This window comes from Oncorhynchus gorbuscha, unplaced genomic scaffold (assembly GCF_021184085.1).
Source record: "Oncorhynchus gorbuscha isolate QuinsamMale2020 ecotype Even-year unplaced genomic scaffold, OgorEven_v1.0 Un_scaffold_1880, whole genome shotgun sequence".
Classification (NCBI taxonomy): domain Eukaryota; kingdom Metazoa; phylum Chordata; class Actinopteri; order Salmoniformes; family Salmonidae; genus Oncorhynchus; species Oncorhynchus gorbuscha.
Window position 1 is genome coordinate 50,988 of NW_025746535.1, and position 54,202 is coordinate 105,189.

Consider the following 54,202-nt stretch of genomic DNA (forward strand, 5'->3'; position numbering starts at 1 on the left):
CCCAATGACAGACACACAGATGAACAGACTGACCACAGACACACTGATCAACAGACCGATAACAGACAGACTGACACTGACCAGGACAGACAGACGGAGGGTCGTAGCTCTCTCTCTCTCCTGCTGGATCATCTCAACCACAAACCCTCCTGTGTCTCTCTGCTCTGCGTCTCCGTGTCCAGCGCTCCCTACATAACAGACATGGTAAGAGTCTATCATAACAGACATGGTAAGAGTCTATCGTAACAGACATGGTAAGAGTCTATCGTAACAGACATGGTAAGAGTCTATCGTAACAGACATGGTAAGAGTCTATCATAACAGACATGGTAAGAGTCTATCATAACAGACATGGTAAGAGTCTATCATAACAGACATGGTAAGAGACTGTCCTTCTCCACTACTCTGTGTGTTTGTCATGGCCCTTAGAGATGGATAGCATATCCCATAGCAGTAGAGGGATTTACTATTGTCACTACTTGAATTTGGGGGCGGCTGGACAAATCTCCCTCTTTTTCATATGGTCCTTCAATCTCTGTCAATTCAATTCAAGGGCTTTATTAGCATGGGAAACATGTGTTAACATTGCCAAAGCAAGTGAGGTAGATAAGATATAAAGTGAATATATAAAGTGAAATAAACAATAAAAATGAACAGTAAACATTAAACATACAGACGTTTCAAAACAATAAAAACATTACAAATGTCATATTATATATATACAGTGTTTTAACAATGTACAAATGGTAAAGAACACAAGATAAAATAAATAAGCATAGATATGGGTTGTATTTACAATGGTGTTTGTTCTTCACTGGTTGCCCTTTTCTCGTGGCAACAGGTCACAAATCTTGCTGCTGTGATGCACACTGTGGTATTTCACCCAGTAGATATGGGAGTTTATCAAAATTTGATTTGTTTTTGAATTCTTTGTGGATCTGTGTAATCCGAGGGAAATATGTCTCTCTAATATGGTCATACATTGGGCAGGAGGTTAGGAAGTGCAGCTCAGTTTCCACCTCATTTTGTGGGCAGTGAGCACATAGCCTGTCTTCTCTTGAGAGCCATGTCTGCCTACGGCGGCCTTTCTCAATAGCAAGGCTATGCTCACTGAGTCTGTACATAGTCAAAGCTTTCCTTAATTTTGGGTCAGTCACAGTGGTCAGGTATTCTGCCGCTGTGTACTCTCTGTGTAGGGCCAAATAGCATTCTAGTTTGCTCTGTTTTTTTGTTAATTCTTTCCAATGTGTCAAATCTGTCTGTCTCTCTCTCGCTCTCTCTCTCTCTCTCTCTCTCTCTCTCTCTCTCTCTCTGTCTCTCGCTCTCTCCCTCTGTCTCTCGCTCTCTCCCTCTGTCTCTCTATTTCTCTCTCTCTCTCTGTCTGTCTCTCTCTCTGTCTCTTGCTCTCTCTCTCTCTGTCTCTCTGTCTGTCTTGCTCTCTCTCTGTCTGTCTCTCTATTTCTCTGTCTCTCTCTCTCTGTCTCTCTCTGTCTGTCTCTCTATTTCTCTGTCTCTCTCTGTCTGTCTCTGTCTGTCTCTCTCTCAGGATTCATCTGCCTCCGTCATCCTTGCTGTGGTGTCACTCCTGAGGATCTGTAACGGCCACTCCCCCTCACCCGAGAGCAAGGCTGCTATTGGCTGTAGCAAAGCATCCACCAACCTGATTGGATGCAGCAAGGTCCAGAGGTGTTGCCTAGACTCCCTGGCTAGCCTTAGCACCTGCCCTGGTGAGAATCTAGACTCTGGGAGCGTGTTCAGGAATACAATCATGTTTAAAAGCGAACCAAATTAATTTTTAAAAAGCGTTGTTATTTTAGGAGCTGTGGAACGGGTGGCGGAGGTGTTCCATGTTCTAGTGCAGAACCTACAGAACCCTGACTCAGACCCCACCGTGAGACACACCTTACAAACACCCAACACGCAACATCTAACTCAGTTTGGTTTCTCTCCTGTCTCTCCTAGTTTCCTAGTGGATTAATGACCAGTGTGTGTGTGTGTGTGTGTGTGTGTTTTTGTGTGTGTGTTTTTGTGTGTGTGTGTGTGTGTGTGTGTGTGTGTGTGTGTGTGTGTGTGTGTGTGTGTGTGTGTGTGTGTGTGTGTGTGTGTGTGTGTGTGTGTGTGTGTGTGTGTGTGTGTGTGTGTGTGTGTGTGTGTTTTTGTGTGTGTGTGTTCCTTCTGTCTCCTGTGTTCAGGTGCTCCAGAAGAACTACCAGGCCATGTTGAGGTGGCTTCGTGTGTCTGCAGAGCCTCACTCACTGGCTGATCTGGTCACTGAAGGTACAGAGAATCAATCAAACATCAATATATCTGGTCACTGGAGGTACATGGAGTCAATATATCTGGTCACTGAAGGTACAGGGAGTCAACATCAATATATCTGGTCACTGAAGGTACAGGGAGTCAACATCAATATATCTGGTCACTGAAGGTACAGGGAGTCAATATATCTGGTCACTGAAGGTACATGGAGTCAATATATCTGGTCACTGAAGGTACAGGGAGTCAACATCAATATATCTGGTCACTGAAGGTACAGGGAGTCAACATCAATATATCACTGGTCACTGGTCACTGAGGTACAGGGAGTCAACATCAATATATCTGGTCACTGAAGGTACAGGGAGTCAGTCACTGGAACATCAATATATCTGGTCACTGAAGGTACAGGGAGTCAACATCAATATATCTGGTCACTGAAGGTACAGGGAGTCAACATCAATATATCTGGTCACTGGAGGTACAGGGAGTCAATATATCTGGTCACTGAAGGTACAGGGAGTCAACATCAATATATCTGGTCACTGAAGGTACAGGGAGTCAATCAAACATCAATATATCTGGTCACTGAAGGTTCAGGGAGTCAATATATCTGGTCACTGAAGGTACAGGGAGTCAATATATCTGGTCACTGAAGGTACAGGGAGTCAATATATCTGGTCACTGAAGGTACAGGGAGTCAATATATCTGGTCACTGAAGGTACAGGGAGTCAATATATCTGGTCACTGAAGGTACAGGGAGTCAATATATCTGGTCACTGAAGGTACAGGGAGTCAATATATCTGGTCACTGAAGGTACAGGGAGTCAATATATCTGGTCACTGAAGGTACAGGGAGTCAATATATCTGGTCACTGAAGGTACAGGGAGTCAACATCAATATATCTGGTCACTGAAGGTACAGGGAGTCAATATATCTGGTCACTGAAGGTACAGGGAGTCAATATATCTGGTCACTGAAGGTACAGGGAGTCAATATATCTGGTCACTGAAGGTACAGGGAGTCAATATATCTGGTCACTGAAGGTACAGGGAGTCAACATCAATATATCTGGTCACTGAAGGTACAGGGAGTCAACATCAATATATCTGGTCACTGAAGGTACAGGGAGTCAACATCAATATATCTGGTCACTGGAGGTACAGGGAGTCAATATATCTGGTCACTGAAGGTACAGGGAGTCAACATCAATATATCTGGTCACTGAAGGTACAGGGAGTCAATATATCTGGTCACTGAAGGTTCAGGGAGTCAATATATCTGGTCACTGAAGGTTCAGGGAGTCAATATATCTGGTCACTGAAGGTACAGGGAGTCAACATCAATATATCTGGTCACTGAAGGTACAGGGAGTCAATATATCTGGTCACTGAAGGTACAGGGAGTCAATATATCTGGTCACTGAAGGTACAGGGAGTCAATATATCTGGTCACTGAAGCTACAGGGAATCAATATATCTGGTCACTGAAGGTACAGGGAGTCAATATATCTGGTCACTGAAGGTACAGGGAGTCAACATCAGTGTGTGTGTGTGTGTGTGTGTGTGTGTGTGTGTGTGTGTGTGTGTGTGTGTGTGTGTGTGTGTGTGTGTGTGTGTGTGTGTGTGTGTGTGTGTGTGTGTGTGTGTGCGCGTCGTAACAGATCTCCTGCCCGTGCTAAAGAAGCGTGTGTGTGTCGTAACAGACCTCCTTCCCGTGCTAAAGAAGCGTGTGTGTGTCGTAACAGACCTCCTTCCCGTGCTAAAGAAGCGTGTGTGTGTGTCGTAACAGACCTCCTTCCCGTGCTAAAGAAGCGTGTGTGTGTGTCGTAACAGATCTCCTGCCCGTGCTAAAGAAGCGTGTGTGTGTGTCGTAACAGACCTCCTTCCCGTGCTAAAGAAGCGTGTGTGTGTGTCGTAACAGACCTCCTTCCCGTGCTAAAGAAGCGTGTGTGTGTGTCGTAACAGATCTCCTGCCCGTGCTAAAGAAGCGTGTGTGTGTGTGTGTCGTAACAGATCTCCTGCCCGTGCTAAAGAAGCGTGTGTGTGTCGTAACAGACCTCCTTCCCGTGCTAAAGAAGCGTGTGTGTGTGTCGTAACAGATCGCCTGCCCGTGCTAAAGAAGCGTGTGTGTGTGTGTCGTAACAGATCTCCTGCCCGTGCTAAAGAAGCGTGTGTGTGACGTGCGTTGGGAGGTTCGAGACTCCACTCTGGAGTTCCTCGGCCATCTATGTGAGGCGTTAAGCTGCACCGTCACTCCTATCCTGCTGGAGGCGCTGTGTGATCAGGAGAGCTATGTGAGGGCTAGTGCCATCTCTGCCCTGGCCAGGACACTACCGCTCAGTGACCAGCAGGGGGAGCCAGAGAACCAGACACAGGTGAGACTCTGACCTACACATTTCATTTACTGTATAACACATGCCCCGCTTCACATTTCTTTCTATATATATATATATATGGTTTTAAAATATTATATACACATGTTTTTTTTAATGAATATTTGTATATATATATTTTTGTTTTGTTTAAAAAACGTTTTTGTTTAAAAAACATTTTTTATGAAGATTTGTTTAATTCATATAACTCTAATATTTTAAAACAATACATTTTGACGAATCAAATGATTCGATTCTTCATTTAAGTAGTTGGAATCCGGTTCAATCGCGGTGAATCGAATCAAAAATAATAATTAGTGAATCGCAAACAGTAAAAGGAAATGAATAGCAGCTGTCGTCTTTGTTACTTATTTTCCACCATAATTTGCAAATAAATTCATTAAAAATCCTACAATGTGATTTTCTGGATTTTTTTTCTCATTTTGTCTGTCATAGTTGTAGTGTACCTATGATGAACATTACAGGCCTCTCTCATCTTTTTGGCTGACTAAATACTTTTTTGCCCCACTGTATACTGTGTACTGAGCCTTCAGTACACAGTTATACAGGTAACTGTTGTTCAGTTAACTGTTGTTACTGTGTGTGTTCTCTCTAGGAGCAGACCCTGGGTCAGTTAACTGTTGTTACTGTGTGTGTTCTCTCTAGGAGCAGATCCTGGGTCAGTTAACTGTTGTTACTGTGTGTGTTCTCTCTAGGAGCAGACCCTGGGTCAGTTAACTGTTGTTACTGTGTGTGTTCTCTCTAGGAGCAGACCCTGGGTCAGTTAACTGTTGTTACTGTGTGTGTTCTCTTCATGTGCAGACCCTGGGTCAGTTAACTGTTGTTACTGTGTGTGTTCTCTTCATGTGCAGACCCTGGGTCAGTTAACTGTTGTTACTGTGTGTGTTCTCTTCATGTGCAGACCCTGGGTCAGTTAACTGGTGTTACTGTGTGTGTGTTCTCTTCATGTGCAGACCCTGGGTCAGTTAACTGGTGTTACTGTGTGTGTGTTCTCTTCAGGAACAGACCCTGGGTCAGTTAACTGTTGTTACTGTTATACAGGTAACTGTTGTTACTGTGTGTGTCCTCTTCAGGAGCAGATCCTGGGTCAGTTACTAGACATCCTGTCTCAGGATTCAGAGGGCTTCCCCAGACGTGCTGTGGTCCAGTTCTTCATCAGCTGGCTAAAGACACACCCATCATCTTCCTCCTCCTCCTCCTCCTCGCTGTGTTCTGTCCTATCGCTGGGCAGCACTGATCTGGACTGGGAGGTCAAAGTTCACACCCTGGAGCTGGTTGAGCTCCTAATGGAGGAAACACTACCAGGTCACCAGGAGTCAGAGCTGGGGTCAACTCCTCCCCCTTACGGTGGCTCTGGAGGGACAAACCTACTAACACACACTGACCTCACACATCCCTACGCTGTGACGCCAAGCCAGCCCTCACCCCTTCTAACACACACCCCAACTGACACACACACGCCCCTCACACACACACACCCAACTACATCTGTAGTGTGTGGTCTGTCTCGGTTGGTGGAGCTCGGTGTTATAACAGCGTTATTCAATGGCCTGTTTGATTGCGACAGACCTGTAGCTTTAAAAGCCTGTAGTCTGTTGCTACGACTACGAGACGCGGTGTGTCCGTCCCGGTCGCTAGGGAAAGGTGCCATGACAACTGACGACACAACAGTTGCCAAGGTGACTTTTGATCTGAGGGGTCAGGTTTGGGAGCGGGAGGTCACGAGGAAGTTACAGGAGAAGAGAGGATCTGATTGGGTTAAAGAGTCCAGGGAAGTAGGTTGTGATAGGCCGAACAAGAACAGAGATTCTGATAGGACAGACGGGGCTGGTTCCGAAGCCTGCGATAGGTCGACGGGGAAGAGTGTGTGTGAGGGTAGCGCGAGGGTGTGTGAGGTGCTGTGGTCGTTGGGTCTAGAGGAGAGGCAGAGTGTGTTATCACAGAGTAGTGACCATGTCCAGAACTCACCCCTCTCTCTACTGGAGGACATTCTGAACGCTACAGACACCTCACACACTGACGAGGTTACAGTAGACTGTTACTGACACCTCACACACTGACGAGGTTACAGTAGACTGTTACTGACACCTCACACACTGACGAGGTTACAGTAGACTGTTACTGACACCTCACACACTGACGAGGTTCTAGTAGACTGTTACTGACACCTCACACACTGACGAGGTTCTAGTAGACTGTTACTGACACCTCACACACTGACGAGGTTACAGTAGACTGTTACTGACACCTCACACACTGACGAGGTTCTAGTAGACTGTTACTGACACCTCACACACTGACGAGGTTCTAGTAGACTGTTACTGACACCTCACACACTGACGAGGTTCTAGTAGACTGTTACTGACACCTCACACACTGACGAGGTTACAGTAGACTGTTACTGACACCTCACACACTGACGAGGTTCTAGTAGACTGTTACTGACGAGGTTACAGTAGACTGTTACTGACACCTCACACACTGACGAGGTTACAGTAGACTGTTACTGACACCTTACACACTGACGAGGTTCTAGTAGACTGTTACTGACACCTCACACACTGACGAGGTTACAGTAGACTGTTACTGACACCTCACACACTGACGAGGTTCTAGTAGACTGTTACTGACACCTCACACACTGACGAGGTTACAGTAGACTGTTACTGACACCTCACACACTGACGAGGTTACAGTAGACTGTTACTGACATCTCACACACTGACGAGGTTACAGTAGACTGTTACTGACACCTCACACACTGACGAGGTTACAGTAGACTGTTACTGACACCTCACACACTGACGAGGTTACAGTAGACTGTTACTGACACCTCACACACTGACGAGGTTACAGTAGACTGTTACTGACACCTCACACACTGACGAGGTTCTAGTAGACTGTTACTGACACCTCACACACTGACGAGGTTCTAGTAGACTGTTACTGACACCTCACACACTGACGAGGTTACAGTAGACTGTTACTGACACCTCACACACTGACGAGGTTCTAGTAGACTGTTACTGACACCTCACACACTGACGAGGTTCTAGTAGACTGTTACTGACACCTCACACACTGACGAGGTTACAGTAGACTGTTACTGACACCTCACACACTGACGAGGTTCTAGTAGACTGTTACTGACACCTCACACACTGACGAGGTTACAGTAGACTGTTACTGACACCTCACACACTGACGAGGTTACAGTAGACTGTTACTGACACCTCACACACTGACGAGGTTACAGTAGACTGTTACTGACACCTCACACACTGACAAGGTTACAGTAGACTGTTACTGACACCTCACACACTGACGAGGTTCTAGTAGACTGTTACTGACACCTCACACACTGACGAGGTTCTAGTAGACTGTTACTGACACCTCACACACTGACGAGGTTCTAGTAGACTGTTACTGACACCTCACACACTGACGAGGTTACAGTAGACTGTTACTGACACCTCACACACTGACGAGGTTCTAGTAGACTGTTACTGACACCTCACACACTGACGAGGTTACAGTAGACTGTTACTGACACCTCACACACTGACGAGGTTCTAGTAGACTGTTACTGACACCTCACACACTGACGAGGTTACAGTAGACTGTTACTGACACCTCACACACTGACGAGGTTCTAGTAGACTGTTACTGACACCTCACACACCGACGAGGTTACAGTAGACTGTTACTGACACCTCACACACTGACGAGGTTACAGTAGACTGTTACTGACACACGTCCTGATGGACTAACACAGTTTAATTTGTGATGATTGTTTCTCCTCTGTACGTTGACGAGTGAATAGTTAGAGTCCCATTGGGACATAACTCTTGATCAGGAAAATAAATAAAATAAATAAAGATACTGTTTTGATATTTCAAACCACGGGTGTCAATGTTTTCCTGACTTGGTATGTTGAGAGTGAGTGAGGAGAGTGAGGGAGGAGGGGAGAGGAGAGTGGGGAGAGAGAATGAGGAGAGAGAATGAGAGAGAGTGGGGAGAGAGAGAATGAGGAGCGAGAGTGAGAGAGAGAGTGAGGAGAGAGAGTGAGAGAGAGAGAGTGAGAGAGAGAGTGAGAGAATGAGAGAGAGAGAGAATGAGGAGAGAGTGGGGAGAGAGAATGAGGAGAGAGTGAGAGAGAGAATGAGGAGAGAGAGAGGGGAGAGAATGAGGAGAGAGTGGGGAGAGAGAATGAGGAGAGAGTGAGAGAGAGAGAGAATGGGGAGAGAGTGGGGAGAGAGAGAATGAGGAGAGAGTGAGAGAGAGAGAATGAGGAGAGAGAATGAGGAGAGAATGAGGAGAGAGAATGGGGAGAGAGAGAATGAGGAGAGAGTGAGAGAGAGAGAATGGGGAGAGAGTGGGGAGAGAGAATGAGGAGAGAGTGGGGAGAGAGAGAATGAGGAGAGAGTGAGAGAGAGAATGGGGAGGGAGTGAGGAGAGAGAGAATGAGGAGAGAGTGAGAGAGAGAGAATGGGAGAGAGAATGGGGAGAGAGAATGAGGAGAGAGTGGGGAGAGAGAGAGAGAGAGAATGAGGAGAGAGTGGGGAGAGAGTGAGAGAGAGAGAATGAGGAGAGAGTGGGAGAATGAGGAGAGAGAATGAGGAGAGAGAGAGAGAGAATGGGAGAGAGTGGGGAGAGAGAATGAGGAGAGAGTGAGAGAGAGAGAATGAGGAGAGAGTGAGAGAGAGAGAATGGGGAGAGAGAGAATGAGGAGAGTGGCTACATTGTGATTCCCTCCCCTTCTCCCGGTTGGACTCCGCCCCCTCAGTGAAAAAAAGAAAAAGATTGACAACAAATCCCTTTTATATCCCTGAAGGGAGCGGTGTCCAACCGGGAGAAGGGAACTCTAACTACAGTATTCACTAGTCAACGTACAGAGGAAGTACTGTCCCATAATGCAGTGCGATTTCCCACTGAAGAACGATAGGGGCGTGTCTCATTGAAAAGACACCTGTATTTGTTTGTGTCTGGTTGACATGTAACAGGTAACGTATGAAATACGTCCCCAAATGAAATGTGTAACTTAATGAGGTTTATTTATTGTTAAAATGACAGGGGGAATTGTCTCATTTAAAATTAAAATGAATTTCATGCTTGTTTTATTATTTAAAAGTGGAGCATGAATTGAGTGTGTTTCCTGAAGCCGATGCGTTTAGTGATTTCCCCTACACCACCCGGCCCTACACCACCCTGCCCTACACCACTCTGCCCTACACCACCCGGCCCTACACCACCCGGCCCTACACCACCCTGCCCTACACCACTCTGCCCTACACCACCCTGCCCTACACCACCCGGCCCTACACCACCCTGCCCTACACCACTCTGCCCTACACCACCCTGCCCTACACCACTCTGCCCTACACCACCCTACTACAGTCCCTGGTTTGAATCCAGGCTGAATCACATCCGTACGGAGGTGTACGGGGTAGGCCGTCATTGTAAATAATAATTTGTTCTGAACTGACTTTTCTAGTTAAATAAAGAATCTAAAGAAAGGTTCAGTACCTCTGGACTGGGGGGGGGCTGTTCACAAGACACACCTGTTACTCCTCCTGCCTCCCTCACTTCTGAAAGCTGGAGGGACCCAGGGGAGAGGGAGGAGAGAGAGGAGGGGATAGTGATAGAGGAGTAGGAGAAGGAGAGGAGAGCGAGGAGTAGGAGAAAGAGAGGTGAGCGAGGAGAAATAGAGGAGAGCGAGGAGTAGGAGAAAGAGAGGAGAGCGAGGAGAAATAGAGGAGAGCGAGGAGTAGGAGAAAGAGAGGGGAGCGAGGGTAGACAGAGGTAGGGAGAGAGCAAGGGCACAGAGAATATATTTTTAACTTGGGAGAAAAGTGAGAGAGGAAGGAGAGAGAGGTAGGGAGGAAGGTGAGAAGTAGGAAGAGAAGAGAGGGAGGAAGGGAGAGAAAAGGAGAGAGGGAGGAAGGGGAGAAGTAGTGTGTGAGGTGTAGGGAGAGAAGAGAGGGAGAGGTAGGGAGAGGGAGGAAGGAGGGAGAGAAAAGGAGAGAGGGAGGAAGGCTGGAGTGAGAGATGTAGTAATGTCTTGCACATGCTGATCAGTCTTAATGGTTCCTGGAGATTAGAGTTCCCTGGAACTTTACACTGATCAATGTTTCTGACCGACCCACCGTGTGGAAACCATACACTCTGACCCCAGGTCAGCTGTCTGTGTCCTTTCTGTTGTGGCAGAAACCATAGGCTCTGACCCCAGGTCAGCTGTCTGTGTCCCTTCTGTTGTGGCAGAAACCATAGGCTCTGACTCCAGGTCAGCTGTCTGTGTCCCTTCTGTAGTGGTAGAAACCATAGGCTCTGACTCCAGGTCAGCTGTCTGTGTCCCTTCTGTAGTGGTAGAAACCATAGGCTCTGACCCCAGGTCAGCTGTCTGTGTTTATTTTACTTTTATTTAACTAGGCACGTCGGTTAAGTAATGTTCAATGCCGGTCTAGGAACAGTGGGTTAACTGCCTTGTTCAGGGGAACGGTGGGTTAACTGCCTTGTTCAGGGGAACGGTGGGTTAACTGCCTTGTTCAGGGGAACGGTGGGTTAACTGCCTTGTTCAGGGGAACGGTGGGTTAACTGCCTTGTTCAGGGGAACAGTGGGTTAACTGCCTTGTTCAGGGGAACAGTGGGTTAACTGCCTTGTTCAGGGGAACAGTGGGTTAACTGCCTTGTTCAGGGGAACAGTGGGTTAACTGCCTTGTTCAGGGGAACAGTGGGTTAACTGCCTTGTTCAGGGGCAGATTTTTACCTTGTCGGCTCGGGGATTCGATCTTGAAACCTTTCGGTTACTAGGTCAACGCTCTAACCACTAGTCCAACGCTTTAACCACTAGGCCAACGCTCTAACCACTAGTCCAACGCTCTAACCACTAGTCCAACGCTCTAACCACTAGTCCAATGCTCTAACCACTAGGCCAACGCTCTAACCACTAGTCCAACGCTCTAACCACTAGGCCAACGCTCTAACCACTAGGCCAACGCTCTAACCACTAGGCCAACGCTCTAACCACTAGTCCAACGCTCTAACCACTAGGCCAACGCTCTAACCACTAGGCCAACGCTCTAACCACTAGTCCAACGCTCTAACCACTAGTCCAACGCTCTAACCACTAGTCCAACGACTAGTCCAACGCTCTAACCACTAGTCCAACGCTCTAACCACTAGTCCAACGCTCTAACCACTAGGCCACTCTAACCACTAGGCCAACTCTCTAACCACTAGTCCAACGCTCTAACCACTAGTCCAACGCTCTAACCACTAGCCAACGCAACCTAGGTCCAACGCTCTAACCACTAGTCCAACGCTCTAACCACTAGTCCAACGCTCTAACCACTAGTCCAACGCTCTAACCACTAGTCCAACGCTCTAACCACTAGTCCAACGCTCTAACCACTAGTCCAACGCTCTAACCACTAGGCCAACGCTCTAACCACTAGTCCAACGCTCTAACCACTAGTCCAACGCTCTAACCACTAGTCCAACGCTCTAACCACTAGTCCAACGCTCTAACCACTAGGCCAACGCTCTAACCACTAGGCCAACGCTCTAACCACTAGTCCAACGCTCTAACCACTAGTCCAACGCTCTAACCACTAGTCCAACGCTCTAACCACTAGTCCAACGCTCTAACCACTAGGCCAACGCTCTAACCACTAGGCCCTTCTGAAGTGAAGAAACTGACATAGAAGTCAGACATAGAATCAACACTGTGTGGGGGGAAAAAACTATTGATCCTGGTGATTTTGGTGTCATGTCAGATAAAACGTTCTGACATAGGAACCAACCCTCCCACTACTAGGGACAATGATGAATACTGGGTGTGTTTGTATGGAAGTTGAATGTGTTATCAGTGTGTGTATAGACTCTACTCCATGCTGGGTAGTTGTGTGTGTGTGTGTGTGTGTGTGTGTGTGTGTGTGTGTGTGTGTGTGTGTGTGTGTGTGTGTGTGTGTGTGTGTGTGTGTGTGTGTGTGTGTGTGTGTGTGTGTGTGTGTGTGTGTGTGTGTGTGTGTGTGTGTGTGTGTGCGTGCGTGCATGCTGGGTAGTAATTTCAGTGTGTGTGCAGTGAGTCGACGTCTTCCTTTGAGTCCAGAGTCAACAGTCCAACAGCCACATCACTAACATCTGAGAGTGTCCAGAGTCTAACAGCCACATCACTAACATCTGAGAGTGTCCAGAGTCTAACAGCCACATCACTAACATCTGAGAGTGTCCACAGTCTAACAGCCACATCACTAACATCTGAGAGTGTCCAGAGTCATCACTAACATCTGAGAGTGTCAACAGTAACAGCCACATCACTAACATCTGAGAGTGTCCAGAGTCTAACAGCCACATCACTAACATCTGAGAGTGTCATCACTAACATCTGAGAGTGTCCAGAGTCAAACAGTCTAACAGCCACATCACTAACATCTGAGAGTGTCAACAGTCTAACAGCCACATCACTAACATCTGAGAGTGTCCAGAGTCTAACAGCCACATCACTAACATCTGAGAGTGTCCAGAACAGCCACATCACTAACATCTGAGTGTCTCTAACAGCCACATCACTAACATCTGAGTGTCACAACATCTGAGTGTCTCTAACAGCCACATCACTAACATCTGAGAGTGTCAACAGTCTAACAGCCACATCACTAACATCTGAGAGTGTCCAGAGTCTAACAGCCACATCACTAACATCTGAGAGTGTCAACAGTCTAACAGCCACATCACTAACATCTGAGAGTGTCCAGAGTCTAACAGCCACATCACTAACATCTGAGAGTGTCCAGAGTCTAACAGCCACATCACTAACATCTGAGAGTGTCAACAGTCTAACAGCCACATCACTAACATCTGAGAGTGTCCAGAGTCTAACAGCCACATCACTAACATCTGAGAGTGTCCAGAGTGCCACATCACAACATCTGAGTGTCAACAGTCTAACAGCCACATCACTAACATCTGAGAGTGTCCAGAGTCTAACAGCCACATCACTAACATCTGAGAGTGTCCAGAGTCTAACAGCCACATCACTAACATCTGAGAGTGTCAAGAGTCTAACAGCCACATCACTAACATCTGAGAGTGTCCAGCCAGTCACTAACATCTGAGAGTGTCCAGAGTCTAACAGCCACATCACTAACATCTGAGAGTGTCCAGAGTCTAACAGCCACATCACTAACATCTGAGAGTGTCCAGAGTCTAACAGCCACATCACTAACATCTGAGAGTGTCCAGAGTCTAACAGCCACATCACTAACATCTGAGAGTGTCCAGAGTCAACAGTCTAACAGCCACATCACTAACATCTGAGAGTGTCAACAGTCTAACAGCCACATCACTAACATCTGAGAGTGTCCAGAGTCTAACAGCCACATCACTAACATCTGAGAGTGTCAACAGTCTAACAGCCACATCACTAACATCTGAGAGTGTCCAGAGTCAACAGTCTAACAGCCACATCACTAACATCTGAGAGTGTCCAGAGTCTAACAGCCACATCACTAACATCTGAGAGTGTCCAGAGTCTAACAGCCACATCACTAACATCTGAGAGTGTCAACAGTCTAACAGCCACATCACTAACATCTGAGAGTGTCCAGAGTCTAACAGCCACATCACTAACATCTGAGAGTGTCCAGAGTCTAACAGCCACATCACTAACATCTGAGAGTGTCCAGAGTCTAACAGCCACATCACTAACATCTGAGAGTGTCCAGAGATCTCCAGCCACATCACTAACATCTGAGAGTGTATTAACAGCCACATCACTAACATCTGAGAGTTCAGCTTTAGAGTCCAATCACTAACATCTGAGAGTGTCCAGAGTCTAACAGCCACATCACTAACATCTGAGAAATATCAGCCACATCACTAACCAAAGTCATGCCACATCACTAACATCTGAGAGTGTCCAGAGTCTAACAGCCACATCACTAACATCTGAAGTGTCACAGTCTAACAGCCACATCACTAACATCTGAGAGTGTCCAGAGTCAACAGCCACATCACTAACATCTGAGAGTGTCACAGTCTAACAGCACATCACTAACATCTGAGAGTGTCCAGAGTCTAACAGCCACATCACTAACATCTGAGAGTGTCCAGAGTCTAACAGCCACATCACTAACATCTGAGAGTGTCACAACACCACATCACTAACATCTGTCCACTAACAGCCACATCACTAACATCTGAGAGTGTCCAGAGTCAACAGCCACACACAACACTACACACACACACACACGCACACAGCCACGTCCACTCTAACAGCCACACACTAGACATCAGCCAGTGTCCAGAGTCTAACAGCCACATCACTAACATCTGAGAGTGTATGACTAACCTTAACATCTGAGGTGTCCACAGTCTAACAGCCACATCACTAACATCTGAGAGTGTCCTTAGTTTAATTCTAACCCACATCAAACATCTGAAGTGTCCAGAGTCTAAAGCCACATAACCCTGATGTCTAACCATAATTCTAACTAACATCTGAGAGTGTCCAGAGTCTAACAGCCTGATTCTAACCATCTGAGAGTGTCCAGAGTCTAACAGCCACATCACTAACATCTGAAGTGTCCAGTCTGATTCTAACCAGCCACATCACTAACATCTGAGAGTGTCCAGATTCTAACAGCCACATGATTCTAACATCTGATGTCAACAGTCTAACAGCCACATTCTAACCTGATGTCCAGAGTCTAACAGCCACATCACTAACATCTGAGAGTGTCCACAGATTCTAACATCTGAGTGTGTCCTCTAACAGCCATCACTAACATCTGAGAGTGTCCAGAGTCTAACAGCCACATCACTAACATCTGAAGTGTCCAGAGTCTAACAGACATCACTAACATCTGAGAGTGTCCACTAACAAAATAACATCTGGCCCATCACTAACATCTGAGAGTGTCCACGTCTTGTTTGTTTAACAGCCATTCTTCTGAGAGTGGGTCACATCTGAGAGTCTGGTCCTCACAAGTATCCAGAGTTAAACCACATCACTAACATCTGAGAGTGTCAGAGATCTCCCTCCTCGTTACGTCCACTCAGTGTCCAGAGTTCACACACACACACACACACACACACACACACACACACACACACACACACACACACACACACACACACACACACACACACACAGCCACACAGCCACACAGCCACACAGCCACACAGCCACACACACACACACACACACACACACACACACACACACACACACACACACACAGCCACACACAGCCACACACAGACACACAGCCACACACAGCCACTGGTTTTGTGTTTGTTGTTCTATTCCTTACTTTAATTCTAACCAAAACTAACCATAAAACTAACCATAATTCTAACCCTGATTCTAACCCTGATTCTAACCCTGAGATTCTAACCATAATTCTAACCCTGATTCTAACCCTGATTCTAACCCTGATTCTAACCCTGATTCTAACCCTAACACTAATTCCATAGCATTTGACCTTGTGGGGACTAAATGGCCCCTAGTTTGTCACGTTTGTTTGTTTGCTCACTTCTGGTCCTCACAAGTATAGAGTTAAACACGTACACATGTATATAATAATATATATACACATTACTAGTATATATACCATGTATATAATAATATATATATACACACACAGCCACACATACCATGTACATAATACATATATATACACAGTACTAGTATATATACCATGTATATAATAATATATATATACAGTACTAGTATATATACCATGTATATAATAACATATATATACAGTACTAGTATATATACCATGTGGTTTAATTTGTTGTTCTGTCCCTCTGGGCAACATCACTAACCTATAATTTTGTTTACTAGTATATATATACCATGTATATAATAATATATATATACAGTACTAGTATATATACCATGTATATAATAATATATATATACAGTACTAGTATATATACCATGTATATAAAATAGATATATAGATATATATACAGTACTAGTATATATACCATGTATATAATAATATATATATATATATACAGTACTAGTATATATACCATGTATATAATAATATATATATATATATACAGTACTAGTATATATACCATGTAATAATAATAATATATACAGTACTAGTATATATACCATGTAAATAATATATATATATATATATATATACAGTACTAGTATATATACAATGTAAATAATAATAATATATATATACAGTACTAGTATATATACCATGTAAATAATATATATATATACAGTACTAGTATATATACCATGTATATAATAATATATAGATATATATATATACAGTACTAGTATATATACCATGTACATAATAATATATATATATATATATACAGTACTAGTATATATACCATGTAAATAATAATAATATATATATACAGTACTAGTATATATACCATGTATATAATAATATATATATACAGTACTAGTATATATACCATGTAAATAATAATAATATATATATATACATTACTAGTATATATACCATGTATATAATATATATATATACAGTACTAGTATATATACCATGTAAATAATAATATATATATACAGTACTAGTATATGTACTATGTATATAATAATATATATATATATATATATAACAATATATATATACAGTACTAGTATATATACCATGTAAATAAAAAATATTTATATACAGTACTAGTATATATACCATGTAAATAATAATATATATATATACAGTACTAGTATATATACCATGTAAATAATAATATATAGATATATATATATATATATACTAGTATATATACCATGTATATACATTATATATATATACAGTACTAGTATATATACCATGTAAATAATAATATATATATATATACAGTACTAGTATATATACCATGTATAATAATAATATATATATATATATACAGTACTAGTATATGTACCATGTATATAATAATATAATATATATATATATATATATATACAGTACTAAATCAAATCAAATCAAATTTTATTTGTCACATACACATGGTTAGCAGATGTTAATGCGAGTGTAGCGAAATGCTTGTGCTTCTAGTTCCGACAATGCAGTGATAACCAACAAGTAATCTAACTAACAATTCCAAAACTACTGTCTTATACACAGTGTAAGGGGATAAGGAATATGTACATAAGGATATATGAATGAGTGATGGTACAGAGCAGCATACAGTAGATGGTATCGAGTACAGTATATACATATGAGATGAGTGTGTAGACAAAGTAAACAAAGTGGCATAGTTAAAGTGGCTAGTGATACATGTATTACATAAGGATGCAGTCGATGATGTAGAGTACAGTATATACATATGCATATGAGATTAATAATGTAGGGTAAGTAACATTATATAAGGTAGCATTGTTTAAAGTGGCTAGTGATATATTTACATCATTTCCCATCAATTCCCATTATTAAAATGGCTGGAGTTGGGTCAGTGTCAATGACAGTGTGGCAGCAGCCACTCAATGTTAGTGGTGGCTGTCAATGTTAGTGATGGCCTTGAGATAGAAGCTGTTTTTCAGTCTCTCGGTCCCAGCTTTGATGCACCTGTACTGACCTCGCCTCTTGGATGATAGCGGGGTGAACAGGCAGTGGCTCGGGTGGTTGATGTCCTTGATGATCTTTATGGCCTTCCTGTAACATCGGGTGGTGTAGGTGTCCTGGAGGGCAGGTAGTTTGCCCCCGGTGATGCGTTGTGCAGTCCTCACTACCCTCTGGAGAGCCTTACGGTTGAGGGTGGAGCAGTTGCCGTACCAGGCGGTGATACAGCCCACCAGGATGCTCTCGATTGTGCATCTGTAGAAGTTTGTGAGTGCTTTTGGTGACAAGCCGAATTTCTTCAGCCTCCTGAGGTTGAATAGGCGCTGCTGCGCCTTCTTCACGACGCTGTCAGTGTGAGTGGACCAATTCAGTTTGTCTGTGAGGAACTTAAAACTAGCTACCCTCTCCACTACTGTTCCATCGATGTGGATAGGGGGGAGTTCCCTCTGCTGTTTCCTGAAGTCCACAATCATCTCCTTAGTTTTGTTGACGTTGAGTGTGAGGTTATTTTCCTGACACCACACTCCGAGGGCCCTCATCTCCTCCCTGTAGGCCGTCTCGTCGTTGTTGGTAATCAAGCCTACCACTGTTGTGTCATCCGCAAACTTGATGATTGAGTTGGAGGCGTGCGTGGCCACGCAGTCGTGGGTGAAAAGGGAGTACAGGAGAGGGCTCAGAACGCACCCTTGTGGGGCCCCCGTGTTGAGGATCAGTGGGGAGGAGATGTTGTTGCCTACCCTCACCACCTGGGGGCGGCCCGTCAGGAAGTCCAGTACCCAGTTGCACAGGGCGGGGTCGAGGCCCAGGGTCTCGAGCTTGATGACGAGCTTGGAGGGTACTATGGTGTTGAATGCCGAGCTGTAGTCGATGAACAGCATTCTCACATAGGTATTCCTTTTGTCCAGGTGGGTTAGGGCAGTGTGCAGTGTGGTTGAAATTGCATCGTCTGTGGACCTATTTGGGCGGTAAGCAAATTGGTGTGGGTCTAGGGTGTCAGGTAGGGTGGAGGTGATATGGTCCTTGACTAGTCTCTCAAAGCACTTCATGATGACGGAAGTGAGTGCTACGGGCGGTAGTCGTTTAGCTCAGTTACCTTAGCTTTCTTGGGAACAGGAACAATGGTAGCCCTCTTGAAGCATGTGGGAACAGCAGACTGGTATAGGGATTGATTGAATATGTCCGTAAACACACCGGCCAGCTGGTCTGCGCATGCTCTGAGGGCGCGGCTGGGGATGCCGTCTGGGCCTGCAGCCTTGCGAGGGTTAACACGTTTAAATGTCTTACTCACCTCGGCTGCAGTGAAGGAGAGACCGCATGTTTTCGTTGCAGGCCGTGTCAGGGGCACTGGATTGTCTTCAAAGCGGGCAAAAAAGATATTTAGTCTGCCTGGGAGCAAGACATCCTGGTCCGTGACTGGGCTGGGTTCCTTCTTGTAGTCCGTGATTGACTGTAGACCCTGCCACATGCCTCTTGTGTCTGAGCCATTGAATTGAGATTCCACTTTGTCTCTGTACTGACGCTTAGCTTGTTTAATAGCCTTGCGGAGGGAATAGCTGCATTGTTTATATTCGGACATGTTACCAGACACCTTGCCCTGATTAAAAGCAGTGGTTCGTGCTTTCAGTTTCATGCGAATGCTGCCATCAATCCACGGTTTCTGGTTTGGGAATGTTTTTATCGTTGCTATGGGAACGACATCTTCGACGCACGTTCTAATGAACTCGCACACCGAATCAGCGTATTCGTCAATATTTCCATCTGACGCAATACGAAACATGTGTCATGTTTTGTCATATATTGTCTTGTCCTTGTGCTTTCCCTTCTGTTTTAATTTCCCCCTGCTGGTCTTAAAATGGTTCGTTCAGCTTTTCTATCCCTCTATGCTCTCTTAGAGTAACAATGTATCGTATGTACCATGTTATAATGCTATCAACCAGCTGTTCCTCATTCTCCTAACTCACTCATTTACTCTTTTCTGACACCTGTCCCCTATTTTGCCCTCTGATTAGAGCAACAGAATTTCTCCCCTTGTTTTCCAACAGAATTCTGTCCTTGGCTGATCCTTGTATGATGTCACTGTTCTGTGTCCTGGTCTCACCCTGTCGTGTTTTGTCTTCTTCAGATGCTGCGTGTGAGCAGGTGTCTTAAAACTGCAACAGAATGTCACCGTGCCTTGGCTGAAATCAACCTGCAGTCTATGGTCGAGTCTCCAGTCAGTCCTCTCTAAAACTGACAAGTGGATTTCAGTTTTTGAAATCAACCTGTTTTGTTTTCTCCTTGTTATATCCAGGATTATTACTTTTGTCATTTACTGGAATAAAGACTCTGTTTTCGTTAAGTCGCTTTTGGGTCCTCATTCACCAGCATAACACATGTCCCAGTCCACGTGATGGAAGCAGTCTTGGAGTGTGGAGTCAGCTTGTTCTGACCAGCGTTGGACAGACCTCAGCGTGGGAGCCTCTTGTTTTAATTTCTGCCTGTAGGCAGGGATCAGCAAAATGGAGTCGTGGTCAGCTTTTCCGAAAGGGGGCGGGGCAGGGCCTTCATATGGCTGATAAACAGGAAACAGTTAGAGTCACAATGTACTAGCTAAATATGAGTGTACCATGTATATAATAATATCAACAACAGAATGTCACCGTGTCATTGGCTGAAATCAACAACAGAATGTCACCGTGTCATTGGCTGAAATCAACAACAGAATGTCACCGTGTCATTGGCTGAAATCAACAACAGAGTGTCACCGTGTCATTGGCTGAAAACAGCAACAGAATGTCACCGTGTCATTGGCTGAAAACAGCAACAGAATGTCACCGTGTCATTGGCTGAAAACAGCAACAGAATGTCACCGTGTCATTGGCTGAAAACAGCAACAGAATGTCACCGTGTCATTGGCTGAAAACAGCAACAGAATGTCACCGTGTCATTGGCTGAAATCAACAACAGAATGTCACCATGTCATTGGCTGAAATCAACAACAGAATGTCACCGTGTCATTGGCTGAAATCAACAACAGAATGTCACCGTGTCATTGGCTGAAATCAACAACAGAGTGTCACCGTGTCATTGGCTGAAAACAGCAACAGAATGTCACCGTGTCATTGGCTGAAAACAACAACAGAATGTCACCGTGTCATTGGCTGAAAACAACAACAGAATGTCACCGTGTCATTGGCTGAAATCAACAACAGAATGTCACCGTGTCATTGGCTGAAAACAGCAACAGAATGTCACCGTGTCGTTGTATTTAGGTTGCCAGTTGGGTGAATAAAAGACTCCCTGACTTCTTCACATCTAATCAGTTTTCCATGTTGATTCAATGTCATCACGGTTTGGGTTGCCCGGGGGGGGTGTGTGTGTGTGTGTGTGTGTGTGTGTGTGTGTGTGTGTGTGTGTGTGTGTGTGTGTCTTCCATCTGTGTGTACTATAAACAAAGAGTTTCTTCCATCTGTACAGGGGTTACATGAGGAGAGGTTTCAGTGCAACTATTGTTTGTACAAACAAAAACACACTCAGTGGTCTGGAAGGACAAGAAGTCCTGTGTTCTCTTCTCCTCTCTACTATAAACAAAGAGACTTCTTTCCATCTGAACTCTCTACTATAAACGAAGAGTTTCCTTCCATCTAAACTCTCTACTATAAACAAAGAGTCTTCTTTCCATCTAAACTCTCTACTATAAACGAAGAGTTTCTTTCATCTGAACTCTCTACTATAAACGAAGAGTTTCTTCCATCTAAACTCTCTACTATAAACGAAGAGTTTCTTTCATCTGAACTCTCTACTATAAACGAAGAGTTTCCTTCCATCTAAACTCTCTACTATAAACGAAGAGTTTCTTCCATCTGAACTCTACTATAAACGAAGAGTTTCTTTCATCTGAACTCTACTATAAACGAAGAGTTTCTTCCATCTAAACTCTCTACTATAAACGAAGAGTTTCTTTCATCTGAACTCTCTACTATAAACGAAGAGTTTCTTTCATCTGAACTCTCTACTATAAACGAAGAGTTTCCTTCCATCTAAACTCTCTACTATAAACGAAGAGTTTCTTCCATCTGAACTCTCTACTATAAACGAAGAGTTTCTTCCATCTGAACTCTCTACTATAAACGAAGAGTTTCTTCCATCTGAACTCTCTACTATAAACAAAGAGTTTCTTCCATCTGAACTCTCTACTATAAACGAAGAGTTTCTTCCATCTGAACTCTCTACTATAAACGAAGAGTTTCTTCCATCTGAACTCTCTACTATAAACAAAGAGTTTCTTCCATCTGAACTCTCTACTATAAACGAAGAGTTTCTTCCATCTAAACTCTCTACTATAAACAAAGAGTTTTTCCATCCTCTCCTATAAACTTTTCTTCTTCTCTCTTTCCTTCTCTCCCTGGCTTTGTAGGGTTTCTTCCACAGGGGATTGGTTTGAGAGGGAGGGTGGTATTCTGTCTAATGTGATGTCTGTCTGTCTGTCTGTCTGTCTGTCTGTCTGTCTGTCTGTCTGTCTGTCTGTCTGTCTGTCTGTCTGTCTGTCTGTCTGTCTGTCTGTCCATCTAATTTTTTAAACAGTTGCTCCATTTGTCTCTGGGCAGGAAGTGTGTGTTACTATGTGAATAGGAAACATGACCCCTTCTCCTATCTCCTTTTCTCTCTAGATCTTTGCTCTCGTTCTCTCTCCTCCCCGTTACTCTCTATCCCTCCCCATTTCCTGTCTCTCTTTCTCTCTCCTCCCCTTTACTCTCTATCCCTTCCCATTTTCTGTCTTTCCTATTCTCTCCTCCTCTCTCTTCTCTTCCCTTTTCACTCTCTAACCCCTCTCCCTACCTCCTTCCCTCCCTCTCCCTCTATCTCTCTCCGTCTCTCCTGCTCCCTCCCTCTCTCTCCGTCTCTCCCTCCCTCTGTCTCTCTCCGTCTCTCCCTCCGTCAGGTCCCAGAGGTGCTGTTTCCACGGACTGACTAAACCAGGCCATTGTCCATGTTTCTTTCTCTCTCTCCCCTCCCCTCTTCCATCTCTGTAGCTGAATGTATCGCTTCCATCTGAACTCTCTACTAAAAATGAACTCAGATAAGCAGGAAAAGACCAGAATGTAGGACATCAGTTAGCTAGACAGGCCTCCACAGACTGATCCAAGGTCAGTTAGCTAGACAGGCCTCCATAGACTGATCCAAGGTCAGTTAGCTAGACAGGCCTCCATAGACTGATCCAAGGTCAGTTAGCTAGACAGGCCTCCATAGACTGATCCAAGGTCAGTTAGCTATACAGGCCTCCATAGACTGATCCAAGGTCAGTTAGCTAGACAGGCCTCCATAGACTGATCCAAGGTCAGTTAGCTAGACAGGCCTCCATAGACTGATCCAAGGTCAGTTAGCTTCCACAGGCCTCCATAGACTGATCCAAGGTCAGTTAGCTAGACAGGCCTCCATAGACTGATCCAAGGTCAGTTTGCTAGACAGGCCTCCATAGACTGATCCAAGGTCAGTTAGCTAGACAGGCCTCCATAGTATGATCCAAGGTCAGTTAGCTAGTGTCTCTGCTAAGGTCGATGCTGGGGTCAGTTAGTTAGGTTTGGACTAAACAGGCCTCCATAGACTGATCCAAGGTCAGTTAGCTAGTGTCTCTGCTAAGGTTGATGCTGGGGTCAGTTAGTTAGGTTTGGACTAGACAGGCCTCCATTTGACTGATCCAAGGTCAGTTAGTTACACGGAACCCAAACCGGCCATGCACCATTTCGTCGCCATCGTGAATACATGTATTTTTTCTGTCCCAAACTATTCTCTCCTCACGACACGCAGGTTAAAATATCAAAACAAACTCTGAACCAATTACATTAATTTGGGGACAGGTCCTGCATTTTGGAAATTTAGCTAGCTAGCTTGCACTTGCTAGCTAATATGTACTATTAAGCTAGCTAGCTGTTGCTAGCTAATTTGTCCTGGGATATAAACATTGAGTTGTTATTTTACCAGAAATGCACAAGGTCCTTTACTCCACCAAATTAATCCACACGTGAAATGGTCAACCAAATCGTTTCTAGTCATCTCTCCTCCTTCCAAGCTGTATATAATAATATATATATATCCATATCATATATATAAATAATATATATATATATGTATGTAATATCCTCCTCCTTCCAAGCTTTTTCTCCTCTGGACTTTAGATTGCAAATGGCAATTTTCATAAATTAGCTCGTGTCTCCGTTGGTCTTTCAGTCACCTCCACGACTGATAACCAATGAGGAGATGGCACCTGCTCCTATAAACCAATGAGGAGATGGCACGGTCAGTACCTGCTTCTATAAACCAATGAGGAGATGGCACCATAGGTACCTGCTTCTATAAACCAATGAGGAGATGGGAGAGGCAGGACTTGCAGCTGATCCAAGGTCAGTTAGCGTCACAAATAGAAGTGACTTCTATTTTAGCCCTTGGAGACAGGCCTCAACGCAGACACTCGTTGGCCAGCAGTCTGGCTGCAATAATTGAATAATATAGATTTCTAAATGTATTTTGCAATGCTCGAGTGTAATCAGCCTGTCAGGTTTGGAATAAACAGACCTCCATAGACTGATCCAAGGTCAGTTAGCTAGACTGGGGTCAGGCCTCCATAGACTGATCCAAGGTCAGTTAGCTAGTGTCTCTGCTAAGGTCGATGCTGGGGTCAGTTAGTTAGGTTTGGAATAAACAGACCTCCATAGACTGATCCAAGGTCAGTTAGTTCCTCCCCAATTTAGTGATATACAACATTAGTTACTGTCTTGTCTGTCTCGGGCAACTCCCATACGGACTCGGGAGAGGTATTTTACGAAGGCCGAGAGCACAAAATACAAACACACTAACCCAGTACAAACACACAATAAGGAGACAGTGAGGCGTGGGGTCAGTGAATTGCAGTGTTGTATTTATCAGAACAGAACCCAGGTCTTTAGGCTAGCCAGTAGAAAAACAAACACAGTGTTGATTTATCAGGACAGAACCAAGGCTAGCCAGTAGAAAAACAAACACAGCTCAGAACAGAACCAAGGCTAGCCAGTTGAAAAACAAACACAGTGTTGTATTTATCACAACAGAACCAAGGCTAGCCTGTCCTAGAAAAACAAACACAGCTCAGAACAGAACCAAGGCTAGCCAGTAGAAAAACAAACACAGTGTTGTATTTATCACAACAGAACCAAGGCTAGCCAGTGGAAAAACAAACACAGCTCAGAACAGAACCAAGGCTAGCCAGTAGAAAAACAAACACAGTGTTGTATTTATCACAACAGAACCAAGGCTAGCCAGTAGAAAAACAAACACAGCTCAGAACAGAACCAAGGCTAGCCAGTAGAAAAACAAACACAGCTCAGAACAGAACCAAGGCTAGCCAGTAGAAAAACAAACACAGCTCAGAACAGAACCAAGGCTAGCCAGTGAAAAAGTGTTGTAAACACAGCTCAGAACAGAACCAAGGCTAGCCAGTAGAAAAACAAACACAGCTCAGAACAGAACCAAGGCTAGCCAGTAGAAAAACAAACACAGCTCAGAACAGAACCAAGGCTAGCCAGTAGAAAAACAAACACAGCTCAGAACAGAACCAAGGCTAGCCAGTAGAAAAACAAACACAGCTCAGAACAGAACCAAGGCTAGCCAGTAGAAAAACAAACACAGCTCAGAACAGAACCAAGGCTAGCCAGTAGAAAAACAAACACAGCTCAGAACAGAACCAAGGCTAGCCAGTAGAAAAACAAACACAGTGTTGTATTTATCACAACAGAACCAAGGCTAGCCTGTAGAATAACAAACACAGTGTTGTATTTATCACAACAGAACCAAGGCTAGCCAGTAGAAAAAACAAACACAGTGTTGTATTTATCACAACAGAACCAAGGCTAGCCAGTAGAAAAAACAAACACAGACCAAACAATAAATGTGCACAACACCTCCTCCTCTCTTCTGTTTTTCCAGAACAATCTGGGTTTTTTTCAATCAATTTCGCTATATGAGATTTCATCCAGTGCAATCAACAACAACAACAACAACAACAGTTAGAGAAGATACAACAATGAAACTGTACCAACGTCAGGGTAACGTTGGGGTTAGTGGTGATAGTAGTAGTGTGTTTTGACACAGTTTTACAGTATACTCACAGAGAACAGATACACACAGTATGCTATAGACACACTCACAGAGAACAGATACACACAGTAGGCTATAGACACACTCACAGAGAACAGATACACACAGTAGGCTATATACACACTCACAGAGAACAGATACACACAGTAGGCTATAGACACACTCACAGAGAACAGATACACACAGTAGGCTATATACACACTCACAGAGAACGGATACACACAGTAGGCTATAGACACACTCACAGAGAACAGATACACACAGTAGGCTATAGACACACTCACAGAGAACAGATACACACAGTAGGCTATAGACACACTCACAGAGAACAGATACACACAGTATGCTATAGACACACTCACAGAGAACAGATACACACAGTATGCTATAGACACACTCACAGAGAACAGATACACACAGTAGGCTATAGACACACTCACAGAGAACAGATACACACAGTAGGCTATAGACAATCACTCCTTTGTGTGGGCGGGGGCGGGGGGGGGGGCAGCGGAGGAAAGGAGAGGAAGAGGGGGCAGTGGTTACAGAGACAGAATAGAGAGAGAGAGAGACAAACTCACATTAAGTTTCTGTCCTGAATATGATGTACTGATATCGTCAACATGTGATAGGAGGAGGGAGAGGGGGAGGGGAGTAGAGAGAGAGACAAACTCACTTTAAGTTCACCAAGAGGAACACTTGTGCAACACGATGATGATCACATAACATATGACTGGACTGATCTCTCTCTCTTTCTCCTCTATTTAGTCTGTCTGTCTGTCTGTCTGTCTGTCTGTCTGTCTGTCTGTCTGTCTGTCTGTCTGTCTGTCTGTCTGTCTGTCTGTCTGTCTGTCTGTCTGTCTTCCTCTGTCTGTCTGTCTGTCTGTCTGTCTGTCTGTCTGTCTGTCTGTCTGTCTGTCTGTCTGTCTGTCTGTCTGTCTGTCTGTCTGTCTCTCTCTCTACCAACTCTTCCTCCTCTATTTAGTCTGTCTGTCTGTCTGTCTGTCTGTCTGTCTGTCTGTCTGTCTGTCTGTCTGTCTGTCTGTCTGTCTGTCTGTCTGTCTGTCTGTCTGTCTGTCTGTCTGTCTGTCTGTCTGTCTGTCTGTCTGTCTCTACCAACTCTTCCTCCTATATTTAGTCTGTCTGGCTGTCTGTCTGTCTGTCTGTCTGTCTGTCTGTCTGTCTGTCTGTCTGTCTGTCTGTCTGTCTGTCTGTCTGTCTGTCTCTCTCTCTACCAACTCTTCCTCCTCTATTTAGTCTGTCTGTCTGTCTGTCTGTCTGTCTGTCTGTCTGTCTGTCTGTCTGTCTGTCTGTCTGTCTGTCTGTCTGTCTCTCTCTCGGTCTGTCTCTCTCTCTATGTCTCTCTCTCTCTCTCTCTCTCCCTCTGTCTCTCTGTCTCTTTCTCTCTCTGTCTCTCTCTCTCTCTCTCTCTCTCTCTCTCTCTCTCTCTCTCTCTCTCTCTCTCTCTCTCTCTCTCTCTCTCTCTCTCTGTCTCTCTCTGTCTCTCTTTCTCTCTCTGTCTCTCTCTCTCTCTCTCTCTGTCTCTCTGACTCTCTCTCTGTCTCTCTTTCTCTCTCTCTCTTTCTCTCTCTGTCTCTCTCTCTCTCTCTCTCTGTCTCTCTGTCTCTACCAACTCTTCCTCCTCTATTTAGTGTATCTGTCTCTGTCTTTCTACCAACTCTTACTCCTCTATTTAGTGTCTCTGTCTCTCTCTGATGTAACAGAATCAGAAGGAAGGGCTGAAGAAGAAGAAGTTGGAGACAAGCAGGATGTGAGTTCTCAGTCCTATGATTGGTCTCCTGCTGTGATAATGTCATCCGCAATGTCATCATATCAGTGATGTCATTAAGAGTCTTCCTCGTCCTGAGACTGCAGTTCCCTAATCCACTACGATCTCCAGGGTCACAGGTCAGGCCTCTTTGACCTTTCACCTCTCAGGGTTCCACAGATAATGACCCTGTATTGACCTATTGACTATTCCACAGGTCAGAGTCCAGAGTTCAGGAGGACTGTCTGTCTGCTTCTCAGTGCAGTGGTTACTCAGGTCATAGAAATATACATTCTAGAACAGATCAATTCTAGAACAGATCAATTCTAGAACAGATATAGTTCTAAAAATCCACACGAACTGTCAAAATGGCGGCACATTTCATCTAGTTGATGTAAAATGGCCGACGTCATGAAACAACTGCAGAACTTCCGGAGCAGGTGACTCTAACATCCATCAAGGGTCCATAGAAGCCCAAAATGGCAGCCGGTCTGGTCCATCCACCATGGACCGCTGTTCAGAAGGGAAACCCTCCCTTCTAGTGGTTCTATAATCTACAATCACACGGGGGGGGGGCTCTATATAATACCTATATAAAGTGTGTATATATAATGTTAGTGTGTGTGTGTGTGTATGTGTATAACGTGTGTGTCTAGAATCTATGTGTGTGTGTGTGTATATAATGTGTGTGTATATAATGTGTGTGTGTGTGTGTATATAATGTGTGTGTGTATGTGTGTGTATATAATGTGTGTCTGTGTGTGTGTATATAATGTGTGTGTGTGTATATATGTGTGTGTCTCCTGTGTGTGTGTGTGTCATGTGTGTGTGTGTGTGTGTGTGTGTGTGTGTGTGTGTGTGTGTGTGTGTGTGTGTGTGTGTGTCCAGTGTGTCTGTGTGTGTGTGTGTGTGTCTGTGTGTGTGTAATGTAAATGTAATGTATAATGTGTGTATCACTGCAGCATGATGTCTTTGAGGTTCTCCTGCAGTATGGTGTCTTTAACAGCGTGGAACACAAAGCGGATGTTCTCTGTGTGTCGCTGTGGTAAAGTGATGAAACAGAGGTTTCCCACGGTTACGCCGCTTACGACTGAACGATTGCACCAGGAACGTCTGCAGAGAGAGAGACAGACAGAGAAGAGGTTTGAGAGTTTGTGTGTACCTGGTCAGGTCTGATTGTGTGTACCTGGTCAGGTGTGATTGTGTATACCTGGTCAGGTGTGTTTGTGTATACCTGGTCAGGTGTGATTGTGTGTACCTGGTCAGGTGTGATTGTGTGTACCTGGTCAGGTGTGATATAATCCTATGTGGTCAGGTGTGTTTGTGTGTACCTGGTCAGGTGTGATTATAATGTTACCTGTCAGGTGTGTTTGTGTGTTTACCTGGTCAGGTGTGTTTGTGTCCTGGTCAGGTGTGTTTGTGTGTTTACCTGGTCAGGTGTGTTTGTGTGTTTACCTGGTCAGGTGTGTTTGTGTGTTTACCTGGTCAGGTGTGTTTGTGTGTGTACCTGGTCAGGTGTGTTTGTGTGTACCTGGTCAGGTGTGTTTGTGTGTACCTGGTCAGGTGTGTTTGTGTGTTTACCTGGTCAGGTGTGATTGTGTGTACCTGGTCAGGTGTGATTGTGTGTACCTGGTCAGGTGTGATTGTGTGTACCTGGTCAGGTGTGATTGTGTGTTTACCTGGTCAGGTGTGTTTGTGTGTTTACCTGGTCAGGTGTGTTTGTGTGTACCTGGTCAGGTGTGTTTGTGTGTTTACCTGGTCAGGTGTGTTTGTGTGTTTACCTGGTCAGGTGTGTTTGTGTGTTTACCTGGTCAGGTGTGTTTGTGTGTGTACCTGGTCAGGTGTGTTTGTGTGTACCTGGTCAGGTGTGTTTGTGTGTACCTGGTCAGGTGTGTTTGTGTGTTTACCTGGTCAGGTGTGATTGTGTGTACCTGGTCAGGTGTGATTGTGTGTACCTGGTCAGGTGTGATTGTGTGTACCTGGTCAGGTGTGATTGTGTGTACCTGGTCAGGTGTGTTTGTGTGTACCTGGTCAGGTGTGTTTGTGTGTACCTGGTCAGGTGTGATTGTGTGTACCTGATCAGGTGTGATTGTGTGTACCTGGTCAGGTGTGTGTACCTGGTCAGGTGTGATTGTGTGTACCTGGTCAGGTGTGTTTGTGTGTACCTGGTCAGGTGTGTTTGTGTGTACCTGGTCAGGTGTGATTGTGTGTACCTGGTCAGGTGTGTTTGTGTGTTTACCTGGTCAGGTGTGATTGTGTGTACCTGGTCAGGTGTGTTTGTGTGTTTACCTGGTCAGGTGTGTGTACCTGGTCAGGTGTGTTGGTCAGGTGTGTGTACCTGGTCAGGTGTGTTGTGTGTACCTGGTCAGGTGTGTTTGTGTGTACCTGGTCAGGTGTGATTGTGTGTACCTGGTCAGGTGTAATTGTGTGTACCTGGTCAGGTGTGTTTGTGTGTTTACCTGGTCAGGTGTGTGTACCTGGTCAGGTGTGATTGTGTGTACCTGGTCAGGTGTGTTTGTGTGTTTACCTGGTCAGGTGTGTTTGTGTGTGTACCTGGTCAGGTGTGATTGTGTGTTTACCTGGTCAGGTGTGTTTGTGTGTTTACCTGGTCAGGTGTGTTTGTGTGTTTACCTGGTCAGGTGTGTGTACCTGGTCAGGTGTAATTGTGTGTACCTGGTCAGGTGTGTTTGTGTGTACCTGGTCAGGTGTGATTGTGTGTACCTGGTCAGGTGTAATTGTGTGTACCTGGTCAGGTGTGTTTGTGTGTTTACCTGGTCAGGTGTGTTTGTGTGTTTACCTGGTCAGGTGTGTTTGTGTACCTGGTCAGGTGTGTTTGTGTGTACCTGGTCAGGTGTGATTTGTGTACCTGGTCAGGTGTGTTTGTGTGTACCTGGTCAGGTGTGTTTGTGTGTTTACCTGGTCAGGTGTGTGTTACCTGTAGGTCCAGTGTGTTAGATTCTACCTGTAGGTCCAGTGTGTTAGATTCTACCTGGGTCCAGTGTGTTAGATTACCTGTAGGTCCAGTGTTTGTTAGATTTACCTGTAGGTCCTTGTGTGTAGATTCTACCTGTAGGTCCTGTGTGTTAGATCCTACCTGTAGGTCCTGTGTGTTAGATTCTACCTGGGTCCTGGTGTTAGATTCTACCTGTAGGTCCTGTTTGTGTGTTTACCTGGTCCTGTGTGTTAGTCCTGGTCAGTGTGATTGTGATTCTACCTGGTCAGGTCCTGTGTGTTAGATTCTACCTGGTCCTGTGTGATTGTTCTACCTGTCAGGTGTGATTAGATTCTACCTGGGTCAGTGTGTTAGATTACCTGGTTCAGGTATGTTAGTTCTACCTATAGGTCCAGTGTGTTAGATTCTACCTGTAGGTCCAGTGTGTTAGATTCTACCTGTAGGTCCTGTGTGTTAGATCCTACCTGTACATCCTCCAGCCTGCGAGGGTCTCCCCTGTATTCTGGGAAGTGTTTAGTGATGTCAGACTGGCCCAGCTTCTCCACCAGGAGGTCAGTCTTGTTGAGGAAGAGGATGATGGACACGTTGAGGAAGAGCTTGTTGTTCACGATCGTCTCAAAGATGTTCATGCTCTCTACCAGCCGATTGGTCCTCCGGTCCTCCATCAGAACCTATGGGAGAGGAGGTGAGAAATGTCTCCCTTCCGCTTGACTCACGTAAAACTGAAGATGTGGTTTCACCCCCAAAACCTCCCAGCTACATCAACACCTCATATACTCAGGTCTGGTGGGTGGGTGTACGTACTCGTCCGTCTGTCTGTCTGTCTGTCTGTCTGTCTGTCTGTCTGTCTGTCTGTCTGTCTGTCTGTCTGTCTGTCTGTCTGTCTGTCTGTCTGTCTGTCTGTCTGTCTGTCTGTCTGTCTGTCTGTCTGTCTGTCTGTCTGTCTGTCTGTCTGTCTGTCTGTCTGTCTGTCTGTCGCCTACCTGGTCGTACTCGGATGATGACACCATGAACAGTATAGATGTGATTCCGTCGAAGCACTGAAACCATTTCTGTCTCTGTGACCTCTGACCCCCCACATCAACCATCTTAAACGGAATCTTCTTTATAATAAAGTCGTGTTCTACGATTCCTTTAGTCGCCTTCCGTGCAAACAGAATGTCCTGCCGACTAGGGATATAGTTCTGGAGAGAGGAGGAGAGAAGAGGAGAGAGAGGAGAGAGAGGAGGAGGAGAGGGGAGGAGAGGGAGGAGAGAGGGATGTAAGGATGGAGGAGAGAGGGGAGGAGTAGAGAGGAGCAGAGAGGAGGAGAGGGAAGGATGGAGGAGGAGGAGTAGAGAGGAGCAGAGAGGAGGAGAGAGGTAGGGAAGGATGGAGGAGAGAGGGGAGGAGTAGAGAGGAGGAGAGAGGAGGAGAGAGGGATGGAAGGATGGAGGAGAGAGGGGAGGAGTAGAGAGGAGCAGGGAGGAAGAGAGGTTGGTAAGGATGGAGGAGAGAGGGGAGGAGTAGAGAGGAGCAGAGAGGAGGAGAGAGGGATGGAAGGATGGAGGAGAGAGGGGGAGGTAGAGAGGAGGAGAGAGGAGGAGGTAGGGAAGGATGGAGGAGGATGGAGGAGGAGAGGAGGAGAGAGGGATGGAAGGATGGAGGAGAGAGGGAGGAGTAGAGAGGGAGGAGTAGAGAGAGGAGAGGAGGAGAGAGGGATGGAAGGATGGAGGAGAGAGGGATGGAAGGATGGAGGAGAGAGGGATGGAAGGATGGAGGAGAGAGGAGAGAGAGGGATGGAAGGATGGAGGAGAGAGAAGGAGAGAGGAGGAGAGAGGGATGGAAGGATGGAGGAGAGAGGGATGGAAGGATGGAGGAGAGAGGAGCAGAGAGGAGGAGAGAGGGATGGAAGGAGGGAGGAGAGAGGAGCAGAGAGGAGGAGAGAGGAGCAGAGAGGAGGAGAGAGGGATGTAAGGATGGAGGAGAGAGGGATGGAAGGATGGAGGAGAGAGGGATGGAAGGATGGAGGAGAGAGGAGCAGAGAGGGATGGAAGGATGGAGGAGAGAGGAGAGAGAGGGATGGAAGGATGGAGTAGAGAGGAGCAGAGAGGAGGAGAGAGGAGCAGAGAGGGATGGAAGGATGGAGGAGAGAGGGATGGAAGGATGGAGGAGAGAGGGATGAAAGGATGGAGGAGAGAGGAGCAGAGAGGGATGGAAGGATGGAGAGAGAGAGGATGGAAGGATGGAGAGAGAGGAGCAGAGAGGAGGAGAGAGGAGCAGAGAGGAGGAGGAGAGGGAGCAGAGAGGGATGGAGGAGAGAGGAGAGAGAGGGATGGAAGGATGGAGCAGAGAGGAGCAGAGAGGAGGAGAGAGGAGCAGAGAGGAGGAGAACAGTAATATTATCATGCTCTTTGATTGTTTTTGTTTGTCATTTGTGTACAGTATTTATGTACAACAACAGTATTCAACAATAATGTAATTACATAGTCAGTAATACTATCAGATTGGGGGGGGAGTGGCCAGAGGTTCTGACATGAAATGTGAAAGGTAAAGAAGCTCCGCCCACTCACCGGCTGGCCAATCCGGTCCAGGTTATCCAGGAAGTATTTCACCGACTCACTCTGTGAACAGGAAGAGACAACAGTCGTTTTGATCTTCTGATTCCATTGTTTCCATTGGACGAACATGCTGACAGCTTTGAAAGTTTTGCTATATAATTCAACCACTCACACAACAAACACTCTTCCCACTGGGCAAAGACGTCAATTCAACGTCTATTCCACGTTGGTTCAATGTAATTTCATTGAAATGACGTGGAAACGACGTTGATTCAACCAGTTCAGTGCGAAACCGTTGATTCAACCAGTATGTGTCCAGTGCGAAACGTTGATTCAACGTGTGTTTCAACCAGTTGATTCAACCAGTTTGTCCAGTGCGAAACAACGTTGATTCAACCAGTGTGTTTCCAGTGCGAAACAACGTTGATTCAACCAGTGTGTTTCCAGTACGAAACAACGTTGATTCAACCAGTGTGTTTCTAGTACGAAACAACGTTGATTCAACCAGTGTGTTTCCAGTGCGAAAGAACATTGATTCAACCAGTGTGTGTCCAGTGCGAAACGTTGATTCAACCAGTGTGTTTCCAGTGCCAGTTGATTCAACCAGTGTGTGTCCAGTGCGAAACAACGTTGATTCAACCAGTGTGTTTCCAGTGGGCTGACACCGAGGCTTCTAGAATGGTCTACAATGTTCAAACAAACAAAACTGATCATTAAACTCAACCCTGACACAGACAGAGAGGAGGGAGAAAGAGAGGAGGGAGGGAGAAAGAGAGGGAGAGAGAGAGAGGGAGAGAGAGGGAGAGAGAGGGAGAGAGGGAGAGAGAGAGAGAGAGAGAGAGAGAGAGAGAGAGAGAGAGAGAGAGAGAGAGAGAGAGAGAGAGAGGGACAGAGGGGGAGAGAAAGGGAGAGAGAGAGAGGGACAGAGGGGGGGAGAGAGAGAGAGGGACAGTGGGGGAGAGAAAGGGAGAAAGAGGGAGTAAGAAAGAGAGCAATGTTTTCTGATAAAAGTGTGTTGACCCTGTGTTCTGCCTCTAAGAGGGGAACAACACTAAACAGACCCAGGATCAGCTTCTTAATGTGTTCCAGGGGCTCTATGAAGCAATCTCCCAATGCCTCTGAAGGGAACAACACCTAAAACAGACCCAGGATCAGCTTATTAATGCGTTCAGCAGACACTTTTATCCAAAGTCATTGGTCCATTTTATGAATAGGTGTCCCCAGGCTGTTTCAAACCCACGACCTTTGGTCTTACATGCACCACATCCAAAGTCATTGGTCCACGATTCAAACCCACGACCTTTGGTCTTACATGCACCACACCGACTGAGCCAACAGGATGTTTAACGTTATTTAGTATGATAGTTCAGTCTGGTACATTGCAACCTCAATCACATCCACCACCCCAGGAAACAGCTGTGTGTGTGAAAACAGAGAGAGGGATTAACCAGACAGAGACAGCAACCCCCCCTTCCCCTCCCTTCCCCACACACAGAAAACGAGCCCTCTTTCCAAAACTATTCCTCTTTTCAAAACTATTCCTCTTTTCAAAACTATTCTATTCCTCTTTTCTTTTCCTCTTTTCAAAACTATTCTTCTTTTCAAACACTATTCCTCTTTCCAAAACTATGCCATTTTCCAAAACTACTCCTCTTTTCAAAACTATTCCTCTTTTCAAAACTATTCCTCTTTTCAAAACTATTCCTCTTTTCAAAACTATTCCTCTTTTCAAAACTATTCCTCTTTCCAAAACTATGCCATTTTCAAAACTATATTTCCTCTTTTCAAACACTATTCCTCTTTCCAAAACTATGCCATTTTCCAAAACTATTCCTCTTTTCAAAACTATTCCTCTTTTCAAAACTATTCCTCTTTTCAAAACTATTCCTCTTTTCAAAACTATTCCTCTTTTCAAAACTATTCCAAAACTTTTCCAAAACTACTCCTCTTTTCAAAACTATTCCTCTTTTCAAAACTATTCCTCTTTTCAAAACTATTCCTCTTTTCAAAACTATTCCTCTTTTCAAAACTATTCCTCTTTTCAAAACTATTCCTCTTTTCAAAACTATTCCTCTTTTCAAAACTATTCCTCTTTTCAAAACTATTCCTCTTTTCAAAACTATTCCTCTTTTCAAAACTATTCCTCTTTTCAAAACTATTCCTCTTTTCAAAACTATTCCTCTTTTCAAAACTATTCCTCTTTTCAAAACTATTCCTCTTTTCAAAACTATTCTTCTTTCCACTATTCTTCTTTCAATCCGTCTTTCATTGAGTTGATGGGCTCTGGTCTGGTCTTATTGTAAAACTCAGTTTGTCTTCTTCTCCAAATAATTTGTCACAGAGTCGTGTTCGAAAACGGACCCCATTGGACGAACGGCCGTGAACCGTTATGTTGCCGTGCCAAACAGGAAACGCAACCCCATGACCCAAAGGCTGACCTGTGATGTCACCGCCACAGGAAACAAAGTCCGCCAACGTAAGGGGGAGGGGCCAGGAGTGGGGGAGAGGGGAATTCCCAGCGTTGAGGAGATTAACACAGACTACATACGCAGGCAGACACACACACACACACACACACTACACTCTAGTCTCACTTTGCCATACCACCGCCTGGAGAATTTAGTTTTGGTGTAAAAACACAGCGAACAGATTTTGATTAGATGTTACATTTCTATTTCCCTTGTAGAACGGCTGCTGGGTGTGAATCACGTGATTACCGTCCCGGTAGTTGGTGTTGTTGCTAGTTTTTCAAGCGCAAATTATCAAGTGTCGCTGACAAGTCTGCGATTGATATTTTATTGAAAGTGAATTACGTTGGTAAAGTCAAAGGTCACGTTCTAAACCGCTCTGGGGACAAACCCCATTTCCTTTTGTGTCCTCCTGTCCACACGGCCGCTTTGCTACCACTGAAAATATCTCGAAAATGGCCCAGTATTTAGTTTCTAAGGACCCATAAAACAGAAGCAGCGGGAGAACATGTTCAAGTAATTAAATACATAAAAAAATATTTAAACAGGGTATTATTAACTAGCTAGCTGGCTACAGTAGGTTCTGTCTGTAATGGGTCTGTGTGTCAATAAAGAGAGGAAGGGCTTCTGTCTGTAATGGGTCTGTGTGTCAATAAAGAGAGGAAGAGGTTCTGTCTGTAATGGGTCTGTGTGTCAATAAAGAGAAGAAGAGGTTCTGTCTGTAATGGGTCTGTGTGTCAATAAAGAGAGGTCTGTCTGTAATGGGTCTGTGTCAATAAAGAGAAGAAGAGGTTCTGTCTGTAATGGGTCTGTGTGTCAATAAAGAGAGGAAGGGGTTCTGTCTGTAATGGGTCTGTGTATCAATAAAGAGAGGAAGGGGTTCTGTCTGTAATGGGTCTGTGTATCAATAAAGAGAGGAAGAGGTTCTGTCTGTAATGGGTCTGTGTGTCAATAAAGAGAGGAAGAGGTTCTGTCTGTAATGGGTCTGTGCTTCAATAAAGAGAGGAAGAGGTTCTGTCTGTAATGGGTCTGTGTTGTATTCTCAAATTACCATAACCTTTATGTATAGTGGTAAGATCTCCAATGAGTTTTATTTGATTCTCTCTCTCTCTCTCTCTCTCTCTTCTCTCTCTTCTGTCTCTCTCTCTCTCTCTCTCCTAAAGAGAGGAAGAGGTTCTGTCTGTAATGGGTCTGTGTTGTATTCTCAAATTACCATAACCTTTATGTATAGTGGTAAGATCTCCAATGAGTTTTATTTGATTCTCTCTCTCTCTCTCTCTCTCTCTCTCTCTCTCTCTCTCTCTCTCTCTCTCTCTCTCTCTCTCTCTCTCTCGCTAGTTAGTTATAGTAGCTAGCTAGTTAGTTATAGTAGCTAGCAGCTAGCTAGTTAGTTATAGTAGCTAGTAGCTAGCTAGTTAGTTATAGTAGCTAGTAGCTAGCTAGTTAGTTATAGTAGCTCGTAGCTAGCTAGTTAGTTATAGTAGCTAGCTAGTTAGTTATAGTGGCTAGTACCTAGCTAGTTAGTTATAGTAGCTCGTAGCTAGCTGGTTAGTTATAGTAGCTCATAGCTAGCTAGTTAGTTATAGTAGCTCGTAGCTAGCTAGTTAGTTATAGTAGCTTGTAGCTAGCTAGTTAGTTATACCTAGGTAGGTTACGAGGTTAGCTGACTTTTCTCTCCACAAAAAATCTCATCGTAGCGACTTGTCCCGCATGCTAGCCTTTACAGCCAAATGTCATGTTAGTAAAAATATAAATATTGATATGGCCAGTGTTGTATATCATTTCTTCATGCTGGCCTTTACAGCCAAATATCACGTTTGAAACGTCAAAATATTAAATATTGATATTGTTGTAGTGTTGTATATCATTTCTTCCTTCTTACTGCAGCTTGACAGCTTTAGCTAATCTGGACAAAACGTTATAAAATGGTTGTTTTGTTGATATTCTTTTGGCATAAATCTGATGAGCTCCTCCCAAGCAAGGCACCGGGTTCCTTCCTGATTCCTGCCATGGAACATCCCCACACTTCCCATTTTAGGGAAGCCTGGTTCACGACGAGGCGACCTACACCCCTACCACACACACACATGCTGCTGACTAGACCTACACCCCTACCACACACACATGCTGCTGACTAGACCTACACCCCTACCACACACACATGCTGCTGACTAGACCTACACCCCTACCACACACACACATGCTGCTGATGCTGCTGACTAGACCTACACCCCTACCACACACACATGCTGCTGACTAGACCTACACCCCTACCACACACACATGCTGCTGACTAGACCTACACCCCTACCACACACACATGCTGCTGACTAGACCTACACCCCTACCACACACACATGCTGCTGACTAGACCTACACCCCTACCACACACACATGCTGCTGACTAGACCTACACCCCTACCACACACACATGCTGACTGACTAGACCTACACCCCTACCACACACACATGCTGCTGACTAGACCTACACCCCTCCTGCTGACCACACCCATACATGCTGCTGACTAGACCTACACCCCTACCACACACACATGCTGCTGACTAGACCTACACCCCTACCACACACACATGCTGCTGACGAGACCTACACCCCTACCACACACACATGCTGCTGACTAGACCTACAGTGGTGTGACAAATAGCAGTACGCATCACTACTGACACAGAGCTGAGACAGACTAGACCTACAGGGTGGGAGAGAGAGATGGGGAGAGAGAGAGAGAGAGAGAGACAGGGAGGAGAGAGAGAGAGAGAGAGAGGGAGAGAGAGAGGGGTAGGGAGAGAGAGAGTGAGAGAGATGGAGGGAGAGAGAGAGAGATGGGGAGAGAGAGAGAGCTGAGGAGAGAGAGGGAGGGAGAGAGAGAGAGAGAGAGATGGGGTGAGAGAGAATGAGACAAAAGAGAGTATTTTTTTCTCTGAAGTTACCATTTCAAAACTAAAATAACTTTATTAGTCAACGGTGAAAATGCTGACAGAGTGTTTTAAAGACTGAGTAAGCAGATGGACTGAGGTTTCCTCTCTATTTCAGGAAGAAAGGAAGAGAGGGGGAGGGGGAGAGAGAGAGGGAGGGAGGGGGAGAGAGAGAGGGAGGGGGAGAGAGAAGTGATGAGAGATAGAGAGATGGCATGTTTTTTTGTATATAATTTATGAACCAAGTTAATAAAACATGTAACATTGGGGGGAACTGAGGAAAAGCCAATGACTAAAGCCTGTCACAGCAGATGCATTACAGCTGACCAATCAAAACAGGTTTCTGGTGGGCTAAACCAATCAATGGATAGAACTGGTGTAGTTGTGGTGTGAGTGAGTAAGGCAGCAGGAATGGAGCTCCATTCACAGTTTGTGTTGGTCAGATTAGAGGCTTTACTACTAGACAAGGTCTGAATAGACTGTGTGTTTGTGGCCCCTCTCTCTCTCTCTCTCTCTCTCTCTCTCTCTCTCTCTCTCTCTCTCTCTCTCTCTCTCTCTCTCTCTCTCTCTCTCTCTCTCTCTCTCTCTCTCTCTCTCTCTCTCTCTCTCTCTCTCTCTCTCTCTCTCTCTCTCTCTCTCTCTCTCTCTCTCCTGGTTGCTATGGGAACCCGGTGGTTGTTTTGAAGACTGAGTAAGAGCTTTTGGACTTGCTCATAACTATCACACACACTAGGGCTGTCCCCCTGATGCTTTAAGCACACTGTTTGATTCAATAATTACGACACACTCCCTACTGCAGTGAACAGGCCCCACACCACAGTGTTTATCTCTGTCTCTCTCCCTACTGCAGTGAACTGTCTCTGTCTCCTCCCTACTGCAGTGAACAGGCCCCACACCACAGTGTTTATCTCTGTCTCTCTCCCTACTGCAGTGAACAGGCCCCACACCACAGTGTTTACCTCTGTCTCTCTCCCTACAGTGAACAGGCCCCACATGTTTATCTCTGTCTCTCTCCCCCTACTGCAGTGAACAGGCCCCACACCACAGTGTTTATCTCTGTCTCTCTCCCTACTGAGTGAACAGGCCCCACACCACAGTGTTTATCTGTCTCTCTCCCTACTGCAGTGAACAGGCCCCACACCACAGTGTTTATCTCTGTCTCTCTCCCTACTGCAGTGAACAGGCCCCACACCACAGTGTTTATCTCTGTCTCTCTCCCTACTGCAGTGAACAGGCCCCACACCACAGTGTTTATCTCTGTCTCTCTCCTCCCTACTGCAGTGAACAGGCCCCACACCACAGTGTTTATCTCTGTCTCTCTCCCTACTGCAGTGAACAGGCCCCACACCACAGTGTTTATCTCTGTCTCTCTCCTCCCTACTGCAGTGAACAGGCCCCACACCACAGTGTTTATCTCTGTCTCTCTCCTCTACTACAGTGAACAGGCCCCACACCACAGTGTTTATCTCTGTCTCTCTCTCTCCCTACTACTGTTTATCTCTGTCTCTCTCCTCCCTACTGCAGTGAACAGGCCCCACACCACAGTGTTTATCTCTGTCTCTCTCCTCCCTACTGCAGTGAACAGGCCCCACACCACAGTGTTTATCTCTGTCTCTCTCCCTACTGCAGTGAACAGGCCCCACACCACAGTGTTTATCTCTGTTGTCTCCCCCTACTACAGTGAACAGGCCCCACACCACAGTGTTTATCTCTGTCTCTCTCCCTACTACAGTGAACAGGCCCCACACCACAGTGTTTATCTCTGTTGTCTCCCTACTGCAGTGAACAGGCCCCACACCACAGTGTTTATCTCTGTTGTCTCCCTACTGCAGTGAACAGGCCCCACACCACAGTGTTTATCTCTGTCTCTCTCCTCCCTACTGCAGTGAACAGGCCCCACACCACAGTGTTTATCTCTGTCTCTCTCCTCCCTACTGCAGTGAACAGGCCCCACACCACAGTGTTTATCTCTGTCTCTCTCCTCCCTACTGCAGTGAACAGGCCCCACACCACAGTGTTTATCTCTGTCTCTCTCCTCCCTACTGCAGTGAACAGGCCCCACACCACAGTGTTTATCTCTGTCTCTCTCCTCCCTACTACAGTGAACAGGCCCCACACCACAGTGTTTATCTCTGTCTCTCTCCTCCCTACTGCAGTGAACAGGCCCCACACCACAGTGTTTATCTCTGTCTCTCTCCCTACTACAGTGAACAGGCCCCACACCACAGTGTTTATCTCTGTCTCTCTCCTCCCTACTGCAGTGAACAGGCCCCACACCACAGTGTTTATCTCTGTTGTCTCCCTACTACAGTGAACAGGCCCCACACCACAGTGTTTATCTCTGTTGTCTCCCTACTACAGTGAACAGGCCCCACACCACAGTGTTTATCTCTGTTGTCTCCCTACTGCAGTGAACAGGCCCCACACCACAGTGTTTATCTCTGTCTCTCTCCTCCCTACTGCAGTGAACAGGCCCCACACCACAGTGTTTATCTCTGTCTCTCTCCTCCCTACTGCAGTGAACAGGCCCCACACCACAGTGTTTATCTCTGTCTCTCCCTACTGCTCCCTGTTTACTGCAGTGAACAGGCCCCACACCACAGTGTTTATCTCTGTCTCTCTCCTACTGCAGTGAACAGGCCCCACACCACAGTGTTTATCTCTGTCTCTCTCCCTACTACAGTGAACAGGCCCCACACCACAGTGTTTATCTCTGTCTCTCTCCCTACTGCAGTGAACAGGCCCCACACCACAGTGTTTATCTCTGTCTCTCTCCCTACTGCAGTGAACAGGCCCCACACCACAGTGTTTATCTCTGTATCTCTACTGTGAACAGGCCCCACACCACAGTGTTTATCTCTCCCTACTGCAGTGAACAGGCCCCACACCACAGTGTTTATCTCTGTCTCTCTCCTCCCTACTGCAGTGAACAGGCCCCACACCACAGTGTTTATCTCTGTCTCTCTCCTCCCTACTGCAGTGAACAGGCCCCACACCACAGTGTTTATCTCTGTCTCTCTCCCCCTACTGCAGTGAACAGGCCCCACACCACAGTGTTTATCTCTGTCTCTCTCCTCCCTACTGCAGTGAACAGGCCCCACACCACAGTGTTTATCTCTGTCTCTCTCCTCCCTACTGCAGTGAACAGGCCCCACACCACAGTGTTTATCTCTGTCTCTCTCCTCCCTACTGCAGTGAACAGGCCCCACACCACAGTGTTTATCTCTGTCTCTCTCCCTACTACAGTGAACAGGCCCCACACCACAGTGTTTATCTCTGTCTCTCTCCCTACTGCAGTGAACAGGCCCCACACCACAGTGTTTATCTCTGTCTCTCTCCCTACTGCAGTGAACAGGCCCCACACCACAGTGTTTATCTCTGTTGTCTCCCTACTACAGTGAACAGGCCCCACACCAGTGTTTATCTCTGTTGTCTCCCTACTACAGTGAACAGGCCCCACACCACAGTGTTTATCTCTGTTGTCTCCCTACTGCAGTGAACAGGCCCCACACCACAGTGTTTATCTCTGTCTCTCTCCTCCCTACTGCAGTGAACAGGCCCCACACCACAGTGTTTATCTCTGTCTCTCTCTCCCTACTGCAGTGAACAGGCCCCACACCACAGTGTTTATCTCTGTCTCTCTCCTCCCTACTGCAGTGAACAGGCCCCACACCACAGTGTTTATCTCTGTCTCTCTCTCCTCCCTACTGCAGTGAACAGGCCCCACACCACAGTGTTTATCTCTGTCTCTCTCCTCCCTACTGCAGTGAACAGGCCCCACACCACAGTGTTTATCTCTGTCTCTCTCCCCCTACTGCAGTGAACAGGCCCCACACCACAGTGTTTATCTCTGTCTCTCTCCCTACTGCAGTGAACAGGCCCCACACCACAGTGTTTATCTCTGTCTCTCTCCCTACTGCAGTGAACAGGCCCCACACCACAGTGTTTATCTCTGTTGTCTCCCTACTACAGTGAACAGGCCCCACACCACAGTGTTTATCTCTGTTGTCTCCCTACTGCAGTGAACAGGCCCCACACCACAGTGTTTATCTCTGTTGTCTCCCTACTGCAGTGAACAGGCCCCACACCACAGTGTTTATCTCTGTCTCTCTCCTCCCTACTGCAGTGAACAGGCCCCACACCACAGTGTTTATCTCTGTCTCTCTCCTCCCTACTACTCCCCCACACCACAGTGTTTATCTCTGTCTCTCTACTGCAGTGAACAGGCCCCACACCACAGTGTTTATCTCTGTCTCTCTCCCTACTGCAGTGAACAGGCCCCACACCACAGTGTTTATCTCTGTCTCTCTCCTCCCTACTGCAGTGAACAGGCCCCACACCACAGTGTTTACAGTTTTATCTCTGTCTCTCTCTCCTCCCTACTGCAGTGAACAGGCCCCACACCACAGTGTTTATCTCTGTCTCTCTCTCCTCCCTACTGCAGTGAACAGGCCCCACACCACAGTGTTTATCTCTGTCTCTCCTCCCTACTGCAGTGAACAGGCCCCACACCACAGTGTTTATCTCTGTCTCTCTCTCCTACCCTACTGCAGTGAACAGGCCCCACACCACAGTGTTTATCTCTGTCTCTCTCCTCCCTCTGCAGTGAACAGGCCCCACACCACAGTGTTTACTCTGTCTCTCTCTCCTCCCTACAGTGAACAGGCCCCACACCACAGTGTTTATCTCTGTCTCTCTCTCTCCCTACTGCAGTGAACAGGCCCCACACCACAGTGTTTATCTCTGTCTCTCTCTCCTCCCTACTGCAGTGAACAGGCCCCACACCACAGTGTTTATCTCTGTCTCTCTCCCTCCCTACTGCAGTGAACAGGCCCCACACCACAGTGTTTATCTCTGTCTCTCTCCTCCCTACTGCAGTGAACAGGCCCCACACCACAGTGTTTATCTCTGTTGTCTCCCTACTGCAGTGAACAGGCCCCACACCACAGTGTTTATCTCTGTCTCTCTCTCCTCCCTACTGCAGTGAACAGGCCCCACACCACAGTGTTTATCTCTGTCTCCTCCCTACTGCAGTGAACAGGCCCCACACCACAGTGTTTATCTCTGTCTCTCTCTCCTCCCTACTACAGTGAACAGGCCCCACACCACAGTGTTGTCTCTCTCTCTCTCCCTACTGCAGTGAACAGGCCCCACACCACAGTGTTTATCTCTGTCTCTCTCTCTCCTCCCTACTGCAGTGAACAGGCCCCACACCACAGTGTTTATCTCTGTCTCTCTCCCTCCCTACTGCAGTGAACAGGCCCCACACCACAGTGTTGTCTCTCTCTCCTCCCTACTGCAGTGAACAGGCCCCACACCACAGTGTTTATCTCTGTCTCTCTCTCCCCCTACTGCAGTGAACAGGCCCCACACCACAGTGTTTATCTCTGTCTCTCTCTCCTCCCTACTGCAGTGAACAGGCCCCACACCACAGTGTTTATCTCTGTCTCTCTCTCCTCCCTACTGCAGTGAACAGGCCCCACACCACAGTGTTTATCTCTGTCTCTCCCTACTGCAGTGAACAGGCCCCACACCACAGTGTTTATCTCTGTCTCTCTCTCCTCCCTACTGCAGTGAACAGGCCCCACACCACAGTGTTTATCTCTGTCTCTCTCCCTACTGCAGTGAACAGGCCCCACACCACAGTGTTTATCTCTGTCTCTCCTCCCTACTGCAGTGAACAGGCCCCAGGCCCCTCCCTACTGCACCACAGTGTTTATCTCTGTTGTCTCCCTACTGCAGTGAACAGGCCCCACACCACAGTGTTTATCTCTGTCTCTCTCCCTACTACAGTGAACAGGCCCCACACCACAGTGTTTATCTCTGTTGTCTCCCTACTGCAGTGAACAGGCCCCACACCACAGTGTTTATCTCTGTCTCTCTCTCCTCCCTACTGCAGTGAACAGGCCCCACACCACAGTGTTTATCTCTGTCTCTCTCTCCTCCCTACTGCAGTGAACAGGCCCCACACCACAGTGTTTATCTCTGTCTCTCTCCTCCCTACTGCAGTGAACAGGCCCCACACCACAGTGTTTATCTCTGTCTCTCTCCTCCCTACTGCAGTGAACAGGCCCCACACCACAGTGTTTATCTCTGTCTCTCCTCCCTACTGCAGTGAACAGGCCCCACACCACAGTGTTTATCTCTGTCTCTCTCTCCCTACTGCAGTGAACAGGCCCCACACCACAGTGTTTATCTCTGTCTCTCCCTACTGCAGTGAACAGGCCCTACTGCAGTGAACAGGCCCCACACCACAGTGTTTATCTCTGTCTCTCTCCCTACTGCAGTGAACAGGCCCCACACCACAGTGTTTATCTCTGTCTCTCTCTCCCCCTACTGCAGTGAACAGGCCCCACACCACAGTGTTTATCTCTGTCTCTCTCTCCTCCCTACTGCAGTGAACAGGCCCCACACCACAGTGTTTATCTCTGTCTCTCCTCCCTACTGCAGTGAACAGGCCCCACACCACAGTGTTTATCTCTGTCTCTCTCCCTCCCTACTGCAGTGAACAGGCCCCACACCACAGTGTTTATCTCTGTCTCTCTCTCCTCCCTACTGCAGTGAACAGGCCCCACACCACAGTGTTTATCTCTGTCTCTCTCTCCTCCCTACTGCAGTGAACAGGCCCCACACCACAGTGTTTATCTCTGTCTCTCTCTCCTCCCTACTGCAGTGAACAGGCCCCACACCACAGTGTTTATCTCTGTATCAGTGAACAGGCCCCACACCACAGTGTTTATCTCTGTTGTCTCCCTACTGCAGTGAACAGGCCCCACACCACAGTGTTTATCTCTGTTGTCTCCCTACTGCAGTGAACAGGCCCCACACCACAGTGTTTATCTCTGTCTCTCTCTCCTCCCTACTGCAGTGAACAGGCCCCACACCACAGTGTTTATCTCTGTCTCTCTCTCTCCCTACTGCAGTGAACAGGCCCCACACCACAGTGTTTATCTCTGTCTCTCTCTCCTCCCTACTGCAGTGAACAGGCCCCACACCACAGTGTTTATCTCTGTCTCTCTCTCCCTACTGCAGTGAACAGGCCCCACACCACAGTGTTTATCTCTGTCTCTCTCTCCCCTACTGCAGTGAACAGGCCCCACACCACAGTGTTTATCTCTGTCTCTCCTCCCTACTGCAGTGAACAGGCCCCACACCACAGTGTTTATCTCTGTCTCTCTCTCCTCCCTACTGCAGTGAACAGGCCCCACACCACAGTGTTTATCTCTGTTGTCTCCCTACTGCAGTGAACAGGCCCCACACCACAGTGTTTATCTCTGTCTCTCTCTCCTCCCTACTGCAGTGAACAGGCCCCACACCACAGTGTTTATCTCTGTCTCTCCCTACTGCAGTGAACAGGCCCCACACCACAGTGTTTATCTCTGTCTCTCTCTCTCCCTACTCCCCCACACCACAGTCCCTCCCTACTGCAGTGAACAGGCCCCACACCACAGTGTTTATCTCTGTCTCTCTCTCCTCCCTACTGCAGTGAACAGGCCCCACACCACAGTGTTTATCTCTGTCTCTCTCTCCTCCCTACTGCAGTGAACAGGCCCCACACCACAGTGTTTATCTCTGTCTCTCTCTCCCCCTACTGCAGTGAACAGGCCCCACACCACAGTGTTTATCTCTGTCTCTCTCTCCCCCTACTGCAGTGAACAGGCCCCACACCACAGTGTTTATCTCTGTCTCTCCTCCCTACTGCAGTGAACAGGCCCCACACCACAGTGTTTATCTCTGTTGTCTCCCTACTGCAGTGAACAGGCCCCACACCACAGTGTTTATCTCTGTTGTCTCCCTACTGCAGTGAACAGGCCCCACACCACAGTGTTTATCTCTGTCTCTCTCTCCTCCCTACTGCAGTGAACAGGCCCCACACCACAGTGTTTATCTCTGTCTCTCTCTCCTCCCTACTACAGTGAACTGGCCCCACACCACAGTGTTTATCTCTTGTCTCCCTACTGCAGTGAACTGGCCCCACACCACAGTGTTTATCTCTGTCTCTCTCCCTCTGCAGTCCCCCACACCACAGTGTTTATCTCTGTTGTCTCCCTACTGCAGTGAACAGGCCCCACACCACAGTGTTTATCTCTGTTGTCTCCCTACTGCAGTGAACAGGCCCCACACCACAGTGTTTATCTCTGTCTCTCCTTCCTACTGCAGTGAACAGGCTCATGTGTCTTTAGATTCTTTAACATTCCTTATCCCTTTTAAAGGGAATGTTCCCCTCGTTGGCATTAACAATAAACACTGCATATGTCAGCTACATCGTTAATTACCTTTAAATGGCACATAGCCGACGGCATAACAGGATTCAATCTCTTATCAATTGTGACGTTCTCCAACTTGTGTGTGTGTGTGTGTGTGTGTGTGTGTGTGTGTGTGTGTGTGTGTGTGTGTGTGTGTGTGTGTGTGTGTGTGTGTGTGTGTGTGTGTGTGTGTGTGTGTGTGTGTGTGTGTGTGTGTGTGTGTGTGTGTGTGTGTGTGTGTGTGTGTGTGTGTGCTCTCCAACGTGTGTGTTTAAAAAAATATATTTTTGTATTTATCTGTTTGCAGCAACGACCTGGGGAATAGTTACAGGGGAGAGGAGGGGGATGAATGAGACAATTTGTAAACTGGGGATTATTAGGTGACCGTGATGGTTTGAGGGCCAGATTGGGAATTTAACCAGGACACCGGGGTTATACCGGCTATACTCTTACGATAAGTGCCATGGGATCTTTAATGACCTCAGAGAGTCAGGACACCCGTTTAACTTCCCATCCAAAAGACGGCACCCGACACAGGGCAGTGTCCCCAATCACTGCCCTGGGGCATTGGGATATTCTTTTTAGACCAGAGGAAAGAGTGCCTCCTACTGGCCCTCCAACACCACTTCCAGCAGCATCTGGTCTCCCATCCAGGAACTGACCAGGACTTAGCTTCAGAAGCAAGCCAGCAGTGGTATGCAAGGTGGTATGCTGCGGGTGGTATGCTGCAGGTGGTATGCTGCGGGTGGTATGCTGCTGGGTGGTATGCTGCTGGTGGCTGTCAGTCGTTTCTGTTTTCTCTCTACTCCTCCCTTCTCTCCATTTCTCCCAGTCATCCTGTTTCTCTCAATCCCTCTCCCCTCCCCCAACCTTATTTCTCTCGCGCTCTCTTTTTCTCTGGCTGGGATCCAGAGTTTCCTGGGAAAGCTGGGCTGTGGTAACCAGAAAAACCTCACAGAGAGAAAGATAGAGGGGTAGCGAGACAGACAGAGAAAAGGAGAGCAGGTGAGAGAGAACGAGAGGGAGAAAAATAAATAATTTCATGAATAAAGATAGAGGGGTAGAGAGACAGACAGAGAAAAGGAGAGAGGGTGAGAGAGAGAACGAGAGGGAGAAAAATAAAGACTCATAAAGATAGAGGGGTAGAGAGACAGACAGAGAAAAGGAGAGAGGGTGAGAGAGAGAACGAGAGGGAGAAAAATAAAGACTCATAAATAAAGATAGTAAGAGAGAAAGAGATGGAAGAAGAGAGAAAAATACTCACAGAGAAAGAGAGAAGCCTGAAAGGCAGCTGCAGTCTGAGGATTCACTCTGTCTTGTTCTGTTTATCTGAACAGGAACCAAGTTGTCTTCTGTGTATCACGTTAGCATGCTAGCATTATCCACTGTGACTAATGACAAGATTAGCCTCGTTTGCAGTACACAGGACAGCAGGACAGCAGGACAGCACACAGCAGGACAGCACACAGTAGGACAGAACACAACAGGACAGTACACAGCAGGACAGTACACAGCAGGACAGAACACAGCAGGACAGCACACAGCAGGACAGCACACATCAGGACAGCACACATCAGGACAGCACACAGCAGGACAGCACACAGCAGGACAGCACACAGCAGGACAGTACACAGCAGGACAGCACACAGTAGGACAGTATACAGTAGGACAGCACACAGCAGGACATTACACAGCAGGACAGCACACAGCAGGACAGAACACAGCAGGAGGTATCCTGACAACGTAAGGTATCCACAGGACTAATAATGACAGAACCAACTATATCAATAGCCTGACAGCATAAGGTATCCAGGGAACTAATAATGACAGAACCAACTATATCAATAGCCTGACAACGTAAGGTATCCAGGGAACTAATAATGACAGAACCAAGTTGATCAATAGCCTGACAACGTAAGGTATCCAGGGAACTAATAATGACAGAACCAACTATATCAATAGCCTGACAACGTAAGGTATCCAGGGAACTAATAATGACAGAACCAAGTTGATCAATAGCCTGACAACATAAGGTATCTAGGGGACTAATAATGACAGGCTATATCAATAGCCTGACCATGTAAGGTATCCAGGCAACTAGTAATGACAGAACCAACTATATCAATAGCCTGACAACATAAGGTATATCAGACTAGTAATGACAGAACCAACTATATCAATAGCCTGACACCATAAGGTATATCAGACTAGTAATGACAGAACCAACTATATCAATAGCCTGACACCATAAGGTATATCAGACTAGTAATGACAGAACCCACTATATCAATAGCCTGACAACATAAGGTATATCAGACTAGTAATGACAGAACCAACTATATCAATAGCCTGACACCATAAGGTATATCAGACTAGTAATGACAGAACCCACTATATCAATAGCCTGACAACATAAGGTATATCAGACTAGTAATGACAGAACCAACTATATCAATAGCCTGACAACATAAGGTATATCAGACTAGTAATGACAGAACCAACTATATCAATAGCCTGACAACATAAGGTATATCAGACCAGTAATGACAGAACCAACTATATCAATAGCCTGACAACATAAGGTATCCAGGGAACTAGTTTTGACAGAACCAACTATATCAATAGCCTGACACCATAAGGTATATCAGACTAGTAATGACAGAACCAACTATATCAATAGCCTTTAGAAAAAAAACTAGTTCATTCAAGGTACAGCTCTTTAAGAAAGATGTGACCCATGCGGGCCGGGAAGATCTCTCTATGCGAGGTCTAAAACCAAATGTCCAATAACCCCATTCCTCTTACCGGCCTGTCATAAACGTTTTAAGACGAGTTAAGGTTATGAACAGTAGCTAATTTCACAAATATTCTAGTCTACAAAGGTGTTGTCCTAAAGTTGTTGGGGCTTTTCAAAAATAACAAGAATGAACAACTGTAGCACAGCTTTCAACAATACTATCTGATTATATCGCCTCTACCCAGGCTATAAACAATTCTATCTGATTATATCGCTTCTACCCAGGCTATAAACAATACTATCTGATTATATCGCTTCTACCCAGGCTATAAACAATACTATCTAATTATATAGCCTCTACCCAGGCTATAAACAATACTATCTGATTATATCGCTTCTACCCAGGCTATAAACAATACTATCTAATTATATAGCCTCTACCCAGGCTATAAATAATAATATCATATTATAGAGCCTCTACCCAGGCTATAAACAATACAATCTTATTATATAGCTTCTACCCAGGCTATAAACAATACTATCTGATTATATCGCCTCTACCCAGGCTATAAACAATTCTATCTGATTTATAGCTTCTACCCAGGCTATAAACAATACTATCTGATTATATCGCTTCTACCCAGGCTATAAACAATACTATCTAATTATATAGCCTCTACCCAGGCTATAAACAATACTATCTGATTATATCGCTTCTACCCAGGCTATAAACAATACTATCTAATTATATAGCCTCTACCCAAGCTGTCACGCCTTGGTCTTAGTATTTTGTGTTTTCTTTAATTATTTGTTCAGGCCAGGGTGTGACATGGGTTTATTGTATTGGGGTTTTTGTAGGCATTGGGATTGTGGTTGATAGGGGTGTGTCTACTATAGGCTTGGCTGCCTGAGGCGGTTCTCAATCAGAGTCAGGTGATTCTTGTTGTCTCTGATGGGGAACCGTATTTAGGTAGCCTGGGTTTCACTGTGTATTTCGTGGGTGATTGTTCCTGTCTCTGTGTTGTTTCACCAGATAGGCTGTAATTAGGTTTCACGTTCCGTTTGTTGTTTTGCATTTGTATCAGTTATTTCATGTGTCACTTTTTTCATTAAAGACATGAGTAACCACCACGCTGCATTTCGGTCCGACTCTCTTTCTACAAACGAAGAACGACGTTACACAGGATATAAACAATACTATCTGATTATATAGCTTCTACCCAGGCTTCGTCCTGATTGGTAGCCGCTCCTGGACCAATAGGGCCAGTATAGCACAGTGTTTTATGGGTACATATTCTTGACAGGACAAAGGTTGACATCGCACATCCCTAACACAAACTACCATGAGTGGATTTTTGATGTCAGACTGATAAAATTAATGATAAATTAACAATAAATTAATGATAAATTAATGATAAATTAACAATAAATTAATGATAAATTAATAATTGACCGTCTCTAGTCAGCCCTGACAGCCTTGTTGTCACCTAGCAACATACAAACCTACACACCCTACACACACTACACTCTACACTACACACACTACACTTCACAGACGACACACTCTACACACTACACACTACACTACACACAACACTAAACACACTACACTTCACAGACGACACACTCTATACACTACACACTCTACACACTACACACTCTACACACTACACACTCTACACACTACACACTCTACACACTACACACGCTACACACGCTACACACTCTACACACGCTACACACGCTACACACTCAACACACACTACACACTACACACACTACACACAACACACCCTACACACTACACACTTTACACACTACACACTCTACACACGCTACACACGCTACACACTCAACACACACTACACACTACACACACTACACACAACACACTCTACACACGCTACACACTACACACAACACACACTACACACTCTACACACACTACACACAACACACACTACACACTCTACACACGCTACACACTACACACTACACACTACACACTCAAATACACTCTTTAAAAAAGGGTTCAAAAAGGGTTCCAAAAGGGTTCTTCGGTGTCTCCAAGGGAGAACCCTTTTTGTTTCCAGGTAGAACCCTCTGTGGAACATGGAACCCAAAAGGGGTTCTACTTGGAACCTAAAAGGCTTCTTCAAAGGGTTCTCCTATGGGGACAGTCAAAGAATCCTTTTAGGTTCTAGAATCTTTGTTTTGTCATAGCGTGTTCTCAGTTTGTAAACAACGAACTGTTTTGAACGTTGAATGCAGCTCTAACTTATCTGGAGTTGAAGACCAGGGAGAGACTGTGACATCATAATAACAACACACACAGTCACTCTCTGACACAAACAAATGAGAGTGTGTGATTTTTCAGTCTCAGACACGGCTGTCGTGTGTCTGTGTGGAGCTGTGTGTGTGTGTGTGTGTGTGTGTGTGTGTGTGTGTGTGTGTGTGTGTGTGTGTGTGTGTGTGTGTGTGTGTGTGTGTGTGTGTGTGTGTGTGTGTGTGTGTGTGTGTGTGTGTGTGTGTGTGTGTATCTCTTTGTGTGTGTGTGTGTGTGTGTGTGTGTGTGTGTCAGACTCACCAGTTGAAACTCACTGCGTCGTCCGTAGGCGTCCTGTATTCCAGAATCCCTCCACAGAGCGTCCAGCGCCAGACCATAAAGCTGGAATTCCATTGGTTCTACCGCCACTCCACCACGCCCCTCAAATGACATCACAAACATGCCGTGCTTCTCGTTTTCAGAGTTCTGCCACGGAATTCCCAGTTTGTCCCGTGCATCTACCAATACACGCATCCCCTGTAGAACAATATATACATTAATATATACATCTACCACTACACGCATCCCCTGTAGAACAATATATACATTAATATATACATCTACCAATACACGCATCCCCTGTAGAACAATATATACATTAATATATACATCTACCACTACACGCATCCCCTGTAGAACAATATATACGTTAATATATACATCTACCAATACACGCATCCCCTGTAGAACAATATATACATTAATATATACATCTACCAATACACGCATCCCCTGTAGAACAATATATACATTAATATATACATCTACCACTACACGCATCCCCTGTAGAACAATATATACATTAATATATACATTAATATATACATCTACCACTACACGCATCCCCTGTAGAACTCTAGAACGCATCCCCTGTAGAACAATATATACATTAATATATACATCTACCACTACACGCATCCCCTGTAGAACAATATATACATTAATATATACATCTACCACTACACGCATCCCCTGTAGAACAATATATACATTAATATATACATCTACCACTACACGCATCCCCTGTAGAACAATATATACGTTAATATATACTTCTACCAATACACGCATCCCCTGTAGAACTCTAGAACGCATCCCCAGGAGAACTCTAGAACGCATCCCCTGTAGAACTCTAGAACGCATCCCCTGTAGAACTCTAGAACGCATCCCCTGTAGAACTCTAGAATGCATCCCCTGTAGAACTCTAAACTCTAGAACGTTGATGAAGTTCAATCTCGTGTTTCTCTGCACGGGGCTGTGGATGTGCACAGCTTAAAGGGAACATTGGGGACAACAAAAGCTTCTAAACCCAGAAGATCCAGACAATGGGTTAAATCATATAGACCCCTTCTCTCTGTCTCTCTCTCTCTCTCACCAACAGACATACAGTCTGACCGTGTGTGTGTGTGTGTGTGTGTCAGACACATGTGTTTCATTAAGACCCCAGTAATTAAACAGTAGCTTTAAAAATAATATATATGATGTTGTTAGAAGTCTCTTTATAAATTGTGTGTGTGTGTGTGTGTGTGTGTGTGTGTGTGTGTGTGTGTGTGTGTGTGTGTGTGTGTGTGTGTGTGTGTGTGTGTGTGTGTGTGTGTGTGTGTGTGTGTGTGTGTGTGTGTGTGTGTGGCGTAAAGTACCCCAGTAAAAATACTTCAAAGTACTACTTAAGTCATTTTTGGGGGGCGGTATCTGTACTCTGCTATTTTTTACTTCACTACATTCCCAAAGAAAATAATTAATGTTTTACTCCATTCATTTTCCCTAAAAACACCCAAAAGTATTTTCCAATGCTTAGTCATCCCTACTGCCTCTGATCTGGAGGACTCACTAAACAGAGAACATCCCTGGTCATCCCTACTGCCTCTGCTCTGGAGGACTCACTACACAGAGAACATCC

General features: G+C 45.7%; 2 protein-coding genes across 2 annotated transcripts in view; one reads left to right on the top strand and one right to left on the bottom strand.

The window, feature by feature from the left end:
* The window catches only part of brat1 (BRCA1-associated ATM activator 1), a 28,673-nt gene extending 20,737 nt beyond the window's left edge, over window positions 1-7,936 (top strand). Inside the window, exons 8-14 of the mRNA XM_046338408.1 lie at window positions 1-204; window positions 1,547-1,727; window positions 1,818-1,891; window positions 2,193-2,277; window positions 4,406-4,635; window positions 5,727-6,997; window positions 7,383-7,936. The exon at window positions 1-204 is cut by the window's left edge and continues 82 nt beyond it. Coding sequence (XP_046194364.1) covers window positions 1-204; window positions 1,547-1,727; window positions 1,818-1,891; window positions 2,193-2,277; window positions 4,406-4,635; window positions 5,727-6,698 — 1,746 coding nt within the window. The 3' untranslated portion in view covers window positions 6,699-6,997; window positions 7,383-7,936. The remainder of the gene's footprint in view (window positions 205-1,546; window positions 1,728-1,817; window positions 1,892-2,192; window positions 2,278-4,405; window positions 4,636-5,726; window positions 6,998-7,382) is intronic.
* Window positions 7,937-28,962: 21,026 nt separating this feature from the next.
* Window positions 28,963-52,778, bottom strand: LOC124024495 (guanine nucleotide-binding protein subunit alpha-12-like). Its single transcript, XM_046338409.1, has 5 exons — window positions 52,564-52,778; window positions 33,607-33,657; window positions 32,038-32,238; window positions 31,519-31,725; window positions 28,963-29,214 (listed from the first exon to the last, which is right to left on the bottom strand). Exons 1-5 carry the CDS (start codon window positions 52,774-52,776, stop codon window positions 29,101-29,103), a joined length of 786 nt encoding a protein of 261 aa, XP_046194365.1. The 5' UTR covers window positions 52,777-52,778; the 3' UTR covers window positions 28,963-29,100.
* Window positions 52,779-54,202: the final 1,424 nt, after the last annotated feature.

What these genes read in the sequence shown, in the direction of transcription:
- LOC124024495 (XM_046338409.1), bottom strand. Translation starts at nt 52,776, where the DNA reads ATGCGTGTATTGGTAGATGCACGGGACAAACTGGGAATTCCGTGGCAG. An exon ending in GACGCAGTGAGTTTCAACTG is followed by an intron (nt 33,658 to 52,563) that starts GTGAGTCTGACA and finishes TCCTGTTCACAG; the next exon opens with AGTGAGTCGGTGAAATACTT. An exon ending in GCAGGCTGGAGGATGTACAG is followed by an intron (nt 29,215 to 31,518) that starts GTAGGATCTAAC and finishes CTCTCTCTGCAG; the next exon opens with ACGTTCCTGGTGCAATCGTT.